This window comes from Zeus faber, assembly GCF_960531495.2.
Source record: "Zeus faber genome assembly, chromosome: 21".
Classification (NCBI taxonomy): Eukaryota; Metazoa; Chordata; class Actinopteri; order Zeiformes; family Zeidae; genus Zeus; species Zeus faber.
In genome coordinates, this window is record NC_137208.1 from 4,923,445 (window position 1) to 4,984,392 (window position 60,948).

Below are 60,948 nucleotides of genomic sequence, written 5' to 3' on the forward strand. Positions count from 1 at the left end.
GGTAGGAAGGAAGGAAGGAAGGAAGGAAGGAAGCACAGGAGGGAGGGAGGGAGATGAATGAGATTCAGGGAAGGAGGGGAGGACAAAAGGAAAGGGAGGGAGGGGCAGAAGGAAAGAGGGAGGTCCGAAGGAAGGAAGGAAGGAAGGAAGGAAGGAGGAAGGGAAGGATCGAACGAAGGAAGAAAGGAAGGAACGAAGGAATGAAGTAAGGAAGGAAGTGAGGGAGGAAGGGGGGAAGGGAGGGGAGGGGGGAAAGGGAGAAAGGAGGGAGGGTGGAAGAAGGGAAGGGGGGTGGGGAGGGCTTTGGGGACAAAGGGAAGGAGGAAGGAAGGAAGGAAGGAAGGATGGGAGAGAGGGAGGAGGGAAGGGAGGGAGGAAAGAAGGGGGATACATTCAACGCCAAAGTATGGTTGAGGTGTCGTTCAAACCGGTGTCACAAACATGTGGTTATTTTAATATCATCCAAATGGATCCACATGCGGAGCAGATATTCGTGAAAAACCCAACAACTCTGACCCCAAGTACCCAGCTGGCCCTGCTTGAGCGGCACGCCCCTATTCATAAACAAAATGAAGGAGACGGGATTTAGGGTAAGAGGCTTTATGACGTCATCACACTATTTACCCTGAATGTGGAGGTTGTGATTCTGAATGTTCATTGGACCGTGTCCAGTGCGCGGCGTAGACACCGTCGCTCTGTAGTGGTTACAGATTACAAACTGGGCGTACGTGTGTGTTTTTGTACCTTCTTACCTGGTAGGCGTCTGTGGATCTGTTGGGTTGATATTTTATCTCTGCGGTGCCCACTGCTTTGCCGGATTCCTGAAAAATACGGAAAACAGTAGTCCACAAAAACTGGTGACCACGTTGAGTGGAATCCACTCGAATGTACGACTGAGTGATGCGTTCAAGATCCGGCGAGGCGTCGGAAAAATTGTAGCCGTGATATTGGTTATTACTCAGAAATACCACAACGTTTTTCGTGTTTCATGGAAAAAAAAGAAACCAAGGAACAAGTCACCACTTCAATTACAGAAGTTCAACTACCTTTGTAAGCCGTAAATACGTCGCTTCAAACCACACCACGCGTTCAAAGATATCCGTGCGAACAGGGCCTCAGAGGCCGTGCATTATCACCAAAGTAAACTGACCGCCACGCAACACCAAACGAAGGGTTAAAGTATGGGAAATTAAGTTTAAGTTTGCAATTGTTTTTACCTCCTGGATTTCCACTTCTTTCAAGGTGCAAATGCAGTTTTATATTGTAGTGCCTTAACCTTTTGTGGCTTCTGTTCTCATGTTGTGTATTCAGTGACATTCAGGGGCGGAAAGGATTTTGCGGCCACTAAACCGCCACAAACAACAGAAAAAGCGCCTAATTCACAAAGCACCGCAAAAAGGTGAAATGCATCGCAAATAGCGCCTCGGTGCGCCGGTGCCATTTGGCCGTATGCAAATGAGGTGTTATGATTGGCGTCTTTCTACCAAAATGAGCCTCGGCGCAAAAAAACAGCCAACTCACAAAACGCCGGCGCTAATAACCACACCCGGTTAGAGTGACACTGTCACCGTCTGCAGAGACCCGGTGGTAACTGCGCCCACAAAAATAAAGGCGCCGGTGCCGAGGGGTACGCGCAACAGGGATTTCGCGATCAGGGTCTCAGATGTCTGAATATGGCAGCTGTCATGTAAACAACCGTAGCCGGACGATCTTCATCCAAACCGGTGCCAGTGCGACGGCAGACCTGGGCTGCCACCTCAGTCGCTCCATCCATGGCGGCGCGTAAACACCCGAACGCGGACGTGACCGGCGGACGCAGGCCAAAACACGACGCAACGCCGCCGCAGACATCTCCGCCCGGGGGAGAGTTGTTCGGGCGGATCCGGGCAGGGCTCATGCCGGCGCCGCCTTGTTCTTTTTAAGGCCTCTGTTTGTTTCGTTTTTTTTAACGGAGGTGGAGATTTTTCCGAAATGTCCATACAGAGATGTCCATTTTCATAAATGTCCATGTGGACGAGGCCAGAATCTCGGCGAGACCACCCGGGTGAAATGGAGTGAAACAAGCGAGACGGAGCCTTCCCCCGGCGGCCGCTCGCTGCGTCCAAGCCAAAAACGTAACATTAAAAATAAATCTTCAGTTGTGGGTAGTACTTGATGAACAGAGCGTGGAAAACAAAGGTGTGTGTGTGTGTGTGTGTGTGTGTGTGTGTGTGTGTGTGTGTGTGTGTGTGTGTGTGTGTGTGTGTGTGTGTGTGTGTGTGTGTGTGTGTGTGTGTGTGTGTGTGTGTGCGTGTGTGCACACGGATACACACACACACGCGCACGCACACACACACACACACACACACACACACACACAACAAAGCTGAGACGGAAATAAAAAAATAAAAAAAAACGCACGAAAGGGAACGTAGCATAGGGATGAGAAAAGGGCGGGTGATGAGAGAGGACGGATAACAAGGGAAAACAAAATAAAGGGGACGGGAGATTTCGAGAAATCATGGAGTGGGTGAGTTTGTGAGAGAGAGGGAGGGAGGGAGGGAGGGGGAGAGAGAGAAGGGAGGGTAGGAAAGGGGGGAAATAAAAGCCAGGAAACGCACACTCAGCCGCCGGCGGAGCAGCGCAAACTCATTGACGGAGCCGTCCTCGACTTGAGAACAATTATCTGCCGTCTCAGTTTTGTCGTTTATTTCTTGTTCCTTTTTTTTTGCCTCCCCCCCTCGCCTCCCCCCCTCCACTGTGGCGGAGTGCGCCGCTTTGTTTCTCTCAAGGACATGTTCATTATTTCAGATGAGACCCATTTGAGCCTAAATAAAGACTTTTCTCTCTCCGCACGTTGGATCCCCTAGTGCTGTGATGCTGCATCTGACGGGGGGAGGGAGGGAGGAAGGGAGGGAGGGAGGGATATGAAAATGGGCTGTGATGAAAGCCGCCGCTGCCATGGCCGTCAATGCATGTGCTCGGGAAGTTAAGGAAGGAAGGAAGGAAGGGTGAGAGGGAGGGAGAAGGAACGAATGAAGGAGAGAAGGAAGGGAGGGAGGGAGAAGAAAGGATGGAAGGATGGAAGAATGGAAGGAAGGGAGGGAGGGAGGGAGGGGAAGAAGGAACTAAGGGAGAGAGTGAGGGAGAGGGAATGAGTAAGGAATAAGGAGTCAGGAAATTAGGAAGAAAGGATGGATTAAGGAAAGAAGGAAGGGAGGGAGTGAGGAGGGGAGGGAGGGAGGGAGGGAGGAAAAGAATGAAGGGAAGAAGGGAAGAGAGGGAGGGAGAAGGAATGAAGTAAGGTAGGAAGGAAGGAAGGAAGGGAGGGAGGGAGGGGGGGAGAGAGAAGAAAGAAAGGGAGGGAGGGAAACAAGGAAGGAAGAGAGGGAGTGAGAAGGAAGGAGTAAGGAAATTAGGAAGAAAGGATGGCTTAAGGAAAGAAGGAAGAGAGGATGGAGGGAGGGAGGGAAGGAAAGAATGAAGGGAAGAAGGAAGCGAGCAAGGAAGAAAGAAGGGAGGAAGGAAGGGAGGGAAGGAGGGAAAGGAGGAAGGAAGAGAAGGTGAGAGAAGGAAGGAGTAAGGAGTACCATACCTATATACATACCTATATACACCTATATACTATACCTATATACTCACCTATAAACATACCTACAGTACATACACCTACGTACAGTATATACCATACCTATAGCCTCACCTATATGCCAAATATATACACACCGATATACAATACCTATATCCACCTATTTACCATACCTATACACACCTATATACTATACCTCTAGACACCTATAAACCATACCTACATTCACCTACTGTATATACTATACCTATATACTCACCTATATACCATACCTATACTCATCTATATTCCAACCATATACACACACCTATAAACCATACATATACACACCTATACACATACCTATATACACCTATATACTATACCTATATACTCACCTGTATACCAAACATATACACACCTATATACTATGCCTATACACACATACAGTATATCCCATACCTAGTATATACACCTATTTACTATACCTATATACACCTATATACTATACATATACACACCTACATACCATGCCTATATACACCTATATACTATACCTATATACTCACCTATATACCATACCTATGCTCACCATTATACCAAACATATACACACCTATATACCATGCCTATATACACCTATATATTATACCTATATACTCACCTATATACCAAACATTTACATACCTATATACTATACCTATGTACTCACCTCACCAGACTCAAGATCAGAACATAATGACGCGGTGATCTGAGTTCTTGCTTCGTTCTCGGCGCGAGCCCCAGAGGCGAACTTTGTCTTTGGTCCTTTTCTCGCTCTGAGAGCTCCCCTTGTCGTGATTGGTCCAAATGACGTCGCGCCACAGCAGAGGACGGACTTCAACCGCCCTCACGGGGTCATTCAACATCCTCCTTTTCCCGGGTCAACAAGCTTGTTTTTTATTTGTGGAAAAAATGATGCCGGTTTACTTTCTTTGTATTTATTTTGAGGAGCATGGCGCCCAGACAGAAGTTGAGGTAAATAAAAGCCCTGGTCACTATTTGAGGAAATATGGGTAATGTGAGTAAATTACATTGAATTTGATTTCACAATATTTTCTTTTTCTTTTTTTCAGCTTTATCTAACGCAGAACCACACCCACCTCCTCTCTCAGGTTTGTGCTTCTTTCACCGCAGAGTTTTTATTGAGTTCTTATTGAGTGTCCTGCTGACAGTGTTCTGGGACATGTTCTCCGTTGGTTCTTACGTCTTTTGTTCTCGTTTGAACCTCCAGCTCAAACCCGCCCATCCACCTGATGTAGAAGAAAAGGTGATTCATCGGACCGGGCCACCTTCTTCCATTGCTCCATGGTCCAGTTGTGACGCTCACGTGTCCATTGTAGGTGCTTTCAGGGGTGGACAGGGGTCAGCATGGACACTGTGAGCGCTCCCACACGCAGCAAGCTGCCATGCACTGTGTGTTCTGACACCTTTCTATCAGAGCAACATTCACTTTTTCACCACTTTGTGCTGCAGTAGCTCTTCTGCGGGATCGAACCAGACGGGCTGGACTTCACTCCCCGCGTGCATCAATGATCCTAGGGCGTCCATGACCCTGTCGCCGGTTCACCGGTCGTCCTGCCTTGGAGCACTTTTGGTTGGTAGTAACCACTGCAGAGCGGCAACAGCCCACAAGACCTGTGCTTGTGGAGATGTGGAAACACATCAACTTCAACAACTGACTGTTCACATGCTGCCTCATATAATAATAATATATAACACTATATATATATGTATATAATTATAATATATAACACTATATATAAATAATAATTATATATAACAGTATATATATATGTATATATATATATATATATATAACACTATATATATATATATAACATATAACACTATATATATATATATATATATATATATATATATATATATATATATATATATAAGGGAGGATGGATCGAGGAAAGGAGGAAGGAGGAACGAAGGACGGCTTGAGGAAAGGAGGAAGGAGGAAGGAAGGATGAATGGTGAAAAGGATGATGGAGGAAGGAAGGATGGATCAAGGAGAGGAGGAAGGAGGAAAGAAGGATGGATTGAGGAGAGGGAGGAGAGGGGAGGGGGAAGGAAAGATGACAGGGTGAGCTTTAATTCCTGGCTTCCTGAAAATACCCCAAAAATCAGTGTGTACACACACTCAAAAAGACACACACACACACACACACACACACACACACACAAGCAAACAAACATACACACACACACACACAAACATACACACACAAAGACATGCACACACACACACACAGACACGCACAGACACGCACACACACACATACACAGACACACACACACACACAAACAAACATACACACAAACACACACACAAACACACACACACACACACACACAAACATAAACACACACACACACACACACACACACACAGACACGCACACACACACAAACACACAGACACACACACAGACACACACAGACACACAAAACAAACATGCACACATACACACACACACACACACACAAGCAAACAAACATACACACACACACACAAACATACACACACAAAGACATGCACACACACACACACAGACACGCACAGACACGCACACACACACATACACAGACAGACACACACACACACACATTCACAGACACACACACACACACACAAACAAACAAACATACACACACACATACACACAAACACACACACAAACACACACACACACACACACACAAACATAAACACACACACACACACAGACACACACAGACACACAAAACAAACATGCACACATACACACACACACACACACACACAAACATACACACAAAAACACACACACAAATATACACACACACACACACAGACACACACACACAGACACACACACACATACACACACAGACACACACACACATACACACACAGACACACACACACACACACACACACACACACTCCTCGAGATCCGCCACATTCCACATTTAATTGCGCGCGCAGAGCCGCCAAATTAACTCCCCGGGCGCACGCCACGCGAGCCAATCACACCGCGAGGCCCGTGGCTCGGGCCCCGCCCACGAGACACGCGCACAAATGACCTTTGGTCGGACCTCCACGTGCACGCGCGCACGCACGTCTAGTCCCAGCTATTGCGCTCACACAAATAAACACAAATAAACACAAACAAACACAAACACAAATAAACACAAATAAACACAAACAAACACAAACACAAATAAACACAAATAAACACAAACAAACACAAACACAAATAAACACAAATAAACACAAACAAACACAAACACAAATAAACACAAATAAACACAAATAAACACAAACACAAAAAAAACACAAATAAACATCAAAAAGGCGTTTTCTACACATTAAAATACCACGGTTTTATTTTTCCTCTTTCTCTGTATTTTCTAAAATTTAAATCACGTGTAAAGGGCAGATTGTGACGTTCGGATCCCCGCGTTGGTCCCAAAATGTTGCGTGAGAGGAAAACTAATAGTACTAAATTTAAAAAATATATATATAGATTAAAAAAAAATCCCATCCAATCAAAACGAATACAAAAGACATTTATAAAAATCGTATAAAAAAATAGAGAAATAAAGAAAAAGAATTAAAAGGAGAGAAAGACATAGAGCGCGTGGGGGGGGGGGGTGGAAAAAAAAGGTATCTATGGCAACTCATATTTAAGATGAATCCCTTTTTATCCTTAATCCACGTCACACGCCGCACACACTGTCACGGCAAAAATAAGCAACTAACTAAAATAAGATCATAAATAAAATATCCTTCAGCGAAAATAAATTGAAATTTCAATTCATTCATCTTTTTTCTCAAAAAAATCACGTTTAATTACTAAAAAAGCAACAACCTTGAAGCAAAAAAAATAAAAAATAAAGGAAAAAGTTGAGGGTTAATCAGGTTATTGTATAATTAATCTCAGTCAAACGTCAACATCAAGACGACAACTGGGGGGAAAAAAAAGAAAAACGAATTGTTGAAACAAAAACGGCAAATTTCCAGACCACGATCAATTGGAATTAGAATTTTAATTGCATACATTTAATCATTTCAATTGATTGTATTTCAAATGTGTGTGTGTGTGTGAGCGGAGAGGACACCGTGCCAGGTATTTATTATCACTTACGTGCGCGCGCCAAAAAAAGGAAAAAAAGACAAACATTTCATTTCATTTCATTTCATTTCATTTCATTTCATTTCATTTCTCCATATTTACATAAATTCATATTTAGGGCATTTGTTCTGTTCCAGCGATGCGTGATTTTCAACTCTCACGCTCTCGCAATAAACACATTAAAAAAATAAAATTAAAAAAAGAAGAAGTGTCCGCTCCCCAATCTGGATTAAAACATTATAATTGTGGCGCATTTATCCCTGAAAATCCGCCGCTGAGGTTTTTTGGTTTTTTATTAATTATTTTTTTCTAAGAGGATGTGAGCACTAGTTTTAGTTTTTTATTTTATTAATTGTAATTTTTTTTGGGGGGGGGGGGGATTTCATTCCACGCAACAACGCGCAGTGGGACATCTGCGCTTGAGCGCTGAGCGAAATCCACACAAGGCTGTGGCCGCGGGTGTGAGAGCGTTTGCTGCCTGGAGTTGGTGGCATCCGCCTCCATTTTGGGTTTGACTTTGATGTCGTGTCTGGATGAGCGTCGCGGCTCCGGCTCGGAGCGGCCATCTGCACCGTCTGCACCGTCTGCACCGTCCGCACCGTCCGCACCGTCCGCACCGCCCGCACCGACCGCGGCGTCCGCGGCTCCGACGCGCCTCAACACGGACGGCGACGCGCAGGGTTAGACGGTTCACTGCTGACATCTACTGGACAGAGGGGGGAGTGCAGAACTGATGCTGGACGAGGCGGACGGACAGACAGACCGACAGACAGAGAGACAGGCCCATCGATAGACAGACAGACAGACAGACAGACAGACAGACAGACAGACAGACAGAGAGACAGGCCCATCGATAGACAGACAGACAGACAGACAGACAGACGGATAACATAAAGAATTCGTCAATTCAGAGGCCCGTCCTCAGAAGTATAGTCACACACACACACACACACACACACACACACACACACACACACACACACACACACACACACACACACACACACACACACACACACACACACACACACACACACACACACACACACACACACACACACTAGTCAGGTTGTGTGGCTGGGGAAATCAGTTCCCTGCCGCCTCCCCCAAAAAAGGAGGAAAGGCAAAACAATAATCAGGTATTGGGAGAAGCGAGGCCCCAGCCGGTGCATCGTCTCCCTAGTGAAGGAATGTGATTAGGGTCATATTTTGTGGGGTTTTTTCGGCTGATGTGACGCCCGTCCGCTGCCTCTAATTTGGCGCCGCAGCTCGGAGGGATCCACAATCCACAATCATAGAAAAACGCATTCATTCCCTCACACAGACCTTGTTATAGAACAGTGGAATTCAAACCTTTTTTTATTTTTTAGCCCCCCCGCCATCCCCAAAAAGTTTTTCAAAACAAAATAATAATAATAATAATAATAAAAAAAATTTAAAAAAATAATAATAATAATAATAGCTGTAGGCAGCAATAGTTCAGTCATGTGAGATACGTATTACAGTTCTCCAAATTCTGTGCAACGTACCACGCGTAACAATTTTGGGGTTTTTACGACCACTCAGAGACGACCCCGGGATTTAAATAGCATTGGTTTATCATGTCACAAAGTGACTGAGTTCTCACTGTAACCCCATTTGGTGAGTTTTTTAAAGTTTTATCAATATTTCCTGCTATATATGTAGATCGGTGTGAATCAAACTTATTTAATGATTGAGTAATAACCATATCACGGCTTCTATTTTCCCCGACCCCTTCCTGGATCTTGAATGCATCACTCACTCGTGCCGTCTGATGAACTTAACTCGACGTAGTCACAACTTTCTGCGAATTAATGTTTTTTTTCTTTCATATTTTTTCATGAATCCAGCAAAGTAATGGGGACCAAAGAGATAAAATATCAATTGAACAGGCCCACAGACATCTACCAGGTAAGAAGGTACATAAACACACATTAACACGCCTAGTTTGTAATGCTTGACCACCACAGAGAGACGGCGTGGACTGGACGCGCACTGGACACCACTCGAATGTACATTCCGAACCACAACCTGTACATTACACACAGAATAAATAATTGTGACAGAATGAAGTGATTCCTGTTAGAATTCCATTCACAACTCAGAGCCGAAGCGACTCTTCTGGCTCTCGCTCACCCTGCGTTGCACCAACTCAAATGAACGAACAAGATGACGGAAAATGACTCGTTTTTTCACTAAGTGACTTGTCAGGAACCAAACCTAAAAACAGAGTCGAACCTTTCATCACTACAAATCGCCACCGGCTCCCCGGGGCTTGGATATTGCTTTGACAAGGTCAAACACTATTCGGGGAATTGGTGAAATAATTGTTACTAACTTAGGGGTTAGGGGGTTAGGGTTATGGGTTAAGGTCAGGGTTAGGGTCAGGGTTAGGGTTGAGGTTAGGGGTAGGGTTAGAGTTAGGGTTAGGTTAAGGGGTTAGGGTCAGGGTTAGGGTTAGGGGTTAAGGTTGGGGTTAGGGTTAGGGTTATGGTTAGGGTGAGGATAAGGGGTTAGGGTGTGTGTGTGTGTGTGTGTGTGTGTGTGTGTGTGTTTGCAAGCTGCTCACAATTAACCGCGACATAAATACTGTATGTGTCCGTACTCAAACAAGCCATTAATCAGATCTAAATCGAGAGAATTCTCGGAGACAAATGGAGAGTCTTTCTGTGATCAGTCACGGGACACTCCCATTACTGCTTTTTGGCTGCAATTAGGAACTGCACAACCACACCAAAAAAAAGAGAAAATAAGTTCACAACTATCTCAACACAGAGTATTTCGGTGAAAATAAGCACAGAAAACGAGAAGCCAAGCGCAGGGCGTGAGTCATGTCGGGCTGGGGCAGGTGCGTTTGAACCGTGAAAAACGGAGCGCCTTGAAAACGTCAATGCAGGACCTCGACCTGCGTCAGGGAGCTGGGATTGAGGGCCTACGCTCATTTTGTTTACGCGTGGCCAGTTTAGTCTGTCCAGCTTTAGGAAGGGCGTCCGTACAGGGTTGCCTCCGTGGGGGAAATGCATTACTAGCCCAGTCATCTGCATGTCAGCCTACAAAGCATCGGTGATAATCTATTCAGCCCATTGATCTGTGCAGTAGTGTATCAGTGTCCCTGTACTCAACCATAGATGAGCTGTTCGGGGACCTCTCTGTGGGCGGGGCCGGTCTAGAGGAATACAAACAATCACACACTCAAGTTCCACAAAGTAGACGCCAAAAGCACATATTTTTGACCGATTTATTAGATCAGCCTCTCCCAGGTTTTTCCTCTTCCGAGGGACACTTTTTACAGTGAGACAAGTGCAAACAAATCTCATCTAACTTTAGCAGACAGAGATTCCTTCCTTTAAAGTTAGATGAGATTTTCATCTAACTTTAAAGGAAGGAATCTCTGTCTGTGTGTCCTTCCATTATCTTGACAGCTGTTCATCCGACCTACTTCACACTTGCCGGGCGTATTTGCCGGGGACCCAAGGATGTGCAGTGTTGTGCAATTTGGACATGCAGCCTGTTTAATATGAATAAACCTTCAATGAACAAGTGAACAACGAGCCGCCCAGCTCGCGGGGTTGTATAAATCCAAACAAAATTCCGCCACCTGGTGGACACGCGTGTGACACTCAGGAAAGGTAGGCCTCTGCGTGTCGTCCGTGGCCAGTGGATTGAACCCGATGTGTGTTTAGGAAGATGCCATGGGGACACCTAAATCCACCCGACCGTGTTTCATTGTTGTGAGGACTTTTTGATTCACTTTTTAAAAAGGCCCGTCTTTGATTTATTTTTGATCGTGGAACTTTTTCGCTTTAAGAGGTTTTTTTTTTTACCATCGGACGCAAATAATCAGTCATCCGTCCGTCTTTAATATCGTCTCCATCATCACCAAACTCAAGAATCGACTACAACTAACAGTCAATATCAATAACAATCAATAGATACAAAACCACTGGTGCTGTCTAAATCGGAATCTTCGAGAACGGCTCTTAGGATTTAGAAGGAAGCAATAATATTAATAATATATAATATAATATAGTAAGAAAAAAGTCCAAGGGAAAACAGGCCAATGCACGAGACAACTCTTTGCAGTCCACCAAAATAAACAATTTTGACGGAATGAAATGACCCTCGGAGCCAAACCGACGCTTCTGACTCGCTCGCGTGCGTCACAGCGACCGAATCATACCGAACGAGTCTTTTAACCGAGTGACTCGCCGAGAACCTCAAAAAATCAAAAAAATCTCAAAAAAGAGTCGAACCTTTCATTATTGAGAATAGCCGTCACATTGGGAGTAAAAACTTGGTGGACCTTCTGCTGGAGCAGATGAAATAGATGAATGGGTGCAGCCCCGTGATGTGTTCATTTCTATTCTTTTTTTTTTCCTTTTTTCGGCGGAATTGCAAATGGCAAGAGAGGCCCTGCATAATTTCAGCCGTGGTGAAGGCTGCGGACAAAACATCCTGGACCTGTGCGATTTCATTCACCTGCAGCTGCAGGTGACCCTCAAGGGACAAACATCGGTGCCATTACTTTTGTCATGCGGCACAGTCACGGCAGCGCTCGCACCGTATCGTCTAGTCCTTCCGCTGGACCAGGTGGCAGCGGTGGCGTTATATAAATGCCATCCATTACCAAACACTTAAACCAATCGTCTTCAGCCGTAAGTGGCTGCCGTGACCTTTTTTATGGGCAATGAAAATAAGTGAAGGCGCGGGAACAGACGATATTGGATTCTGTTGTTAATTAATGTGTGTATTATCAGGGTGGATGAAGCCGGAGGGTTGGGGAGGGGAGGGGAGGGAGGGGTTAATTGAATTACAGTCAGCCAGTTTGATAATACACTGTTGTAATTGTCTGCCGGCATAAGAAGCTGCTCGCATTACGGCGACAAGAGGCAGTGTGCGATCCGTTTTAAGAGAATGAAGGCAAATTAGATTTATTTTCTTCTTAACTTTTGGGTCGTGCACTGCGAATGCTTTTCCTAATGTAACCTGTGGGACGGCGAGCGGCGAGATTTAAAGCGATGCTTGAAAACTGACGAACAAGGCGCACGCAAAGAGGAATTAATGAAAAGTTAGTTCTGTAATAAGAAAGGAAAATTGTTACATGTCTATCCGGGATTTGTTTCCCCTCCCCAATCTCATTTGGGTTTGATTCGAGGGCTTATATGAAATGGTTGCAAAATGGGTTACATGGGCAGGTGATGGTTTTTAATTTCATATGACGCTTGCGTTGTTATCGGTCTCTCAATCCACTCCATGTCTCTTCTGATAGAATGGTCCTTCGACAGGAACTCCATCTGTTTCCGGCGTGGGGTAGCAGGCCCCTAGCCTGATAAGTTTAAAATGCATGAGCGTGAAGCAGTCTGTGTTTTGATCACACAGTATGTCACAAAAGCCTGTGTTTATAAAATGAAACATGAGCAACGTAAAAGTTCTTAAAGTTCACAACTTCACTGTGATTGCACATCAGCGCACATTGCATTCGTTCCACTGATTGAAGACTATTTCAGTGAATACAGAATACTACGCTCCCGGCACAAAAATACAAAGCTTCTGGCATTTTTGGTTATGAGTTGTTAAGTCAGGCAACAAACACTTGCAGGTTGGTCGGTTCCAGATGTCTAGCCACCAAACTAAAGACAACAGAATTCTGGTTCTTCACACATGGAGAACTTGAGAGCGGTAAAAGGTATCAGTGTATGTTTTTTGAGGCAACGGGCTTGTTGGCCTGCAGCGACAAACCGTGATTTTACGCCGTAACCTTGACAACACAATGGAAACAAGGGACTATATCATGTTTTAAAAATAAACATGTGGTGTGGTGATGGTCTGGTTGAGCAGCCACACCTTACCTGGATCTAGGTGATCGGGTCAGGGTGGCTGCGTATCTGTTGCGCGTCGGTTGGTCTAACAAGCAGCAGGTAAAACCCCCATCTTCACACACACTCAGGAGAGGAGCCCTGTCATGACATGTTCTATCTGCTCCTGGCTAATTCCACCGAGCCTCCTCTCTACGATAAACGGATGTCTACAACCCATCATTGTCTGTGTCTCTGTGCCGGAGGGCCCTGAAAACGCTGCTTGGGTGGCGTGTGGTAGGCCGCACCGCAACAGCGGCCCCTGAACAGGGACTGTACGGCAAGGGGAGTGGACACAGAGGGGCCGTCCAAAGACGTCCTGGAGCTACCAGCGGCTCAACGGGCGGCCCCAGCACCAACCCTCTCCCGACTGGCAGCAGCAGCACCCAGTGTGTCCGGCCAGTTAAGTGAGAAGTTACAGAGAAAACAGCTTCAACCGGCTCTGTGATAGTGGGGAACAGTTTGGGAATGATTCAAATCTTTTGGGTGAAAAGGGGGATTCATTCACTGTGATTCAGTTCAGCTCGTTCACCCAAAAGAGCACAAGACTTAAAAGTATGAATGTACAAACCGTGCAGTATTGCGGCAGAAAAAGTGACCAATAATGGGTGACAAAGCAAGTCATGGGGGACAAATCTTCCATCTGCATTCAGTGTAAAAACTTCACGTGATGCCACAGGAGTTTGACGGTTGCAACTCCAAGAAGTTATTTAGAAAAAACAGGCCGCGGTGCGGTTTTTGACATTTTCACCTTATCCTGGGACTATTTCCATCGCTGTGCCATAGTGCCATTACCGCTGTTACAATCAAACGGGTGACCCGCGGAATTGTGCGACACCATTTTTGCCGTGTATTTAAAATGACCATACATCTAAAAGATTAGCCAACACAAAGACGAGAAGATGCTAGCTCACCACAAGAACGTCCATAAGCGATTGACAAACTTTGCTGCAGGGGTTTCAAACCCAAACTACCTGGGGCCCGCTGGCCAGGGAGTCTCCTGGAAGGGGGTCACAGTGGACATCAAGGGAAAACTAACTGGGAAACAGGCAAACTTTTTTTTTTTTTTAACTGAGCATTGGTGAATTGGCCAATAATAATCAAAAAACCAAATAAACAATAAATAAATACATGAAATTCAATACATTATTAATGAGCCAATCAAAATTAAATTAAAATAAAATAAATAAAAAATAAAATAAAATCAAATTAAATCATATAAATCGATAAAAAAATCTTTGTTATATTCAATTTTATTCTGCTTTATAATCTGAAAACGTTATAGAATAAAATTGCACAGATTAATTAAACAGTGCGATAATTTTTATTTTTTATTCTTTTTATTCTAATTCTAATTAATTTGCAGGCCAGCTTTAAGATTATGTCATAAACCTGTAGCGGGCTGCATGAAATTGTCTCATGGGCTTGGTGTGGCCCCAGGCCTGAAGTTTGACACCCCTGGTTTTCTGTATTTAAAAGGCCACAGATATTGATTTTAAATTGAAAGTAACAAATACGAGAAAAATGAAGGTGATCTCTAAAAAAATGTTTTTGTGTTGTTTGTCTTTAAAAGTTTTCTCAAAAGCAGTCAGCTTCGGTGTCACTATTTTTATTTTTATTTTTTTTGGGCTGATTTCTATTCATGAAAATCAAACCTTGAATTTGTCTTTTCAAGATCAAGATCAAGATCAAGATCAAGAGATTATTTGTCACATACATATACATACGTTCATACATATATGCAGTGAAATGTCATGACACCCGGTGATTACGCACAATAAGCTCTATAAATACAAAAAAATACCAAAATGTGCGTAATCGACACAAGGTGCTCGCGCAGGCAGCCGCAAGGGGAGGCGCCACAATCGCGATTCTGGGTTCTATAATTATATAATTGATTTTGTAGGTCAGACTGCTGTGGCACGCGGAGTGTGTTTTTGCAGAGACCCTGTCAAGACAACAGCAATAAAACGCCGAGGTGCGGACAGACAGGACGTTGAATACAGAGACAGAGTAGAACAACAAATCATAAAAGAGTTAAGTGCCAAAGTGGTAGTGCAATTTAAAATATTATGCACAAGAGCAAACCCCCAGAGACGCTCTCTTCATATTACTTAAAGGGGGCCTATTATGCAAGTCACTTTTTCAGTGCTTGTGCACATCCATTTGGGTCTCTGATGGGCCCCCTGACACACACACACTGTGACAAAAAAGACAACTCACACAGTTTTACATGAGGCGCCTATTTCAGGAAAACATGCGGTGGAATAAGCCGCTCACATTTGCAGCCCACCCCTACGTCACGGGGTGCCCCGGTAGGGCGAGAAGTTTCGAGGTTGGCTCGCAGACCCAGCACAAATCTTTTGAAAGAATTCCAGAAGTCTCCCACAAGCCGGAAGCACGGCGGGGGACAAACTTTTAGATGAGCCCTTGTGGATCTAATATGAGTGAAGATTCAGCAACTGGATTGATTGGTTCTCGCCTCAGATTTGTTTCGGAAATTTACGGGGTGAATACGACGTGACCCAGAAATGAAACTCAAACCCGAGTGGCTGACAGAACTCGGGGCCTCAGCAGCCTCGCCCTCGCCCACTAAACTGACCACCCAGGAGCAGGGCGGCATGGAGGCATGCGAGAGAGGGAGGGGTGAGGGAGAGTGTGTCGCAATCTGCGACCTCACCGCTGGAGGCCACTGAGTCCCTGCACCGTCGCAGTTTTAGCCTTTTCCTTTTTCTTACTTTGCTGGACGCTGCAAAATATCATCGTCAAATTGTTTGTTTTCCACATTGAAAGTACAAAATCAACCCCAAAAATACAAATAAATAAATAAATAAATAATATACATGTATTTATGAAATGAACATAGAGATAATATAAATAAATGTATTATATGAACAAATAAAATAAAATAAAATAAATAAATAACTGTTATAAAGTAAATAAGTTCAATAAATAATATAAATAAAACTAATAAATAATATAAATAAATAAAACGAATACATTATAAAAACACATTAAATAAATAACGAATAAATAAATAAACAATACAATTCATAAATTAATAAAATACCATAATGAATGAATCATATAAAAAAATTGATAAAACGAATAAATACAAATAAATAAATAATTACGTTAATAAATAATACAAATAAATAATTGTCAGTAAATTTGGACAAAAGCGTGTGCTAAATGAAGACGTAAAGTAGATGTAAATAACAAAGAAAAGAATAAGTAAATAAAAAGTAAATAAAAACACTTCCGAGTCCGGTCAGTGCCAACAAAGCACGTGATGGAGGTGATAAGGAGTTATATTCGTTTTTATATAGTAATATGCTTCTTAGACTGCAAGTACAAGTACGAAAAGTGTTATTTTCCCAGACGGAATTCCCGTTTATATTTGTAATATTTAAATCATACACACAATTTAGAATATGACGGACTAGGGGTGGTACATCTGCAGCGCTCTAAATGTGCCGTGGGGGCGGCGGGAGGTTGCTTGGCTTCCGGGCGGTGCCAGGGGTCGAGCTTTCACCGTTGTTGTCGTTTCAGCGACGTGGCAATTTTGTTCGAGCTCGAACCAAGTTCCCAAATGCCCCCGGCTCCCAGTGAGACAGACGGACAGACACATAGACAGACACCTATACATAAGACAAGACAGGCAGATAGAGAGATTCACAGATAATCTGTCTATGGATCTGTTCATCTGATAGATGCAGACAGACAAATACTGCAGACCGGGGGTCTCAAACTCAACTTACCTGGGGGCCGCTGGAGGTAGAGTCTGGGTGAGGCTGGGCCGCATCAAGTATTCCACAAAGAAAGGGTTTCAAGTATTGCAAAAAAAAGTACAACTTCTTTTCCCTTTCCTCTTGCGGCACTGCGCTGTCTTTATGAGGTCACTGATTACTCTTGTTGAGTCCGCCCACTTCCTCAGTCCTCTGTACCTTGCGCTGGGCGACAGGATATATTTTCCTTCCACTTGGTGTCACTCCGGAATCACCTTTCAACCAAGTGACTAACGCGTTGGCTAACTTGTCAACAAACACCACCGGAAGCTGTCACGAGCCTGAGCTATGGTGGCCCATAAGTGATAAAAAAAAATATATATATATATATATATATATATATATATATATATATATATATATATATATATATATATATATATATATATAAAACGCCCAGGGCAACGACTCGGCAAAAAGGTACGTGTGAGAAAAACGCAGGGGCCGCACTAACACTAAACACTAAACTTTGATGTCAAGTAGGGGGCCACAAAATATCGTCCCGCGGGCCGCGAGTTTGAGACCCCTGCTCTAGACCGATAGATATTATTGATAGACAGACAGGTATACTGTAGACATAGATACATAGACCGATAGACAGAGATACTATAGATAGACAGAAATAGATACTGTAGATACACAGACAGACAGGTACTGCAGACAGATACTATAGAGACAGACAGACACTGTAGATAGATACATAGACAGACAGACACCGATACTGTAGATATGTAGACAGGGCAGACAGGTACTAAAGACAGACACATCGCAATGGATTGAATAAAAGAAAACGGGAATAGATGGAAACAAATACTCCAGGGGAATAAACACATGCGAGGCGTTCAAACATCCTGAATGAAATGTAAAGAGACGTGAGAACAGACTGATAAGAGTAAATAGACTTTATTATTTCAAAGCATGTTTACAGTATTGAAATGGTACATTTAATCATTTCACAGTTTAACCCCATTTTACTATTCACTTTAATGCAACTTTTAGGGAGAAAAAGGGCTTCAATGTACATTCATTCACATTTTTGACACAAGCAAAAGGTATTTGCTAGATATACGTTTTCTTTTTCTTTTCTGTTTTTGAACTGTACATATAAACATATGTTACAGCGGCCAGAGGAAGGACTGGTGCACATTCACATTTCTGTACAATGCGTAACACACACACACACACACACACGCACACACACACACACACACGCACGCGTGTGTTGTGAAGGATTCTGAAGCAGTACTGGGATGGCTTTACAGTGGTATTGCATTTGTATTTAGTATTTTGTGAAATTTCACAAAACAAAAGAGCGTAAAATAACCCAAAGATCACATGTAAGTACAGTACGATGAGAAGTCAACGTATGGGTACAGTGGGAGAACCTGCACTGGAAACACGGATTTGCAGTCTTTACATTTTGGAACGCGAACACTTAGGGCGGGTTTGGTCCAACCTGGATTAAGTCTGAACCTGGTTAATCCTGTTGCACTAAACTATAATTTTATTTATATATATATATATATACATACACATATATATATATATGTGTATGTGTATGTATATATATATGTATATATATATATATATATATATATATATATATATATATATATATATATATATGTGTATGTGTATGTATATATATATGTATATATATATATATATATATATATATATATATATATATATATATATATATATGTGTATGTATATATATATATATATATATATATATATATATATATATATATATATATATATATATATTTTTTTTTTTTTTTTTTTTTTTAAATCTCACTTTCGGTTTCAATTTTCTTTGCAGGGAGGGGGGGGGTTTAACTGAATTCCCATTCTTTTGTAGAATTTATAATATTTCTCTCTCTCGCCCCAACACCCTTTATCTACTCTAAGCACGTATAAAACTTTTTGTTAAGTCTATAAAGTCTTCCTCTGTTTGTTAAATGGAAAAAAAAATGACAGTGTGCATTATATACAAGCAACAAAAACAAAAACCATATCAGCACTTTGGTGAACGTTGCGTAACTCAAAGATTAATTCAACAGATTTGAATTTTGCAGAATTTAAGTGTTTAAAAAAAAACAAAAAAAAAAACGTGCCAGATTCAACACTATACAGTACTCCTTTTAGTTTGTTTTTGTTTGTTTTTCCAGCACAGGGATTGTGCACATTTTACATTTTCTAAATTGCATACTTCGTCCTTAATTTTAGTTGGGTTTTTTTTGGGGGGGGGGGGCGGGGTGTTAATATTGAAAGAAGTACTGTTAATCAGATGAAGCTGAACAGTTAAATTCTCAAAATACAAAAATGAGTTGGTCTGACGAAACACATAAATGTTTGTAAGTACGTCAAAACTGAACAGCTATATTTTGGGGGGGAGGGGTGTTCTTTTTTTTTTTTCCAGTTAGTATGAGAATCCCCTCAAAACAGTAAAATGACCCCGCCCCTCCACCCTCCACCCCCACTGTTCAGCCCAGTGCAGCGACTCACGATCCACAGAGTATCGGAAATAAAATACACAAACAAAAGAAAACTAATAATAACCTTAAACTAAATAAAAAGTCACCGGTCCGACGCAGCTGGACCAACCGGTCCAAACCTGGAATGTTCAAATGGACAAAACACGGCCCCCCTCCCCACCATAAAACAAAACAAAAAAAAAAAAGACCCATGGCTGTGTTTCACACAACTGAAATCTCCCGAAAAACAAGGTTGTGTGTGTGTGTGTGGGGATGGTGTAAACAAAGAAATGCTCCAGTTCATTCACGCTGCTACGTCTCCACCCTGGAAGGCTCTGATCCAAACCAAAACCAAACTACCAACAAATTGGACGACTATTTGGAAAGCATGAGCAGGCACTGATATTATTTTTTCCTTATTAAAAAAAAAAATAAAAAAATTGTTTTGGCTCGGTGGAGGCGGAATTTAAGTTCGGTTGGATTTTTATATTTTATCATGTTTTATTATTATTATTTTAGCTCTGGGGGAGGGGAATTTGAATGTGGTTGGATTTGTTCTATTATTTATTTTAGTGATTTGTTTTTCTCAAGGACAAATCAAGCTCACATTCTTCCAGCCTCTGGAGACAAAGCGGCCGCTGTGCTGCTGCATTTGTTCCCTGGTTTTGGGACGTTTGGTCGCCAGCTCGGCCTCACGTCTCACGCTGCCTCCGCCGGAATGACGCGATTCCGAAGGACGGCGCCGCCGGTGGCGTCCGGGGACCATTAACGGTCGTGTGCGGGATGTGATCATCGGTGTTAACGGTTATTGTAATAAGACTAAGCCCCGTGCTCCTCCTCAACACCCGCCCTCCCACCTCCTTCTTTCTTTCTTTTTTTTTAATTTTTTTTTTAAGATTCCCGGATGTTCTGCTGCTCTACGACCACGTGGTGGCGCCAGAGAGCACAAGCGGATAATCAGTCTGTAGAGAAACAAACAGGTAAACAGACGGTGCCACAGCAGTGCTGTTTCCACCCCCCCAGTACAACAACCACAACCACCACCACCACCACCACCACAAGGGGGCCCTCTGCCACAGAGTGGAGTTGAGCGGAGGAGGAGGAGAAGGAGGAAGAGGGGGAAGAGAGAGAGGAAGGAGGAAGTAACTGCAGAGGTGGGGAGGGGGGCCTGGCTTCCTTATTCTGGAAAGTTCAGAGCGGAAACCTCCAGTTTCATCTTGAAGTACTGGTTGAAGCGGAGAACGGCGTATCTGGAGAGAGAGGGAGGGAGGGAGAGAGAGAAAGGGAGGCAGCGAGGGAGGGAGGGAGGGAGGGAGGGAGAGGGATCAACGTCAGCTTTGACGTGATGACGGAAGGCTGCAGAGCTTTTGCTCAAGTACAAGTACAAATACCAAAAAGTGGGAGTAGCACTTTGACATTTCTACTCAAGTTAAAGACATATTTCAATCAATCAATATTTTTTATAGAGCATTTTAAAATAAGGTTTTTTATTTATTTAAACTAGTAATCATATGCAGTGCCCTGATATAACAGTCCATAATACTTCTAGTGCTACTGTAGATTCCCCCCCCACAGACCCAATTAAAATGAATAGGACAAACTTTTTATACATATACAAATATTAATCCAAACAAAAAAGCTGAAGTAATGTGACTAAAGTAATGTTGATATGCAGATGTTTGCCTTGAAATGTCGTCACCGAAACGGAACATACTCGAATAAAGTCCAGAAATGAAGTACTTTTACTTTCCACCAACGACATGTTGTACAAGACGTAATGCATGGCGCATCACACTTCACTCCTAAACCACAAACTCCAGTGTCTTTAATTACAGTTAAGTGATTAAAAAAAATAAAACATTTTATTTGAAAAAAAACCCCCCCAAAAAAAAACCGTCAACGTTTCTCCGTGCATTCCAAGATGGCCACCTACCCCAGAAAGTCGAAGTCGATGGTTGAGAATTTCGCCTGAATGAGCGCCCAGAGGCCCCAGAAGAAATGAGATGCCTTTGGAGGGAGAGAGAGAGACAGAGAGAGAGAGAGAACGATCACATTACTATCATTCTCAGGAAGGAAGGAATGCCATTTCCAATTAGCCGGTAACAATCAAGTGACACAGAAACTGTCCCCCCTCTCCCTCCACCGTAAACAGGGTGAGGGTGTCACCCCGGGGGGGGGGGGGTGAGAGGAAGGAGGCTCTCCTGGGCTTCCAGTCGTCAGTGGTCGCCAAGGACGTCACCACAAACACTGCCATCCAGTGTTTGTGGTGACGACAGCTCTGGTGGAGAAGCTGCTAATCCCTGAACAACCGCACCAAGCCCCCGGGACTCGGCCGCCATTTTGAAAGGTTCCCGTCGCCTGGTTCCCCCTCCCTCCGCGGAGGAGGAGGTTCACCCCACCCCTCGCAAAGCGCCGGTTCTCTGACATCTACGTTAAAAGCGCTTGAGCATTGGAGCGCGTGGCCTTGAAACTCGGTACGGAACCGATTGTTGGGACACTTTACGGGTCCCAAAAACGAAAAAAAAATAAAATAAAAAAATAAAAAATAAATAAAAGTAAAGTAAATAAGTGTCAACTTGTGTTTATTCTAACAACTGATGTTTACTTTTTGTTTTGAATTGTTCCGGCCTATCCAACCCGAGCATCCCATTAGCACCATTAGCATGGGTTTCAAACTACGCATATAAGAACTTTCAACAAAGTTTTACCCCAATCTATCACGTATCTGTGCAGAACAGATATCAAGACAAGAGTTGGGACGCTCACCAGGGCAAAGCGGTTGACCTGGACATGGAGCACCTCCACGTCCTTGTCGCTGACCTCGCCGCCCATGTCTTTGTACTCCTTGTAGGCCTCCAGGTAGGAGCGCAGCCACTGGAGCTGCAGGCTCCGCTCCGGGTAGTGGCTGTAGTCCACCTCATTCAGGCCTGGGACACACAACCAGAAACACATTGTTGGTTTGCTACAGGGTTTGGTTTGGTTTGCTACAGGGTTCGGTTTTGCTACATGGTTTTGGCCAGGGCCTGTTGCAGAATGCTCCGCTTGAGTGCACTTGATGGTGACAGCAACTGTAGTTTCGTTACTTCCATGAAAGAGAGATTAAAGTCCCAGCAGCCATGTTACTCTGTGTGCATTTAAGAATGTAAAACCTGAGAGAACATTCCTTCATTTTAAGCTTAATACAATGTGGAAAAATGAGGGAGGTAATATTATAACCCCTTCTTGGTAATAATGTAGTTTAATTTAAATGTTAAGCGTGTCATGGCATGATGTGTGAATAATATGGTTTGAATGGAAAAATAATACAGTTTATAGTTATAATATAATAAAAGTAAACGCCACGTCAACCAGAAATAAAAATGACACACAATTCATTAATATAAGGAGATTTACTGACGGTGAAGATGGTGACATCCAACGTTAAAAACCATTTATATTACTATTTACTTCCTTTTAAGTTCCAATTAAAAAACCTCGACTGACGTAACGTTCGGCCGTGGTGTCGGACCCAAACGACTTTGAACATTTACAAACACGAGTGTCTTTTAAAGCCTGTTATTTAACAAACCCCGTAAAGTCTGTGAACTCACCGGCAAACTCATTGAAGTGGTTCCCGATATCGTAGGCTTGGTAATTGTAGCCTGCGTACTCGTAGTCGATGAACTTTACGTTTCCTGTAAAGAGAGCGGTGCTTGTTTAGAACGGGAAGGGGCCCCGGGGCACATGAAAATGATTTTTTTTTTTTTTTTTTTTTTTTTTTTTTAAATGCCTTTTTTCCTCCTTGATAACTCTACATCTTTACAGTCTTTTCTTTTTTGGAAACTTTTTCAATTAATTGAAACATCTACACTGCGGAATGTCTGCGCTGGGCTAGCTTAGTTAGTTGCTTCAATGTGTTAAGGAGTAAGAGTTTGCATTTTGAGGGACGCAAGAGTGATGGGAGGTTATTTAGAGACAGAGGTCGAGAGCATTCATTCGAACACTGAGACCTAGATCCAGACGCAGAGGGCGCGGCTGGAACGCGAAAGGACGGCGCCCTGCCTTTTCGCTCAAGAGGCATCACGATGATGGAAACGGCTACGAGAAGGTTGCGGTCTAGCAGAATTGGCGGTAACGTTCCTTCTGGGGAATGCAGTGGAGAGAATCAAATTGTTGAAAATAAAGCGCCTGGGTAGATTAGATGGCTGAGAGAAAGGTGAAGGTTACCGACGGCGGAACAAACCAAACAAAAGAAGACGGGGTTTTTTGGGTTTTTTTCCCCCGTCTTTTCCAAAATATGTTTGTCTTGGATTCATGCAGAGGAATGAGCCGCAGTCAAGTCCGTGCAGTGAGAAACGCTGTGTTCCAGACACAAGGCGAAAGCAGGCAGCGGGCGAGTGAGACACAGGAGAGAGGGAGAGAGAGCAAGAGAGGGAGGGAGGGAGAGGGAGAGGGAGAGGGGTCAAAGTGGGGAGTGGACGGGTCAGACGCAAGCGTCAGAAGTACCGGACAGCAATGCGACTTTCGACAAGGTTCCCGTGGCTCCCTCCGCGTTCGAATATGGGGGCGGGGATATGAAAATGGCGCAGAGTTATTAAAGTGATGGGGTGAAGCCAGACGTTTCTTAGCGCACGCGCAGCCCCCCCTTTTCGAGCTGAAACCACATGATAAACGGCTAAAAAAAACGGCCTGGAGGCCTCGGCTCTCTTTCAACTTTATGAGTAGCAGACGCGGAGCAGGAATGTCGCCACAGGCTCCTCTTGAGGAACAAGCGCCGCATTCTTCACGGCTGCGCGCGCCGCAGAGAATGCCGACACAGCGTTGCATGTTCGCATTGTTCCCTCAGTTTGGCAGATCACGGCGCGGCCCGCCCCGCATCACCCCGCCCACCCCCACAGCCCCCCACCCCCCCGACGCGCGTCGCTGTCCGGTTTACGTCTGCGGCCGACTTCCCGCGTGCGACGGTTCAAAATCCAAAGCCTTACTCCCACAGAGCGACTTCCAGCTCCTTCTCGGTTCAGATTCCAATTCCGACGCCGCGGCTACTCCGCGGCATTTATCTTTACTTTGGATGGTTTTGTTGCCCGGGGCTAGTCTCATTTGGCCTGAGCTCCCTGTCTGTCTGCCTGTCTGTGTGTTTAAAAAAAACCAAAACAAAACAAAAAAAAACAAAAAAACAAAATAAAACCAAAACAAAACAAGACAAAAAAAAAAAAGTCTTTTAGAGTTGGTGCTGGACTAGAGAAAAAAAGACACGTTGAGGTGGGTTACCAGCCGGCGTGTGGGTCCTAGCGGGACACAATTCAACACCTCCGGTCGGTGGCTATAGCCCCCTGTGCAGCAGACGAAAAGGTTGGGGCAAACATCTGTCACACATACATACTGTCTCTCTCTCTCGACACACACACACACACACACACACACACACACACACACACACACACACACACACACACACGCACACACACACTCTTTGATCCAGTTGCTGCTCTCTCTCTCATGCAGTGTCGCAACGACAGAGCCTGCTGGGAAAATGGTTTTCTTTTGCCCCCCCCGCCTTTTTTTTTTTCCTTTTTCCTTTTTAAAACCCGTCCCGTCATACACATAGACATACACACTTCCTGTCTTCACAACACACCCCTCCAATGCGCCCTTCTCATTGGTCCATTTTTAACCCAATAGCACGACATTTCGCTCGCTTCAATGCAAATGACCAAAAGGAGAAAAAAAAAAAAAAAAAAAAAAAAGATAAGGTTCCATTTCCTGCACAGGCAGCTGAACTGCAGGTTGTCGCTTCGGGGTGTTTGGAGTAAAATATGTTTGCATTTACCCCCTCCCTTTCCCTGCACCATCATCTGACTTGAGCAGGGCAGGCGGAAAAACACCAGAGAGTGTGACGTGAGGAAAAGATTGTGTTTAACCCTAGTACACTCTACACCCCCCCCACCCCTTCCCCAACCAGCTTCCTTGAAACAGTTTGGCGGACTCAAATAAAAATAGATGAATAAAAATTCTCCTCATTTTATGGTTTTGTTTGCACAGGAAGTGGCGGCCTGGTTCACATTTTGGCAGAGAAGCGGTTGCTGTTCCGTGCCAGCGGTAGAGAGGGACGTACAGAACTGTGGTATCGATTAGGACCGGGCTCCATTCAAAGGAATTCGGAGCCCGGCCGGGGGGGGGGGTGGGGGGGCTGGAGCTCTTCTCAAACAGGCCTGGGCGGTAACATGGCAACGACAGCTCACAGCCAGCGTGCACTTCATTGTGGTGTCCATTTCGCTGTGGCGTCTACGTGTGGGCGTGGCCCGCTCGCCTATTGTGATAACACCGCAGCGGGGATATTTAAACCGTTTTTGACAAGCCCCCCTTCCCCCCACCCCTTTCAAGGACCTGATGGTCCCGCCTCCTCCCAAAAAGCAGTTCATAGCAAACCAGGTCGAGCAGTTTGTGGCTTTTATTGCCTATTGACACGGGCTCACAAGGGAGAAAGGTGCACAACTAACCTAAAAATTATAATAATAATAATAATAATAATAATAATAATAATGAAGACAAATTAGAATACATTTAAATATGAACAAATTGTATTGTATTATTTTTCATTAATAAATTAATATCCTTTTAGATTGAGCAACTTATTTTTAATCATTTATTTTCTCTCGCCCCACTGGCAATTCCTCCGCACCCCACAAATACCGCTGCACTAGCGGGATTGAGCGTTGGGCTGTTGAACAATAGCATAACAAGCGAAAAGTTCAAAATAATTTGTGAACAATTCTGCACATCCAAAAATAACTCCAAACATTTATTGAAAAATGATTTAAATAGTGAAATGGGTTTTATTGATTTATTGGTACTTTTAAAATGCAGTCATTGTGAAGCGTCCTGGTCTTGATGAGCGACTAACGTGACCTGCAATAGCGAAGGGCTTTGTTCGTTTTTCGTGGATAACGATAAAGCGCTAACAGACTGGAACATTCACATGTGGAGACACTGAGCCGCTGTGGACCATGACACAGGTTAATATTATATATGTAAATATATCGCAGCCTCAAAGGAACCACCATGAGCACAGTTGTGTTGGGAGAACCGATACAGGCGTCCTACTGCCGCAATGACCACAGGGCCGAGCGACAACACGTGACGCCGAAACTCATGTTGTCTCGTGTGTCTCGCTCTCTCTCACTCTCCGTCGCCCATTTTCCACAGGGCAGGGCAGGGCGGGGCCCCGGGAGCCACCACCTCTGCTATCAAGCCTAGGAGAGAAGGTCTACACACAGGGAGCTGTGAGAAAGGCCTTTCCCCCTCGTCGCAGATGGACGAGGGGGCATACAGCTCTCCACCCAATCCCTCCCTCCCGCATTGTGGATCTCCCCAACACCCCCATCATCCCTCGTTCTCACCTGTCAGCCCCCACAGTACCTGTGTTGGAGCTGTCTAGTCCAGCTTGACGAGTTTAAAAATGCTAAATACATCTGGGTTTAAGTCATGTTTGACGGCATTCACACAGTCAACAGAACCAAACAAACATCCCCATAGCACCAAAAAAAAAAAGAAAAGAAGAAAAAAAAAAAAAAAGTAGAAAAACATGTGGTTCTGATGAAACCCAAAACTGGGCGTGCATTCCATCACAGCTTTAGCTGGTGCCATGTTACTGGTGGGTTTGGGTGGAGTGCGGGAAGGGGGCAGGCGCAATAGACTCAGAACGGCAGAGCTGACAGACCTAGGCAGGGCTAAAGAGGGACAATAAATGGAGGGAAGCCCAATTTGGTACGGCTTTTTACACCAATAACATTTTTTTTTTTAAATGCTTTTATCAAAGATGGCCGCCCTATTGGCCAACTTGGTTATGCCCCGGTGTACACTTCCACCACCGCAACTAACACATCAGATGGCCTTCCCATGTCAGTCCTAGCCGTTCAGATTCTATGTCTGCCGCCCGGAGCGCTCAACAGTGAGTGGAGCAGTTGACTAGGTATGGAACACGTGCGGCAAAAAAACAAAATGCCTACCTGCATCTAGGGTCTACAGCAACAACAATAACAACAACAACAACAACAACAACAACCACCCACACACCCTCACAGAGTCAGACATCGGGAAGGCTGTGCCCACAGAGCCTATACTCACCTGTCTCCTGGTTGTAGATGATATTCTTACAGAGCAGGTCGTTGTGGCACAGGACCACGGGGGAGCCCAGCACCGACAGGCTCTGCTGGAGCCACAGCAGCTCCTCCCGGAGGCGCAGGGGGCTGGGCACCTCCAAGTTCAGCCTGGGGGGGACGGGACGCAGGGGGACGAGGGGGCATGACAGAGAGCTTCAGCACGGGGCAAATGAACCCGATTCAATTCAGTGAATATTATACATAAATATCATTTGATGGTGTAAGTGAAGGAGAGAAGAGGTGGGAGGGTTCAAGATTGGGATGGGATGGTTCCCAGAAAGAGGTGGAATGTTAGATACAAATTAAATTGAGGGGGGAGAGAGAGACAGGAGGGGAAGGCGGGAAAGAGAGCGGGACAAAAACAAGAGCTGCGGAAAGATGTTACATAATTCTAGAAGTCGGGGATTGCGCAATGTATAACCTATAGCAGGAGTTCTCAAAGCTTTTTTCAACCAAGACTGGAACCACTTATACGAGGGAAAATAAACCAAGTCATGCATATCCCAAAGATATTATTTTATACGATATTTCTCACACTACTGGCTGTGGATCTGTAATGCACACTTTCAAAATACTGAATACAAAAACAATGCATACATGTAAATTAACCAGTAAAATTTCAGTGACAAAATGGAAAATGGTTAAAAAAAAAAAAAAAAGAAAAAAAAAGAAAACACAAATCATGAGATTAAATCCAAGTGGCTTTAAAAATGTAAACAATGCAAGATGTGGACCGGGGCACAAAGAGATCCGTTGTGCAGTAACTTTGATATAAACAAACTTCCCCCAAGCTCCCCCAGACAACACGAAAGAAACGCAGAACTCCACAGAAATGCCGATTTAACAAGCTCATTTGAAATTTATTAGGCTTGTGACCAACTCGACTTTGGTTAAAGGAAGTTAGGTAAAAAATAACCTACTTCTGACCAAGAAAACCACAACTTATCCTTCGTACTAACTGCGTATCTCGTATCAAGGTGCCGCGTCGTCGGATGAAGACTGGAATTTAACCTTGAAAGTTGCGATACCTTTCAGGGCCAAGATGACACTTGTAACAACAACCACAAGTGTGGATTTGGTGCTACAGAGGTGAAGGTCTATTGTTGATTTGTAGGTTTATTCTTCATTCAGGTTTTACTGACCAACCGCTTAAAACTTTCGAAATGATCCAAATGATCGTACAACGAAGAACTAAATGATCATATTTTAGTTTAACCTTGTCCATAATCAAGTGTTGGATTTCAGAATGTCCCCTTTGCTCTGGTAGGTGTTGGTACGATAAGAGAAAGACGACACACGATCATGAGTCGTATCCGTGTAATAAATGCGCACGTGTCCCTGTGGAATCCTTCCTCTGCGCAGTGTTGGTTTCAGACTGTTAATCAGTTTGTCAATTCCATTTCTAAGCACCTACTGTTATTGTTTGGATTTTATTATTATTTTCCTTGGCATTTTCTTTTTGGTTACGGTTGAGGTCTCGTTAGAACCGGGACATCGCAGACATCTCGTGGTTCAAATTTGATCCATAATCCATCTACATCTCGAGCAGGAACAAGTGGAAAAACATATGAAAAATGTGTTTGTGGAGCGGGCACTTTGGGACATCGTCCTACTTAGGTTACGTCCAGATTTCGTCTCCGCGGGGGGCACTAGCACCCGGTGAGGGTCCGCGGGGTGAGGCTGTATTCTCATCGTCATGGCGATATGAGCATGTGCGATAAACACATCGCAAAAGACTGCCTGAAACGCGTTGAATGAGAACATTCATTGAATTGAATGAATCGTTTTTGATTTGTATCCGTCTGAGAGCGACGCCATCCGCAGTCGATTAGCCAGTGGACTCGGACGCGGAGCGGCTCTCCGGTTGGAAGCGCTCCAAAACAGGAAGTAATAGTGCATCCACTGAAACGCGAAAAGTCGGAAGTAATGCTGCATTCAATGGAACTCTGACAGCTGTAATTTGCATTGTTTTCCATATTATGTATTTTTTTTTTCGCAAGATGTTTTTGTTGTGTTGTGAAATAATTGTATCGTTTTTGTGTTTTCCTGTTGGAGATGCCAAAGAGGAGCCGAACGTCCAGGCCAACAAAGAAGCAGTGGGCGGAGCCTCCAACCTGCGCACTATGTGAACTCGAGAATTTGTTCTTGGTGTCGGTACGAAGTGATGCTGCGTTTCACGGGAACTCTGAAAACTGTTATTTAAACCCTCTCTGCTTGCAGAGTATACAATTACTCAAGTACTTTTCATCTTAAAGGTTAACATAAAATATGAAGATTTAAAACTTATACCTAAACTGAAAGCGCGTTTAGTTAGAAACACATTAAAAAAACTCACTGGAGAAACTGTACGTACTGTAAGTTAGTAAATACATAGAATAATATCTACCTATACCAATTATGTATTCTGTGCATAGAACAGCATTTTTATATTTTCATATTTTGACTTTATGTTTTGTATTTTTCGACAAATTGTATATTTGGCAAAAAAAATAAAAAATAAAAATTAACTTTTTATTTATATTATTTTATTGTTTCCTCAGACTGTCAAGCTTTTTTTTTTTAAATGCTAATCGTGTGTAGATAGTCACCAATACTCACCATGATGTATTCTTGTATATGTAAACACACCTGACTGAATGAAAGAAACTCATTCTGTTTCTGATTCTCACGTCATGTTGCAATCACTCCAATTTGCGCAAAGCGGGACTCCGCATTACCGCTCGCAGGTAATGAAACAGCACAGCTGTTTATCAATGGATTTCCCCACATTCCCGAACGATACGTGTGCTCCTGAATAAATAATCCATGTCACAACGTACACGTGGAGCCGTTTGGAAACATTTACGACTCGGCGATAAAACAGAGGTTCCAGTCCACTGGGGAAGTTGCCAAGTACACCAACACGAGGGTGAGGTCATGCGTTTGAATAATAATAATATAACAATAATATTCATAATAATAATAGTAATAATAATGGTAATTATAATAATGGTAAAAATAATAATAGTAATAATAATAATAATAATAATAATAATAACAATAAGATAATGACTCACAAATCCTTAGTTTGAGAGTGTCACGCAATACTGAGGCAATCGAGCGCCTCTACTAGAGGCTTTTGTTAGTTTGGGATCAACAGAACATAATGATTGACACACAATGCATCACAGACATATTTCATGTTGTTTAATGTTTAATGTAATGACAGACGTATAATCCACTTTTATCCGTCCCTCTTCTATCTGACGTGCTCGATAGATCCTTAGGTGTGAGGGGTTTTGTGGTGGGGATATTGTCCAATAAAAAGCTCTAGCTTAGCCTGGTATCAGACCGCTGTCGGTGAGAATTCTAGCGGAACGGGATAAACTGGACGAGCTCACCTTGTGTTCTTTTCTGGGTCCTGGAAATACTTGGGGATGAGGGCAAAGTACCGGCCCAACTTCAGCCACATGTCCGACTGGGGTACCCAGCCGTTGTGGGCGTGGATGGCGTGGTACTTGGCCAGCTGCCTGGCGATAAGCCTGAAAGTTGACAGAGAAGAGGAAGGAATTGGGTTTTGAATACATCCAAAGCAGGGCGTTGCTGAGTACAATAAGCCACAGGCGGGAGAACAAAGCATGAGAAAGTTAATTGTCACGCACTGAAATGCTAATTCTAAAGATAAATGACAAAAAAAGCATCGTAAGTATTTTGGCAGTCGGCGTTGGAATGCTAAAACAAGGTGTGGTCTGAGTCGAAACACTGCTTTAACATGACAGTATCCTTACATATTTGCTCCCCTTATGGTGGAACAGTCTCTTTTGACTCTTCAGACCTCTCAGATGCAAAGCGAGGCGGCGCCGAAAGTGCTCTTCTGCCCCAGGAAGCAGCCGAGTTCGCAACCACACGAACGTTGCATGCCAAAGCTTTGCGTGTTGCCCCGTGTTTGCCCTCGCAAACTATTAACCCATCCACGCTGAACGAAGCGCCGAGGGGGGAGCACACACCTGCATCTCGTTAAATACGGCAGGCCGCTCTGGCCTTGAGGCAGCGCGACGTAACGGGCGCACACGGGCCGTCGCTCGGTCGTACCTGAACATGGGCTGGCCTCGAATGTGCTCAGGCTCCAGGGCGCTGCCCTGCAGGAACTCGTAGCACAGGCCATTGTTGAAGGTGCAGTAGAGATGCGGGGCGCAGCGGTGCGCGTGCAGGACGCGGAAGCTCTTCACCTCGTTCTCGCGGTCCACCAGCAGCTCCGTCTTGTTGCCGTAGATGCGGACGAGGACGACGTCCTGCATGACTCCGCCCACGTAGCAGCCCAGCAGCTTGTTGGTTATCCCGTCCGTGAAGAACTGGGACAGGGAACGGGAGGGAAGCAAACGGGGGTCAAAGTACCGACGAGAGTGTCTGACCGCGTTCGTTTGGGTTTCATCTTAGAACCCCAACCTTTAGGTGGAGCTAGGATCTGAAATGACAACAATGTAGTCGGGAGACGTTTGAGATGTAGGACCGGTATTTCGGCAAACTGCAGCTGCGTCGACAGTGGGAACAATCGGGGGGGGGGGCGACGTTCCCACCATGATTGTGTGCATAATGGGGGATTGGCGGGGGAATGTGAAGAGCTTCAGGAATTTTATTTTGTTCCAGGAAGGCACGGCTGGCATTTGCTGAGTGGTCGCTTCGCGGTCATTGATGAATACAGACCAGGGCGGCGAACCATGTGACCCGACCCCAGCCTCGCCTCCACCCAGCCCCCTGGCTGTGTTTACCAAGTGGGCCACGCCCCCGCCCCCACCCCACAGTCACCCAGCAAGGAAAGCCGGTCTTTGCTCGTTGTCTTTTTTCCCCCCTAACCCAAAGGAGGCCGCACCAAGAATACTTTTTTTTTTTTTCCCCCCAACGACTTTCCTCGGGTATCACCTTCGCCCCGCCCCTCGGTCTAGGTGGGCGACATTAGACCTGTTCAATGCACTTCAATGCAGATGGACCTTAAGTTTAGCTTGCAGGAAAAGCTCGGCCTCGGAGGGGAGCGCGATGACCGACGCATGCAAAACTTAAAATGCAAATATTACAAACAGACAGTGTCGCCAAGAAGGAGCAGGCTGCGCAGGGCGAACTGGTTCCAATTAACCAGCGCTCAAACGGCGAAGACGTCCCCCCCTCCATTCACCACTCCACGGAACATTCTGTCCTTTGGACTTGGAATGACGGCCCGAAAGAATCAAAATATAAATCAAATCAAATATACACACATAATTAAATAAGTACTCCTCACATGTGGTCATTAATTGGTGCGTCACTGGATGGAATTGTGCCGGCGCGATATATCGCGATATGACATGTCCAACCGCAACGTCGAGAAAATTCCTCCATGTTTCTGCATCTACCTGGTGGAGCCGGGCAATCGGTTAGCTCCGGTACGGATGTCACGACGAGCGACTAGATATCGTCCGGGAGAGTTGCTCGGTAGCTCTGGACTCCAGAGACCGCTCATCATCGCCAGATGACTAATTTTCGGGTTCCCCGTTATTTCCTGTTCGCCAATATATCGTGAACGCGCCGATAGTCGATGTCGACGTCATAAGGTCGAGATCGAGGTATCCGTCCAAGCTGCATCGAGATATTAGCTTGTCAGTGCGGAACCCCCCGGCCCCGGCCCCGGCCCCCACCACCACCCGGGCCGTGCGGGGACTTTGACGCAGATACCATTCGCTCCAGACTCGGCCGCTCCGCCTCCGCGGCCGCACAACGATAAACACGGCGAGCGCCGCCCGAACGGGAGGAGAGCAGGAGGAACCGCACCTTGATCTTGACCTCGGCGGGCTCCCAGCGGGGTCTCAGCTCCTTCAGCAGCCGCAGAGCGCCGGACCGGTAGTCGCTCTCGTCTAATGTCACGTCTATTTTGGGCACGGCGGGGGCCGCGTCCGGTACGTGGATGTAGTTGGCCATGGCGGACGCCGAACTCCGGGTTATAATCTCCGTGGGACTGGTCGCGGCGCGGCGGGGCGGGGCGGGGGGGTGGGCGGTCGGGTGTCCGTGCGCTGGCTGCGGTCGCGGATGTGTGAGTCTGCGACCCGGGCGCCGGAGTGGAAAAGGGAGCAGCGAGCGGCTCCGCGGCAACGCCTTCTCTGGGAATCCCGCCCCCGCCGGAGAGTGGCGGCGCCGCGGTGCACGCCGGGACTTGGCGTGACTCATGGGGGAGGGGGGGCGAACGGATCGGTGTGTTTTTCTGTTTTTTGTTTTGTTTTTTTCACCTCCTCCTCCTCCTCCCTCTTTTGAACGACACGGAAGTCGGGAGTCGCACCGGCAACCTGGCGCGGGCCCAGGCGGCGCGGTGGAGATAACAACGAGCGGGGACCGAGTGGGTGGCGGGTTGATCCCACGTGATTGCTGTTCGACGTGACGGAATCGCGCGTCGCCTTCCGCCCGCAAAACAGTGTCTGACGGGAGTAAGACGCTTTGGCGAGTCACGACACTCGTCGTTTCGGGAGAGCGGGGCGGAGGTTTTTCCGCCGACAACAACCGACGAGCGGTGAACGGGCCGGAGCTCGGAAGCCTCGGACGCGCCGGGGCGAACGGGGAGTCGGGGGGAGTCGGAAAGAACCGAACGACGGATCCGGAAGCGGAGCGCAGGAGCAGCGCGTTCGGGATATCGCGTGACTCCGAAGGGGGGGGGGGGGTGGAGGCTTGTGCGCCGTCATGCTGTGCTCTCCGCCGGGCGGAGCTTGTATCGAGGCCGCCCAACGCCGCGGAGCCCGCCCGGCCGGGTTGGACGCCGCCCGGCGTGCGGGGAAAGGGCGAACAAACGCACCCTGGTGGCTGCGCCTGACTACTACGTCACAATTGTCGACGATCCGTCATCTTCCGAATGAAACGAGCTTTGCGTCAGTGGCGCTTTATTTGTTTTTGAAAGATTATCATTAACCATATATATATTTTTTTCTTTATTGTAATTTGTGTCAAGTGAAGCACATTTATTTTTTATGTTAAACCGAATTGACATAAATGTAAATATATATAAATACATATATTGTTTAATATATTTGAATCATTAATTTGAATACAGTAATTCGTAATATATTCGTAATTGAATTCTAGGAAAAAGGCTGTGAAACTGATTAACATTTGTAAATAGAAACTGTGGAAAACGTTTTTTTAATCCTTGAAGGCCTTGAAATTCGGTCCATTAATACACTGTATGGGTGGAGAAACTAATTATACAATTAGTATTTTTATCATCATTATGATTATATTTTCATTTAAACAAAACGAAAGTTGTCCCACTTTCGTTTAGTGGGACAACAGCCAATAGATTTAAATATGTATTGTGATCAAAGTAGACTCACTGTGCACTACTTTTGTGAGTGAGACAGACCGATAGAGAATACAGATAGACCGATACAAACGGACAGAAAGCCAGACAGACGGACACATTCAAACCACTTGGTTAAACCTTGAACCTTTGAGACTAAAGGAGAAATATCCATAAAAGTATTTTATTATTCAATCAAATAAACGTTGGACTGCTTAAACTGTTGGAAGGGGAACAGCCATCCCTCACTGGAAGACGAAAATAAACTCAGACATCCATCCCTTTTTCCCCCCCTCTTCACTCGTGCCATTTAGTCAAAGTAGTCCTCTATGTCGATGTTGGGGTTGAGCAGCTGGTCTCTGTAGGGCGTCAGGTCCATCTGGTTGAGGATCAGATTCTCAAAGGTCTCCTCCAGGTCCGTTTCTCCCATCAGCACCGCGCCCACCATCCTCCCAGCGCTGAGGACCACCTGCGAAGACCCCCCGAAAGTTGAGAATGACACTGGATGGTATATTCCCCCGCCGGCTCGTCTCCTAGGTAACCTCTAGTCGGCCGTACGTTCGTTGCCAATCTTGTTCCCTGTTTACGTTTTAGGTTCATTTCATGGTTTCTTTTTTGTTTAGTGGTTTGGTTTATTTTATTGTCAATGTAGACGGCAAAAATATCCATTTCTAGTTCAACGTTTAATACTGCAAGCGCAGGGGCCTTCATCAGTGGGCCGTCTTATGCTATGCATAGAACTGCATTTTGTATATTTGGCTATTTCTGTTCTGTATTTTGTCAAGTTTTTAATTGCATCATCATTTTTATATAATTTATTTTACACCGCATTCCAAAATGATTATGCAAATGACATTTTTCAGATTTTCCTAAATAGTCGATGCAAATGACAGTTAGTATACTTTTCAAGTCATCAACTGTGAGGGTATAATTCAAATGTTATTGAACAAACCTCCCAATGATAACAGTATTTTTCTAAAATAAAAAATTCAAAATGCACTGTTCCAAGTTATTATGCACAACAGAGTTTCAAAACATTTTATAGGTTGTAAAGAAGTGAAAATGATCATTTGTTGAATGTGCAGCATTAGGTCATATTTACTGAAATCAAAAGCTGTTTCAATCAAAAATATCTTAACAGGCCAAGTTACATGTGAACATAGGAGCCTTCTTTCATATCACCTTCACTATTCTTGCCTCCATTGAACTTGTGAGTTTTTGGAGAGTTTCTGCTTGAATTTCTTTGCAGGACGTCGGAACAGCCTCCCAGAGCTGCTGGTTTGATGCCAACTAAGAGCATTGAGCCTTGCACTAAGGTTCTCAATAGGGTGGAGGTCAGGGGAGGATGGGGCCACACCATGAGTTTCTCTCCTTTTATGCCCACAGCAGCCAATGACACAGAGATATTCTTTGCAGCATGAGATGGTGCGTTGTCAGGCATGAAGATGGTTTTGCTACGGGAGGCACGGTTCTTCTTTTTGTACCAGGGAAGAAAGTGCTCAGTCACAAACTCTATATACTTTGCCGAGGTCATTTTCACACCTCCAGGGGCCTACCAGCTCTCTCCGTGATTCCGGCCCAAAACATGACTCCGCCACCTCCTTGCTGACGTGGCAGCCTTGTTGGGACATGGTGGCCATCCACCAACTGTCCACTACTCCATCCATCTGCACCACCCAGGGCTGCACGGCACTCATCAGTCAACAAGACTGTTTGAAAATGAGTCTTCATGTATTCCTGGGCCCCCTGCAGCCCTTTCTGCTTGTGAGCATTGCTTAGGGGGGTCTCCAACAGTAGGTTTATGCACAACTGCAAGCCTCTGGAGGATCCTACACCTTGAGGTTCGTGGGACTCCAGAGGCACCAGCAGCTTCAAATACCTGTTTGTTGCTTTGTAACGGCATTTTAGCAGCTGCTCTCTTCAGCCCATGAATTGTTCTGGCAGAAACCTTCCTCATTCTGCCTTTATCTGCACCAACACATCTGTGCTCTGAATCAGCCACAAACCTCTTCACAGTACGATGATCACACTTAAGTTTTGGGGAAATATCGAATGTTTTCATACCTCGTCCAAGGCATTGCACTATTTGAGGCTTTTCGGCAGCAGAGAGATCCTTTTTCTTTCCCATGTTGCTTGAAACCCGTGGTTTCATAATGTTCAACGTCCTTCTTTAAGTAGTTTTCCTTTAATCGGGCTCACCTGGTAAACTAATGATCTCAGGTGTCTGAGGTTGATTTCAGTGATGCAAAGAGCCCTGAGACAACACCATCCATGAGTTCAATTGAAAAACAAACCATTAAATGTTTAGGACACTTAAATCCAATTTGCATTATCATTTGGAACGCAGTGTATACTTAAGCTTTAAAAAAAAACAAGCTTGCGGAATAAGCTGATTCAGGTTCTATTTTTCCTGTCGACAGCGCACACGTTTAGATTTTTAATGTTGTGAATTTGAACACGTCAATTTGCACGCCCATTCGAAATCCAAGACCTTGAGACATTTTAAAAATAAAATGTCAACGATTCAGTCCTGTGTCCTGCATGCCCGTTTAAAATGCCACAGCTGAACAAAATCCAAGGACGTCTTTTTCAATGAAATATAAGCACCCAAATGTGCAAAACATAGGGCCCGCTGGAACCTGAGGGCGATGAGTCGAGTGCAGGTTTCTTCAGTGGCCCACGTGGACGGCCAGGGGCTCTGCTCGCCGGCTGTGACGTTGAAGGTCACGCGCTCGGCCCCGCGCCTCCAGAGCTTCCTCCGCCCTCAAACGCCCGCGTCCCGCGAGACACATATCGGACGACGACGTCGCAAATCTCCTCGCTCAGTAGAATTTGATGATGGTGTCACAAAGAGCCTCGCCGTCAGCTTGTTCATTTAAAGATTATTAATATTACACCTGTCCAAATTGCGCCAAACTCGACATGGCACGTCCTGGGGTCCCCGGCGATACGCCCGCCAAGTGCGAAGTAGATCGGATGAACGGTCGTCAAGATAATCCGCTCATCAAGACGTACATACGGGCGGACAGACATGTTCCTAGAATTAAAGACAGTTCGATTTGGCGAGAAGCCTTTGAGCGTTCTCCGGGTCCGCTGACAACTACCGTAGCAGACCGTCATTTATTTTATTTTTTTTAAACGAGGGGCAATTTGAGTGGAGTGAAGCATGGAGGGTTTGACCTGGAAGACGGAGCGGGTGTTGGGACCAAACCGGGACCAAACCGGGACCAAACTGGTCTAGTTCAGAGGGGACCTCCCCAGTTCCTAGCTCCCCTCAGGGAGTCCCCAGAAGCATTTGGTCCGAAAACGGTTGGCTTCGCCCATCCACTCCAGCGGCTTTATCGTGTTCTCTGGAAAACCCAAAAGATGCAGAAGGACAAGGACACTCCTCACCAACACTGTCAATGTTAATCACGGCTGAGGATGTAACCCAACACCTTGTGTGTTTTGGGCCTTGTGAGGTTTCTGCAAGACAAAAAGCTGCTGAACCAGGCCAGGGCTACCGCTCTGTTTTGATATTTGCCGACCTTATGAGGGTGGTTCCATGATTAGGGTGCCATTCAGCCCTTGTAAGGCTGAGAAATAAAACTATCTAATAATTTTTCAACATTGAGGGTGTTTACTCATCTCTCATGAAATCCCATTTTACAGATTTCTTCCCTGAAGACGGCTGAAATAAGCAGCAGGGCTGAAGTAACAGGGTTGAGTTTGACGCACACGGTTATAAAGACACAAAGTGTGACTGACTAGCATTGGTGCTCATGGCGCAATGAAAATAGGGACATTGTAATTATTTACCTAAAATGTATTTATTAAAATAAATAACTTTCAAGCTATGATTTCAGTAACAGGGTTGTACTTGGAGAGTGACCTTCTCAGGCAGCACCACCAACACCGGTGAAAATAGAGAAAAAAAAAAGAACGAGAGAACTTCTTTCACTCCTTCCCGCGACCTTCAGGCGATTCAGACGACGCAGCTTCTCGCTGAATGTGTGGATGGATTCACACTGTAATGCCGAAATAACGAGATTTTGGCAGGATTTTTTATTTTTTTTAATGATCCTCTGAAGGTAAAGTTTAGTTCTCGTGTTTAGCGTGTTCGCCCCGCAGGAACTTTTTCATAGCTCTACGAACTTTTACTACGGATACTGATTTTGGCGGAGCGATCAGGTGAAAAACGTTCACATTTATGGACTGATACAACACGCAACACAGAAACCCCGTCGGCTTACGTCACTTCACTGTTCCTACTGGCAGTGCGAATGCCACCCAGAAGACAAGCCGTTAAAGGTATGCAGTTCTCAGGAGACATTTCCTGGTTCCCCTCAGTGAGTCCCCAGAACCGCTTGGTCCCAAAAAGCCCATGGTGGGTGGGGATGGCGGACACACTGTTTTCTACATTTCAGGGTTTTTTTATTCACGTTTTAATTTTTTATTCACGCTGTTGTACAGGACACTTTACCCAAGTGTTAAAACCCTGTGACCTCTACTTAACGTGCATATTCAGAGAAAATTTTATATCAGCGGGACACAAATGGCACACCGATCGTGGGACTGCCCGCGAACGGCACAACCGCGACGGAGTCAAAGCAACTCCTCTGGGTCACCTTGACGTACTCCCGGCCTTTTGTGCAGCGCACCAGCAGCTCGTGGTCCGGCCCCAGCCCCTGTCCGTTGAACTTCCCGAGCAAAACCACCTGTGGCGTGGAAAAGGGATGAGGAAGTCGTTAAACACACACCCACACACGCGCACACACACGCACACACACACACACACACACACATATACACACACACACGCACTCGCACACAGGCAGTAAGGTTTGGTGGTAAACAAGCAGGGAACATCGTGCAGCGCTGTTTATTGACCGCAGGGGATGACGATCCAGCTGAACACACAGCAGCAACATCATATGACGAGTCTCGTGGCTCCTGCTCCGTGTGGGCGACACCTGCCGCGACTACTGGCTCCGTAACGCGAACCTGCCGCCTTCCGCCCCGGGGGGCAGGCAGCGGGGCGATACCGACTCCCCATCTAATATCCTTGTGAGGATATTAGATGGATGTATTAGATATTTACACAAGAACTTATTGGGAAGAAACATGCCTCGGGATTTCTCCTCTTCTCAGCGTTCATTCAGATCCTGCTTCATGTGTGTTTTTGTCAAAATTTGCTTGACTTTTTTTTCCCCCCACATTTTTCTACTGTACGCTCGGAAAACCAGAGTCAAATTCCTTATATTACTTTTAATCAAATTAAAGTCATAAAATCTCAAAAATTAATGCGTTATCTTTTGACAATGCCACACATTAAAACCACTGAATATTCGCACGTTTTAATTTCTTCTGCATTTGAATAGTTCCACTGCTTTCCTCAATATATTAAAAAGGAGATTCCAAAGGAGCGCGGCGCATTATAAGGTAAATCCAGTTGTTAAATAAAGTTCTATCTTGTTTTTCTTATCTAAAGATCATTAAATGATGTGTTTTTTGGGGTTGATTTTAGCACTACAAAAGGAAATTCAAGGACTTTCAAGGACATTAGTAAGCAAAATTCCCGCAAAACAAATAATACATTTTCAATGTGATCATTACTAATTTAAATATAACATAATCTAAGTGTAATTGTCTTATTTATTTACATTTAGTCATTGATCAGACGCTTTTATCCAAAGCGACTTACAATTGTTCAAACACCGATGGACGCAGCCATCAGGAGCAATGAGGGGTTAAGTGTCTTGCTCAAGGGCACTACAGCATGCTAGCAGGAGGAGCCTGGGATCCAACCAGCAACCTTTGGATCACTAGACCACCAGCTCTACCTGCGGAGCTACATCCCCTGAGCTACATTTATATGATATACTGATTATACTGTGTGTGTGTGTGTATATATATATATATATATATATATTCATTCATCTACTATTACAAGTGTCTATTTTCAATGCTAAATTACATTTACATGTCAGGGTTCATCTATGTCCTAAAAGCCGTTCTGGAAGTGTTTTTATTACGTTACAATTTGAAAAATGAAACCAGGGGAATTTCACAGGTTTTCGATGTACAGGTTTTTTTTTTCCCCTTCCTTCAACCACTTCAGCACATAAGGGGCTATTTTCAAGGTGCTAGGATACTTAACTTTCTGGGGACGAAATTCAAGTGCACCTGCTAAGAACCCTGTTTTTACACTTGCTGTACCTTGTAGTTGAAGAACCTGGTGATGTGAGAGAAGAGCTCGAAGCAGAAGTCCAGTTCTATGGCTTCAGACAGGACGTGCGCCGCCATGCAGTGGCCGGCGTGCCAGCCCATCTGCCGGGCCTGGGTCCACAACCGCATCTGCGCGCACACACACACACACACACACACACACACACACACACACACACACACACACACACACACACACACACACACACACACACACACACACACACACACACACACACACACACGTTGACTACATATGAGGGAAGCAGATCAACTGTGGTATTTAATCTCATTGGTAGGCTCCAGAGAAAACTGCAAAAGGTAAAGAAATGTAGAAAAATAAACAAAGAATAAATATAAATAGGATATCAGAACAAACTATATACAGAAAAAAGGTCAAATAATCGCAAATGAATTAAACAAGAAAAATCTGAATCAAAAAGAAAAAGTGAATTGCAAAAATGACGTCTGCATATATGCTGTATGTGTAATAATCCTAGGTAGGTAGGTGGGGCCTTCAGAGAACAGACCCTAAGTGGATGCTAGTTTGGCTCCTATCAAAACAAACCCGCCTGTTTCCCCAGATACGTGTCTTGCTCAGGGGCACATCAGTGCCACATGCTGGTCAGATCAGTCCAGCGACTAATTATCGGCACGGGCTCAGCAGGCCACGGGAACACTGGACGAGTTCCAAAATGGTGCACTGACAACCACGGGACCCCGAAACAAAGTGATCCGGTGTACGTTCGGGCGGGTCTACCTGCTGCCACAGCCGGCTGTGTTCCCAGCATGCAGTGCACACGTCTCCTGCAGCGTAGACGTCCGGCTCCGAAGTCCTCATGTGGTCGTCCACCCTCAGCCCACCATCGTCTGCCAGCGCAAACTGGAAACCAGCATACGCAACATCAGCCGGTGCTAAAGCGGCCAAGACAACACACTGTGGAGCGCTCCATCCTGGTTGGTCAATAGCGGTGGTCGGTTATTTCAGAATAATGGCCGTTGTGACGGGGCAACTTCTCCTCCCGCTTGGATTCACAGTCCTCGTTTCACCGCACCTACGTGGTTATACCGACACTAGCCAGTGGCGCCATCTGGTGAAACTAGTAAGAGATGAATGCGGATGTGTCTAATTCCACATTAATAACAGTAAATAGGTTTCATGTAATGTCACGTGATGATTTGAGGGCAGGGTGTGTTTTACTGCCCAGATGTGAAGGCAGCGGCGCGGTTGCGTCTCGGCCTGCAGAACCTCAAATCACTCAAGTCTCTGCCTGACACTCACGACTTTTAGCCGCGTACATGGACGACGCTGCTTACGTGGTTCCCGTGGAGAAACGGCTCCGTGTTGGGCACGACGCCCGTGGCGCTGACGATGAAGTCGCAGCCGATCGTCTTCCCGTTAGTCAGGCGGATGTAGACCGGCCAGGACTCCACTGGCAGGGAGCAGGAACGGTAAGGGTTAAAGCAGGGTTTCTCTACACCCCCAGACCCCCACCCACCCACCCCTGCCTTTTCTTCAGCTTCTAACCTTGTTTTAAGGTCCCAAAATAAAGTGTGAAACATTCATCCTTTTTCTTTTTTCTTTTATTTCCTCTCCAAAAGTTCCACTGCCAGTTATTATAAATATGCTGCCAAAACCACCAATTTCACATGTTATAATTCATATTCAGGCCTTTAAGGAAACCGCTTTGGGCGAAATAAGAATCTTTCTCACTGCGCTTTTCTAAACTGTCATCTGACTCCACGTCGCACGTTAGGGAAACTGTTGAGTGTGAGTTCGCTTCGGGCGGGCGGTTATTAAATGGCAGCTCAGGGATGGAGCTCCAGATTGGATTACGCAGAAATGTCCCGCGACCATTTTGTGCTTATCCAGCCACCCTACGCGGGGGTCAAGCCAAGGTCGAGAATGTCTGGGTTCAACGGAGATTAGGGAAAGATCAACGGGACATTTGGAAGCTACGACACGGAGCCACAGGAACTTTGAAGGAGCGCGGCGACACAAAGAGCACACAATTTAACTAGCGCTAAAACTGAATCATAGGATCATTTTTATCGGATTCTAATTTCATTAATTAAATATTTAACTTTGTACTAATTTTCTGAAGGGAAACATCATTTATCTCAAACGTGGGTGAGTTATCTTGTCTTAAATGTTTAATATTGTCTTAATGTTTTATTATGTGTTACCTTGTCTTAATATGTTATGAGTTATCTTGTCTTATGTGTTTAAATCGTACCAGGCAAAAAAAAAAAAAAAAAAAAGGCCAGAGCCAAACATCAAGCGAGTCACGTAGTGCATCGAGCGTGACGCACTTTTCCCACGGTTTCGTGCCCGGTTTCGTTGACTTTGATGATGTTATTTTAAGGTGAAAAACGTTAGAGGCATAGTGTTGCTTTAATGTGTTGTATTGTCTTAATGGTTTTGCGTATGCTTCATCTTTCTTGTGCTTTTATTATGGAGCTGGTTTAACTGCAAACACCGTCCGTAAACCGCCATTCGTGATTTGACTTTCAGAGAACAACAGAAGTCATAATACGTCTCCCAATAACTCTAGACCAAAACTAGCAACTCATTCACTGAGAAGTAAAAAACAACAACAAAAAAAAACAAGCTTCTAATCCTGTGACGACAAGCATCGCGCTCCTTACCCCTTTCGGTGTTCTGACCTCGGTGGGATGGAGGATTCGGGCCCTGGCCTCCGGGAAGCTCCTGGGGAGAAGAGAAGATCTGCTCCACCTCGCACTGGTACTCCACGCTCACTCCGTGGGGGATCTGAGCCAACGCCGAGAGGAGGGGAAGAAGAGGTAGCGGATACGACGAGCCACAGCGCCCGCCGCTACAAGGCTGCAATACCCTGGATGGAGTTATCAATCCACAGGGATGTTTGCTGCTGCTGATTCCATTTTCTATTGGTTTGACCGTTCAAAATCAGACAACCTCTCAGTTAAGAGTCTGGGATGGACTGTGGATAGATTTTATTTTATTTTTTTAATTAAAAAAAGAAATACAACTACCTTACGTCTTCTTATTATTTTCTGTTGATGTTTTGTTTGTTGTTGTTTACTGGCACACACTTTTTTACTTTACTGTCAAATTTCCTGACGCTAGCTCACCTTTTGAGATTTTTTTTTTAATTTTCTTCTATTTTTCGGTTTATGAAAACTCAAATATGGTGAGAAGCCCTAAAATGATCTCCTGGTCCCGCTGACAACAATGGAAACACATATCTCTGTCAAAGCTACTTCATTTAGCTGTGTTTTGCGTTGGTATTGGACTGCGTGTTCAAGCAATGGCCCTTCTGTCTTTTCGAATGGCGTTACCAAGTACAAAAAAAAACATGAAAAGTACCCCTGACAAAAAACACAAGCTATTGCTATCACCAGGAAAAGCGTTAAGTCGTGTCAACTGCTTGTACCGACTAGTGAAGGGGCTAAAACTAAATTTGACACCGGCGCGGACCTTTAAGAACTTGAAAGACAAGTCTGCATGGCAGCCCAAAGGGGCTGCCGCACCCAGCAGCTACACAGAAAGCACCACGGAAAGTAAATAAGGGTAAAAACAGTGAAAAATGCTTTCATAAGATAACACACATAATACCTTAAAATCTGTGCCAGAGCTGTTATTCAGTATTTCTCTTCCCAATTGACTCTTTCCAATGATTTAAAATATATTATTCTACTCACTACCTGCATTGAGTTGTAGGAATCAGTTAGTTGCTAGGTAGGAATTAGGTTAGCTATAATGTTCGGTTTAGTAACTATGGTGCATAACCTCCGGGTGCGTTGCAAAGACATTTCGCTGCTTATATGTATGAAAGTATGTAAATGTCAGTGACAAATAAACCTCTTCAATCTTGAATCTTGAAATAATGATTTTGATGAGCATCCACTTGTAGTGCACTTCCAGAAGGAGCGGAGAAGCTCAAGGCCTAATGGACCCTAAGTATACACAATAAGTCCTGGTTTGTTTTCCTGTTTGTTTTTTGGAATTTTTTTTTTTTTTTTTTTAACAAGATTGTTCCAAAATACATTCCTTAGGTGTAGAAACATATTGCTCCCGGCAAATAAACCTCTTTTTAAGACGTGGAGTTGAACCGCCTCCATATTGAGCGGGAAGCGGAAGGCACGGCTCTGCCCTCGCTTGATGTACTTTACGTAAAGATGACATCAGGTCAATCCACACTCCAAAAAATGGTATTCTATTGTAATTGCAAGTAACTGGGAGTTCAGGTTTCATGGCTCGTGTGAATCCACATTGTTTGCAACCGGGCGACCGAGTTGACGACAACAAGTGACATCATTCGACATCCCAACATAACTTTAGAATCAACCCGGCAAGTAGTTCTGCCCAAAATAAGGGTTTTGATTTTAAAACTTGAAATGGAAAACGGTACGACTAAAACGCATATATGTTGTCCTGAAAGGTCTCGAGGCTTTAACCCTACTTTGAGAGTCGTAAGACAAAGTCTGTACTTCTAAAGTCCAACCCATCCATCATGTCACAGTCAGAAATGTCAAAGCATGACGAGCGCCGGCTTTTCTTCTTCTTGTATTTTTTTTTTTAAACCCTACGGTAAGACTCGCTTTTCCAGTGATTCGGAGTCAACCCAAGCTGCAACACGCAGTCAACTGGGGCAACCACAACCACGTCCTCAGGCAGACGCAAAACTTGATGCCGCATGTCGCTCGAGGCGACTCCCAATGAACAAAGTTTAGGTAAAAAAAAATGCCACAGTTGTTCCTGCTAAAAAATTCAAATTGCGCTTTAAAAAAAGGAACTCAGGGATGACTTCCGAAACCTGAGTCATTTGACTGAGATGTTTGCGACAAACGAATCGTTTGCGAGTCGTGCGTCGCTTACAATGAATAGGCCGTGATATTAAACGCAGCTCTACACGTTTCTGACGTTTTTAGTGGTTAACAGGATGTTGGTTTAGTGCCGTGGGGATCATTACCTTGTACAGAGTGTGGCGTAGTGGAAAAAAGTTGGGACTCAATTATTTAGCTATTTCTTGACGCTTTTGTCGAAACCGATTTACAACACTGTGAGAACATGGTGGTACAGAACAAGGCACAGCCAGCTGAATCGTCTAGAGGGACAAGAAACAGGGCAGTAAGACGGAAAGTGAAGGGGAAGGTTTTTCCCTTAAATGTCCGACATCTCACCTCCTGCGCCCCTCGCAGACTGATCCCTCGGTGCCAGTCTGGACCCAGAGCACTGCCCGGGTCAGTGGAGCCGGCCCCGGGACCCCGCCCGGCCCCGTCTGGTGACACACACGCACAGACACACACAGACACACACACACACACATTGTATGATTCATATATTGATTCAAATATTACTTAAAAACGACTTAACTTTCACTCTCCCTCCTTTGTTTCCTACGTACGGTATCCACATTGTTATATTTTGGGTTAAAAAATTAAGAGTTGAAAAAGTTCCATGCAGGTACCAAAGCCATGTTGTAAACTTGCCTTCACATTTTCCATTAGACAATGTGGTTTATCTATCTAGATCTACAGTAGATCTCTCCTCTATTTGTCTTGTTTATTTATTTTTTTACTTGCTGTAAAAAACACAAAACACTGTCAGACTGTAATCAGAGTTCAATCTGTCATTGCAAAATGAAATTCAAGGACTTTAAGCACTATTATTTCCATTTTCAAGGACTTTACGCAAAACAAATATAATCAATTTCCAATGTAATCTTTATTAATACATATATAATATAATCTTAAGTGTCATTGTCTATTATTTATGCTAGTACATTTATTATATTGATATATCTGTTATTAATCCCACTGTCATTTAAGTGTCTTTTTGCAACCATGCGCGATTAAATTTACATTTCTCTGGAATAATCTGTCGTAAAAGCGATTCTGGAAAAATATTTATTACATTACGATTTGAATAACAAAGCCAGGAATAATATCATGTTTTTGTTTTTTTTTTAAGACTTTTCAAGCACTTCAGCACAAACTATTTAAGGTATTCCAGTAGTTCAATTTCTGAGGACCAAATCCAAGCACTTCAAGCACCTCAAGGACCCTGTAAGAACCCTGTGTAATCAGTGGACCCCAGTCCTACACCTGCAGTGAAGGTGTGCACGGCTCCGCTCGGGGTCCCCTCTCCCTCCTCCACGGTGTAGCGGGCCCTCTTCCACGGACCGGCCCTCTGCGGTCGGTCGGTCCCCAGCGAGGGAACCAGGAATTGGGCGGCTCCGGCGTCAAAGAAGCTGTTTCCTATGGCCTGGTCCTTCACCGCCCAGACCACCTCGCAGCCCGCCACCTCAAACCTGCAAAGGCACCGTGCTGTCACTGTCAACACCAAGCACCAAATATGACTAATCAGAGACACAAATATACACCGCAACCACACCGACTGACGCATGTAAGCAAACTAGAGTTTTATAGCATAATATTTGGTATTTTAAACATACATTTCCACATTGTGTTGCCTATGCTATTATCATTGTATGGCACTGTTGACTGTTGTTATTACTGGGTGATGCTTTTTCACTGATGCAATTGCTGTATGCCACTTTTTAATTATATTTACTCTGACCACTGTTTTAACTGTACACCACCTTTTATTAGTAATGCTGCAATACTGTAACTTAAGCTTACAATAGACAGGGCTGGGCCATGAAACGTTTTTGATAATTGTCAGGATAAAATTATCCCCGATAATGAAAGTTTGAGATTTATTTTCGATACAGAGTAGAACTTGAAGTTGCCCTCCTCCCAACCCGAGCCTGGCGCGCGATTAAAGAAAGAATCAGCGATTTTCAGTGATGAGCGAGAGCGTAGATTCCACAACTTTTCAGGCTGTTCTCAGATGACAATGATGTTTTATATATATATATATATATATATATATATATATATATATATATATATATATATATATATATATATATATATATATATATATATGTATATTTGCAGTAACGAAAATCCAATAGAATGAAAGTATTCAAAGAATACCCTATTTGAAGGCTGAAATTGCCATCTGGTTGTGTATTTCTTTTATAAATAAATAATTGATTACAAATTCTGAATATAAATTTGTAACGTTAGCAAATCAATCCACATGTGATGAGCAATAAAAGCTCAATGCAAGTTCATCCAGTTTGTTTGACACTGAACGCACGTTAGAGGGAAATAATCCGGTGATGGTGCAAAGGCCACGAGCGACTGAGCGGAGACAGAGGAGCGTACAGGCTCTCCTCCCTCTCCTCCTTCTGCCCTCTCTGCCCTCTCCTCCTTCTCCGCCCTCCCCACCCCCCTCTCCTCCTTCTCTGCCCTCCCCTCCCTCTCCGCCCTCCCCTCCCTCTCCTCCTTCTCCGCCCTCCCCTCTCCTCCCCTCCCTCTCCGCCCTCCCCTCCCTCTCCGCCCTCCCCTCCCTCTCCTCTCCTCCCTCCCCTCCCTCTCCTCCCTCCCCTCCCTCTCCGCCCTCCCTCTCCTCTCCTCCCCTCCCTCTCCTCCTTCTCCGCCGTCTCCTCCCTCTCCTCCTTCTCTGCCCTCTCCTCCTTCTCCGCCGTCTCCTCCTTCTCCGCCCTCTCCTCCCACTCTTCACTGTGTGTACAAGGGAGCGGGGGTGCAGCGGATCCGGCTCATCCTCCCGGCGCTCCGCCGAAAACAAACAAAGCCTTCAACACCACAATAAGTCTCTTCTCCTCCGCCCACCACGTCTGTGTCCGCTCTGTACATTCTTCTCCCCCCCTAATTCGATTCATCATATCACAGCGTCATGTTCCGTTCAACATGATCTTATCTTTGATGTCACCATCCAAGTCATATCCATCATGTTAACTGCTCGTCTGGAGCGTGGGCCTTCTCACAAGCTGCCGCTCTCTGTTCTGCCCTCCTGAAAATCAACTGGACATGTTGTAAAATATGTCATATTTTATTGAATTGCTGCGCTCTTTTTTCTTTAAATTATTAGAAGGCACAAGCTGCCCTCCAGCTGAGCTCCGGCTCCTGCGGCTCGGGCTTTGGTTCGACCCCCCCCTCCTCAAAAGCACCGCTTCAGGGATACAGTACAGTTTATTTTCAGAGAACGTTACGTCAGAGATGACATTCATGTCGGACAATATCAGCCACAAAATTACGGGGAGAATTGCAGACCTCGTTGTGAATTGGAAGTTCAAAATTGAACGCTCATTAAGATCTTTTTTTCGATTTGGAATCTGAATCGTGACACCCCTATGAACCAATCATTGCGCTTCCATACGGATCACGGATCAACTACGTTCCGTTACACCACTACAAGGGAAAGTGTGTCTTTGACCAGAATGTCCAGTAATTCCACTGATATGGCGATGAAAGTGGGAAATAAACCCGAACATCACCAACGGAATGTCCTTTAGTGCAGAGGTTCCCCACCAGGGAATTTGCCAGCCGGCCTTGAGGACAAGGGCGGGATTTTTTCAGGAGCAATCTGCAATCTGCTCTGCAACAGCTGGAAACGAAGTAAATTACATACAGTACGGTGGCCCAGTGCATTGCACTGCCTCCTCACAGAAGACGGTCCTGGGTTTGATTCCCGCCTGGGGCGCTGTTGTGGAGTTTGCATGTTCTCCCCGTGCTCACATGGGGTTTCCTCCACCTAACGTCAGTAAGGTAACCCCCACCAAAAACATGCACACATCATGGTCTGACCAGCGATGGACACTTATCACCTGGTCCGGGCGCGTCCACGTATGCTGCCCACTGCTCCTGGCTGTGCCCCCGGAGGAAGGACAAGCCAGAATGGGTCAAATGCAGAGGATCCATTTCACCGGCCACCATCAAAAAGCATGTGCATGTGTGTTGCGTGACGAATAAAGACTGTTTCTTCTTCTTTTAATTTGCTTTGTTTAGAGAAAAGATTGCTCAGATCGGAGCTGCCGAACTGTGCGTGACCCCCCTACTAAATTTGAGCATTAAAAACATGAAATATTTTGAATATTAAAAATAGAAAGCATAGAAATTAAAACGTGATAGTAGAATTTCTGCAGCCATGATAAAATTATATATTATTTATTTCTCTTTTTAGTTTACGTATTTTTTATTTTATTTATTCAGTGTTTAAAGTAAAGCTATGAGAATACACTTAAAACTGTAAATTAAGCATTTTTATTATTCGATATATATATTGTGATAATAATCGGCATCGATCAATATAAAAACATTTTTGGCCACATCGTACAACCCTACTGTTGACTAACAGCATAGTGCTACTAGTTAGCAGAGGCCAGATGTATTCAATCTGTGGGGCACGAAGGAATTGCAAGGGGGGGCCGCAAGAAAATGAAACATAAAATAAAAAATAAGAAGTAGCCTTTAATAAATAAAGCCACAAGTGAATGTGACTGTTCGATGTGGTTTACCATAATGTTTACATTTTAGCAGACGCTTTTATCCAAACGACTTACAATTAATACAATACAAAATATACAATACAAAATAAACTATGCTTTTATTTGTACTTTTAGGGAGGGAGTGCGTCATGTCCTTGAAATCCTAGGGCGTGGGGGGCTTGGCAAAAAAAAAAAAAAAAAGTAATACCACTGCTATATATCCTGAATATTTATATATTCGACCTTTTCTGGTTTGTATTTTTCTTATTTGACTTTTGATCCTATTTTATTCAATACATTAATTTGTTACTATATTTGTTATTTGTATATGTATTTCAGTTCTGTATTGTTGCATTTGTGTATATTTGGCTTTATATTTGTTTTTTTATTGTATTTTTTATTAATTCAGACTGTTAAGCTTTTTATTAAATGCTAATCGTCTGTAAAGAAAGGATCCATAAACTCATTCTGATTGTAAATATTTTGTATGATGCACCACACATTTCAACACTGTGTTGCCGGGAGTTCACTCACACTAGTTCCAAGGCGATGCCTCCATTTCCAACAACCACGATTCTTTTGGCCTTGCATAAGCGCTTCTGTAACTCCTGTGAATGACACACGTCCACTGCATGTCTATTACAGATATTTAGGAGACATAATGTACAACTCCGCCACTTTTAATCAAAGGAAACATTAGTAAAGTTCACATAAAACATTGGTGTGGTAGTGGGGAGTTGTTTTGCCGCCATCTGCAGGTGGGGAGAGCCAGCACTGACAACTGAAAGGGGAAGCAGCTGCAGGAGGTAAGGGAAATTAGCAGAGTCTTTAAAAGTTTTAAAAGCTAACCTCTCTCGTGACAGTGAGGTCGGGCTCCCATTCCAGACTCTGGAATCCACCTGTCTACTGGTCAATCCATCTGGTCCCACATTGGGCGCCACTGCAACAAGTCTCTTGTCAGTTGCGGGGAAGAGATGGACCAGGAGGCAGGTAGAACACAAACCAGCCTTAGCTGCGCATTGATTGATACAGAACTCAAGACGTTTGTCTGAAAAGACAAACGTCTAAACTGTTGTGTTAAGTCTGGAATGGGAGCCCAACCTCGCTGTGAGGAGAGAGGGACAGGTGAACCAGTGCCACCTCTAGAGACTCCGCTAATTACCTCAAATATTCTGCAGCCTGTGCCCCTTTCCGGTTGCCAGTGCTGGTCCTCCCCACCTGCAGATGGCACCAGAACCACTACCAAAATAGTATTCCTGTTTTTTTCCCCAAGGTAAACTAAATAGGTGAGAAACCTACTTTAAAATAGCATTTTTAGGTGTGAAACCTACCTAAAACTACAGTAACACATTTGTCAAAGCTGATTTAATTTTTCCATATTTTGTATTTTCTAATTCCACTGGAAAAGGCAGAAGCGCCATTGCTTTTAAACAAAAATATGACAGATGAACCTTTGGCCTAAAAATCTTATTTAAAGTAGGTTTCTCAACTAAAAATCGTATTTCAACATAGGTGATTGACCATATTGTACAAAATTTCCGAAATTGGATTAAACTGTAGTCCACAACAACCTGCAGTGTATGGAAGTCTCCTACCTGGGCACTGTCCGTGTCCCGGATCCCCAGCACGTGGGGGTTGTCCCGCGTGAGCAGCTTGGGTCTGGCCCCGCTGCAGATGCACAGCTTCTCATAACGCACCACCCGCCCATCCACCGTCTGCAGAGTCTGAGGAAATGCAACCAAGAGAGGACAGAGATTGAGGCAAAACACCTTTCAGTTACCCATTACAGCAGTGTTTCCCGACCTTTTCTCTACCAAGTCACACTTTTTAGAATTAAATGAACCCACGGCACTTCACCACTACCCTATAATTAATGTTTTTTAAAGAAATTGTGTATAAATAAAGACATATTTACTTTAAATGAACTCTTTTTTCTAATTTTCATGTGTTTCTTCACGAGAATTTCTCATGGTAATGTGTTCGATCAATTACTGTAAACTTACGTATGTACCCATCACCATGCACTTACATCCCCGAATGTTCCTCTTCTGTAGTTCAGTTTAAATATCCCTCAAGAACGGTGTTTTAACAATTAGGATCGTTCCTGGATCATGCAGTGTGGACACAAAAGAAAGGATCGGCTCCTGTAAAGATTCGGTTTTGCTGCAGTGGGTCACATATTTATTTTGGGGTGTGGTAGCCATTTTGTCACCCACTAATACAGTTTTGTTTTTTAGCTACCTCAAATAGTAAAAGTACCCATATAGTAATAATGTATACCTTACATATCGATACCAATATTTTATCCTGTGCAGTCTATAAATGTCTGTTTATATATATATATATATATATATATATATATATATATATATATACATATATATATATATACATACATACAGAGTATGTGGCTATTTCTGTATGTTTGTTAATTTATTTTCAGACTCAAGTTAATTTTAATGTTAAATGTCTATAGGGAAATTTACAAATCCTCACCATGACAAATGTCCTTGTACGTTTGAAAATAAAAACGTAAAAATTAAATTCTCCCCGAGATAATCTTAAATATACCATTTCTGCACTCACATGTGTGTCTGTGTGGAGGGATTGGACAGCAGACTGGATGACGGTCAGGTTTAGGAGTTTTTCCTGCAGAACGCTGGATGGATGCTCCTCAATGTCGAACTCTTCCAACGTCTTCGACACCTATAACACCAGGGGAGAATCACAATCACACACACAACAAACACGCTTCAAATGGTGCCAGGTGAAATGAGTTATTTGCTTTTAGCCAGGAGCAGTGGGCAGCATACAGCAACTCGCCCTGGGACCAATTACAAGTGTGCATCGCTGGTCAGACGACGATGTTCTGCATGATTTTCGTGGTGGTCCTTACTGATGTTATAAGGAGGAAAACCCATGTGAGCACGGCGAGAACATGCAAACTCCACACAGAAAGGACCCTAATGGGGCGATAACCTGCCGGAGCACGGTGCCAACAGCGCCCCAGGCAGGAATCCAACCCATGGCCTTCTTGCTGTGAGGCAGCAGTGCAATGCACTGTGCCACCGTACCCCATACTACATACACCTTACCTCAAAGCACAGTGACATTCAAATTTCCCTCCAGGGATCAATACAGTATCTATCTATCTAGAAAGGTTATCCATCCATCAATCTATCATCTATTAAAAGTTATCATATATCTATCTATCGATCTATCTAGAGAAATATACTTGTCTATCTATCTATCCATCATCTATGCACTAGAAAATGTATCCATCTGTCTATCTACCTTATTATCTATCTAAAAATCGATCTATCTTGAAATATATCTATCTATAAAGGTTATATAGCTATCTCGGTAATTCTCTCTCTCCCTCTCTCTCTCTCTATATATATATATAGAGAGAGAGTCATGAGCTCCACAGGATCAGATCCACCTCCATCACTGACCTGTCTGAAGTTGGCCACAGCCTTGATGTGAGGAGCTGCTGTGATGAGAGCAATCTCCTCTGAGGGAAACTGGGAGGACAGCTGTAATAACAACAACAACAACAACAACAACAGGAAACAGAAATAAATACTGTAATGACAAAACAGGAAAAATAAATGTCAGATTAAAATCCCTCAGGACTAACTGCGAGCTTATTGTGGATCACTCATCAATTTAGTTGGTTGTTTTTTTTTTACCTGTTCGACACATGTTACACCGGCGATGCCTCCTCCAACGACCACAAATCTGAATGTTTTGTGCGTATTATCCGCCATAGCTCTAGAAATCTTGACTTAAAGTCTGCTAAGTCATGCTAACGTCAGCTGGCATCCATAGTATTACTGCTTTGTTTAAGACCCAACACACGGTCCAAACTGTTCTTATACTTAAAATAATCTACACACTACAATAGCTACCAAATAACCGATAATAACCTGCAGCAATTTTACTAAACGTTAAGTTTTTATATGAATATTGTTTAAAGTATTGAACTTGTTTCATCAGGAATCATACGGCAGCACCGTTTGGCGTTTACGACAAACTACGGCAAGCCGCAAGCGTCATGTGCCATCTCGCTTAACGGTGTGGTGCTGCACCCTACCGGTCAGTTAGGGAATGTCCCTCCCACCACCCGAGGTTAAAACAAATAAAGACTGAATAGGATGAGATCAACTGCAAATACATCAATAAATACACGGGAAGATCAATGCATAGAGTATAAAAACATGTATGTATAATATTTTGACGGATAACATCCTTTAGTGGAGCGTTACTGCCACCAATCGAAAAGATTTGGGAATGATCTGAATCCTTATAGTTTATTATTAATTTGTCTCTTTTGGAATGAGAAATTATATCGCTGCACGGCACAGTTCCTGAAGAATATATAATGATGATTTAAAATTTCATTGAGCCTCAGCTTTCACGCAGTCCATTTGACAAGATTGTCACGGACATCTTTGGCTGTATGTTTATTTTCCAATAAAGCTTATCGAAAATTAAACGTAGAAAATTAAGCTGTATCAGTATGTTATGATGTTAGTGTTTGGTATGTCTTTTAAAAAACGTATTACCAACTCCACTGCTGCTGCTAATATTATATATATATATATATATATATATATATATATATATATATATATATATATATATATATATATATATATATATATTTATATGTGATATAATGTAATATAATACAGCCGATAAGCCCCAGTACAGTAGGCTTCCGTTAGAGAATGAGGAGACAATTATTTTTCACATCTCCATCAGCACTGACAGCATTATTCTGTTTATGTTTACATTCACTTCAACACTTGCGTATGGGATTTGGGTGGCCGCCGGGTCACAATCAGGCCTCGCCATTTCCATCAAAACATTCATCGGCTTTCATTATCGCGGTGATTCAACAGCACAGCGGGCCAGACAAGCCACATCTTTGCCCCCACATTTGCTCCATTTGCAATTTGTACATTCGTTACGTGAATTAAGTGACGGGCACTGATCTTGACACAGCCCCCAGCTGTTCCCTGTAGGGATGTTTGGCAGTTAATGGCTTATGCGTTGCCTTGTTTTTTTGTTTTGTTTTGTTTTGTTTTTTCGACTCCTCGGCAAAACAGCAGGCACTCGTATTCTATTTGTGAAAAGCCATTTATGCTGGAGGTTCTAACCAGAGCGGGGAGAGGGGTGATGTCAGCGCCTGCGATGATCGGGTCACAGGTTAATGCTGTGCGTCCCGCCCCCCCTGGATCTGCATCACTACCTTATATGACACCTACTGGAGGCACGGTCACCAGCGTGGTCCCCGTTATAGCGCTTTAGCCTCAATTTCCAAAAAGGGGACACATAATATAAATATATGAGGGCTGTCAAACGATTAAAATAACGAATTGAAATGAATAGCATGATACATTTACTAAAATGTAACACTGGAGATTCTATTTAAAAAGCATTGGGTTACAGTCATACTATGATTTGATTATTGATAATAAATATACAAAATATTCATAAAAAATTATATATATATAAGTAATCATTTTGCTGCGGGACGCCTTGGATATAAAAACGACTGAACCACGAAGCCCTCCATATTTAAACGTTTGTTATTTGATTGTTGGTGAAAATTTATTGGAGTCAGAGAGTTATCCCCCTTTGAAAACCGTGTTGTGTGACTTTGTAGACGGTTGCAAAACTAAACCATATACCAATAAAAAACATAAAATCCTATATATCTATATCTATATGTACAATACACAATATCAATATTAATATTCTTTAAATGTATTAAACTCATTAAACATCCGGAATATGGCCAAAGAGTTTACACTGGGAAGTTTGCGTGTTCTGCCGCAGCATCTTCTGTTTGTTCCTTGAACTGCACTCTTCTGGGTGGAAATCTAAAGCTGGCTTTACACTGAATCCGAAACCGCATCCGACGGTGGGATCCTCACCCCTAGTGGAGGTCGGATGAGTCTGGGTTTCGCGTCACAAAATGGGAGAGCTGTTTTTTTTCCAGTACAGCAGAAATGAATACACTGTAGGAATGAAGACAATATAATTCAGATATGAATTATATTATAATTCATTAATATAAAAAGAGATTTATTGATAGTGAATATAATGAAACCCAAATGTAATTAACTACACCCAAGACAGGTGTGGCTCTTTTAATCACACCACCCCCACACCACTTGCCATCACTCCCACCCCACCCCCACTGAGCAGAAAGAAAATACAATAAAATGCCTGGACTCTGACACAGGGTCCCCATACATAAACATAATAAAAGACCAGACTCTGAAACAGGGTTTCCATACCTTTAACAAACAAAAAAATCTCCAACTAAACAGAAACTGTATCCTTCCTCGGAGACCTGGCTCCCCAATGAGCACGGTCCATCGGGGACCCTCCCCCAGGGCCGTGAAAGACTCCCCTCCCCCATTCTGGAGCGTGGGGCCTCGGGTGCTGTGCTGGCTGATGGAGGTGCGGCCTGGATTGGATGTTGCGGGGCCTGCTGGGAGGGGTGGCCCGGCAGCAGGGCTGTTGGATGGCCCCGGCGGTGGCTGCTGAGAGGAGTCGCCAGCTGCAGAAAGGTCACCCGTGGTCGCTGCTGCAGCTGCTTCTCCACCAGTGTTCTGTGTCCCTTCCCCGTGTCGGAGAGTCCCTGTTCAGGCACCACTGGGGCAGTTCCACCTGCCACACGAGACGCGAGGGAAGTTTTCAGGGCCCTCCGACACAGAGACACAGGCAATGGGGTTCAAACGTAAAGTACTGCTTCATAACTTGATAACCATATAATATATAATTAATATGATATTATAATATAATATTAATATATTATATGCATCTTTTTTTACCATTATTTTACCAGGTTAGTCTTATGAGGATTCAGAATCTCTGTTGCACTTTAATGCACACATAAAAACAAAACATTAAAAGTAGGGGACGACAATATAAAACAGTAAGTGGAAATCTAGGAGGTAAAAACAATTACAATCTGCAACTTCAATTACCAAGGTCATTATATTGTTTTTGCTGCTAAAAATGTGCACAATCTCTGTAGGCACTGGCCACTTTGCATTTCACGGCATACCTGTGTGCATGTGACTTATAAAAGTCTTGAATCTTGAATCTCAGTAGTTTTAATTTGAACCCTGTCTTGAAGCAGGCAGCACCATTCACAAGTTGCACTCCCCAGGCGGTTTCGAAGGACTGACAGCTGCAGGGGCTTTTTAGCTCCCTCACTTTGGCATGAAGGACATTGTCAAAAATGTCACCTCGTTCCCCGTCTGGGTACGAGGTTACGGGTACGACACTCCGGGGGTCCCATCTCTGAGTGCGCATCCCACCACCGGTGACCGGGGACCACTCTTGCTTTGATTTTCATTTTGTGCGACTGCCACCGCGATCTCCGCCTGGCGCTTGGGCGGCCAGTGATGGCTTATCTGCTTGGACCCGAAAGTCCCAAAGCCACTGTCATTCTCATCCACCCTTTCAAAACGCTGTCAGATGAAATCTGGAATGGTCTGGAGCACTTCAATATGTAAAAGACGGGGCTGTGACACGCATGGCATGCTGTTATGTGCTGCAAAAGAAAAACAGGGGTTTCTTTTTGTATTTTCAGAATTTTATTATCAAACCAAATGGAACAGAACGTTTATATTCATTGTGCATTCAACATCGACTTATTTTTCTTATATTTGATTTTGGTACGGTTTTGATTTTATCCCTCCCCACATTCAGATGACACTGATCGCAATCTTGTGTGTGTGTGTGTGTGTGTGTGTGTGTGTGTGTGTGTGTGTGTGTGTGTGTGTGTGTGTGTGTGTGTGTGTGTGTGTGTGTGTGTGTGTGTGTGTGTGTGTGTGTGTGTGTGTCACTAAAAGCCTGGGTATCTGGAACCCGGTAGATCCCTTTTCCCGTAGGCAGCAGAGCCCACGTCGGTCGGGGCGTAGACGGTGCCGATGGTGTTACTGGAGCGAACGAGGAAGTCGGCGAGTCTCTGGGTCACGCAGGTGGCCGTGTTGCACTTCCTCTTCTCTATGTGGTGGCTGCAGAGAGAGAGAGAGAGAAATTGAAAATCGACCGATACAAACTGATACAGAATTATTCAGGGTTAACAAAATTAAACAAAATTAAACAGATTAACAAAATTTTACAGAATGATACAGAATTATACAAAAGGATAGACAATGATACAGAATTTTACAAAATATTACAGAATTTTACAAAATATTACAGAATTATACAAAATAATAGAAAATGATAAAAAATTAACAAAATCATCCAAAGTTATCCAAAATGTCCAAAAATGACCCAAAATGATCAAAAATGATCCAAAATTATACAGAATTAAACAAAATGATCAAAAATTATACAGAATTATACAAAATGATCCTAAATGATACAGAATTATACTAAATTATCCTAAATTATACTAAATGATACAGATTTATGCTAAATTATCCTAAATGATACTAAATGATACAGAATTGTACAGAATTATACTATATTATTCTAAATGATATGAGAATTATACAAAAGGATATACACGAATTGATATAGAATACAGAATGATACAGAATTTAAAATATTTAACAATTAAGAAAATACTACAAAATTTAACAAAAAATCAACAAAATGATCCAAAATATCCAGAATGATACAGAATTATACTAAATTATACAAAATTTTACAGAATTATATGGAATTATACAGAATTATACCGAATTATACAAAATGATACAGAATTAGACAAAATATGAATCTGATAAAAATGACACATAATTAGACAATGATCAAACTCATAGAAACTGACACATAATCAAACTAATACAAAATGATAATAACCAGACAATCTGGATATGAGAAACTATGGGGTTCATTCATGTATTATCCATGGGATAAGTCAAAGGACCATGTTTCCTCAGCACACACATTCTAAATGACCCCTGACTATTTTCCTGACGATGATTTTTACATTGTTAATAATTGTCTCTATTTTTGGGGTGAAAAACCTTCCTCGAAATGATCTACTGGTCCACATACAAAATACGACAAAATGAACTTACATTGACAAAAACGACAATGAAATATAAATAATCAAAACACTTTCTCACCCTATCGTTCGAATTTTAAAACAATAAAAAAATGAAAAAGACAATTATGAAAAGAAATCCAAGAAATGTCAGAGAAAACAAATCTGGTTTTCCAGGTTATCACCAACACCAACACGAGTCGTGCACAACACAACATCCAAGCGGCTACACACCCGTCGACGGCCGCGAGGCCTCTCTGGGGCCGTGCGCCCAGGAGCTCCAGGAAGGGGTTGGAGACCATCTGGGGCAGGAGCCAGCCGCCGCCGTTCACATCTGGAAGCGCCCTCTCCTGCTCGCTGGACGACGAGGGGCTGAAGTACCTGCATTTCGGGGGTCAAAGAGTCAGAGCCATGACACCCTCTTCGCGGCAGCACTGCTTCGAGTCTCGGGGAGAAGTGGCCACTTGGTTCCATGAAAGGACCTTCCCACCGCCGAGCTCCTCGCCCTCCACCTTCCACCCCTCACCTCCGGAATACCTGCCTCATCTCAACGCTACAGACCCTCATCACAGCCATCCTCTTGCCTTCCACCGCCTCGTCTTTTGTCTTCAGGCTTAATCGTGTTTTTTACAGAGGGCGGCCATTGTAACCCCTGGTGCTCCGCTAATTGACCTGGCGTGGGACGACGTTCAGTGTGACGCTCACCTGAATCCGGGCGGGGCAGCAGCAGAATGCAGCGCCACCGGCAGGAGGAGCAGCAGCACGGGAAGCCTCAGCTGATACATGACGAGGGGTTCCCTGGAACGAGGCACGGGCATCACTTACAGCTTGTGCTCCATTTGGCATGTTAACATTTAGACTCAAAATATTGAAGATAGATGCAAATTTGCAGATAATAATTTTTTTGATTTTCTTATCATTAATAATACATTTCTATTGATTTACTATAGATTCAAGAGGTTTATTCGTCACATACATATATACAATATATCTATACTATAATCTATACAATATGATAGTACTTTACTGATCCCCCATAGAGGAAATTCAGGGTGTTCAGTGAGGATCATATATA

General features: G+C 44.0%; 3 protein-coding genes across 3 annotated transcripts; all 3 read right to left on the reverse strand.

Annotated features, from left to right (window-relative positions):
* Positions 1 to 19,166: 19,166 nt before the first annotated feature.
* On the reverse strand, positions 19,167 to 33,989 carry etnk1 (ethanolamine kinase 1). The gene is made up of 8 exons (XM_080022464.1): positions 33,782 to 33,989; positions 32,072 to 32,331; positions 31,381 to 31,521; positions 27,966 to 28,108; positions 23,450 to 23,533; positions 22,626 to 22,786; positions 21,793 to 21,866; positions 19,167 to 21,109 (listed from the first exon to the last, which is right to left on the reverse strand). The coding sequence occupies exons 1-8, from the start codon at positions 33,926 to 33,928 to the stop codon at positions 21,037 to 21,039; spliced, it is 1,083 nt and encodes a 360-aa protein (XP_079878590.1). The 5' UTR covers positions 33,929 to 33,989; the 3' UTR covers positions 19,167 to 21,036.
* Positions 33,990 to 35,459: 1,470 nt separating this feature from the next.
* pyroxd1 (pyridine nucleotide-disulphide oxidoreductase domain 1) lies at positions 35,460 to 54,861 on the reverse strand. Its single transcript, XM_080022456.1, has 13 exons — positions 54,535 to 54,861; positions 54,298 to 54,378; positions 53,429 to 53,548; positions 52,438 to 52,566; positions 51,377 to 51,450; positions 47,589 to 47,794; positions 46,665 to 46,762; positions 44,148 to 44,271; positions 42,816 to 42,931; positions 42,259 to 42,381; positions 41,490 to 41,627; positions 39,899 to 39,988; positions 35,460 to 35,760 (listed from the first exon to the last, which is right to left on the reverse strand). The coding sequence occupies exons 1-13, from the start codon at positions 54,610 to 54,612 to the stop codon at positions 35,602 to 35,604; spliced, it is 1,536 nt and encodes a 511-aa protein (XP_079878582.1). The 5' UTR covers positions 54,613 to 54,861; the 3' UTR covers positions 35,460 to 35,601.
* Positions 54,862 to 58,715: 3,854 nt separating this feature from the next.
* Positions 58,716 to 60,658, reverse strand: iapp (islet amyloid polypeptide; the record flags this gene model as incomplete). Its single annotated transcript, XM_080022333.1, has 3 exons — positions 58,716 to 58,887; positions 60,108 to 60,254; positions 60,579 to 60,658. 3 exons carry the CDS (start codon positions 60,656 to 60,658, stop codon positions 58,716 to 58,718), a joined length of 399 nt encoding a protein of 132 aa, XP_079878459.1.
* Positions 60,659 to 60,948: the final 290 nt, after the last annotated feature.

Coding starts and splice junctions, on each gene's coding strand:
- etnk1 (XM_080022464.1), bottom strand. CDS start 33,928: ATGGCCAACTACATCCACGTACCGGACGCGGCCCCCGCCGTGCCCAAA. Junction 31,522..32,071: donor CGAGGCCAGCCCATGTTCAG/GTACGACCGAGC, acceptor GTCAACTTTCAG/GCTTATCGCCAGGCAGCTGG. Junction 21,110..21,792: donor ATCGACTTCGACTTTCTGGG/GTAGGTGGCCAT, acceptor CTCTCTCTCCAG/ATACGCCGTTCTCCGCTTCA.
- pyroxd1 (XM_080022456.1), bottom strand. CDS start 54,612: ATGGCGGATAATACGCACAAAACATTCAGATTTGTGGTCGTTGGAGGA. Junction 42,932..44,147: donor AGGTCAGAACACCGAAAGGG/GTAAGGAGCGCG, acceptor GCTCCCTGCCAG/TGGAGTCCTGGCCGGTCTAC. Junction 42,382..42,815: donor CGTTTCTCCACGGGAACCAC/GTAAGCAGCGTC, acceptor GCTGGTTTCCAG/TTTGCGCTGGCAGACGATGG.